Source organism: Salvelinus alpinus, chromosome 6 (genome assembly GCF_045679555.1).
Source record: "Salvelinus alpinus chromosome 6, SLU_Salpinus.1, whole genome shotgun sequence".
Taxonomy (NCBI): Eukaryota; Metazoa; Chordata; class Actinopteri; order Salmoniformes; family Salmonidae; genus Salvelinus; species Salvelinus alpinus.
This window is the reverse complement of record NC_092091.1, coordinates 53,491,813-53,563,901: the sequence shown is the minus strand read 5'-3', so window position 1 is coordinate 53,563,901 and position 72,089 is coordinate 53,491,813. Positions and strand designations below refer to the sequence as shown.

General features: G+C 44.1%; 1 protein-coding gene across 1 annotated transcript; it reads left to right on the top strand.

Annotated features, from left to right (window-relative positions):
- The first annotated feature begins 16,746 nt into the window (after positions 1 to 16,746).
- dchs2 (dachsous cadherin-related 2) lies at positions 16,747 to 70,273 on the top strand. Its single transcript, XM_071407018.1, has 20 exons — positions 16,747 to 18,825; positions 30,555 to 30,746; positions 37,244 to 37,475; positions 39,701 to 39,937; positions 41,602 to 42,669; positions 43,883 to 44,073; positions 44,481 to 44,580; positions 46,325 to 46,482; positions 46,791 to 47,667; positions 48,429 to 48,668; positions 54,397 to 54,531; positions 57,337 to 57,546; positions 57,636 to 58,496; positions 58,844 to 58,957; positions 60,827 to 61,041; positions 61,440 to 61,591; positions 62,970 to 63,100; positions 63,787 to 64,073; positions 64,446 to 64,587; positions 66,731 to 70,273. Exons 1-20 carry the CDS (start codon positions 17,077 to 17,079, stop codon positions 69,316 to 69,318), a joined length of 9,879 nt encoding a protein of 3,292 aa, XP_071263119.1. The 5' UTR covers positions 16,747 to 17,076; the 3' UTR covers positions 69,319 to 70,273.
- The last annotated feature ends 1,816 nt before the right edge of the window (positions 70,274 to 72,089 follow it).

Below are 72,089 nucleotides of genomic sequence, written 5' to 3'. Positions count from 1 at the left end.
TTTAGATGGCTATCTAGACTAATTTACCAATCTAAAAAAAATTGGGGTGACATTGGCAGATTGAGGAACTGTCCGTTTTTTTCCTTCCCATACCACCGGGCCTGGATGAACTAAACAACCAGTAACCATCACATAATGTGACACACCTTTACAGTTGAGAACTGCTTTCTGTTTCAGCTATTCTAATAAAATGTTTGCGCAAACTCTAAAGTGCCTCACGTCAAAAACTATTATGAATGTGACTGACTATTTTCTGCACTGAAACATCCACGTTGTAAACTGGAGACAATGAGGTCAGTACTTTTGAACAGGCCTCAATGGGATAAGAACCCAAATATAGTTTGACAATCAAAGTTAATTGTTCTTACATGCCTACAAATGCCTGAATACTATGTACATGTTTTATTGTAACATAAACCAGATAGGTGCAGTGAAATGTGTTGTTTTACAGGGTTAGACATAGTAGTACAGCACCCCTGGAGCAAATGAGGGTTAAGTACCTTGTTCAAGGGCACACCAACATATTCTTTACCTTGTCGGCTCAAGTATTCGAACCAGCAACCTTCAGTTACCGGCCCAATGCTCAAACCACTAGGCTACCTGCCACCTGCTGTTATGAAAATGTTGACGTGCTGAATTACATTTTTCTGAGCCCGCGTAGAAACTCAAGTTAATGTACAACGCATTTGGCACAGACACAACGGTTGTGAAAATAATATCATGCCCCCCCCACATTCTGACATTTTATTTTGGATGTTTTATCATTGGAAAGTGATATACAACGAAGCACCGGTGTGCTTTAGGACCACGCGGACACCTCCAAGCGGTTGGGTAGGTTGTTTGGAGTGTTTACCCGACTGGATAAAAACAATAATAATTATGCCCCCCCCACTTCTAAAACCAAAGTTGCTCCACTGACTAAAACTGTATCACATACATTGTGTCGAATGTGTTTTACAATAGTGTGTACAGGGCCTCAGATATACAGTATCTTATTCAGCAGATTCTGAATACAGCAGGTGTCCCAGACCTGCACTGTATCACATTCTGTCTGAATAAATGATATGTTCTCTGTTTCAGACTCTTTACCCACTAGTCAGAGATGGTTTGGACAGCTGACCTCCTCTCCAATCAGCAGACTCAACTCTGAGAAAGCGGGACCTCAGCAATATGAAGCTGTTTACCGATAATCCTCATTGTGATTGTTATCATCATAATGATGATGAGGAGGAGGATGAGGAAGAGGAAAATTATAATGCGGACTGTGATGAAGATAGTGGTGATGGTGATGACTGAGGGTTCTCTTAACGGCATTGAAAGGTCCACTCTGTAAACTACAGACACTGAGGTCAGAATTAGTTTTCCAATAAAAAAAACATGTTCTGACACATTGGGTGTTTCTCAATATGCATACTACCGTGCTCCACACTCTCATACTCCGAGTGCATTCTCCGACCACGTTCTCTTGAGTACGTTCTTGTGACAACGAGTGTGGAGAATGGCTAAAACAAAATATTTGAGAAGCACTCGCACTCCCCCTGCTGTATTACCTCACGCCCATTCACTGGACCTTCTTCCAGCCAGGTCAATGGCAACAACAGACAAAACAAGATATACACCAAGCAAATGTTTTACTTCATAATTATCAGCTAGAGATCCTAATAATGTAGCTAACCAGAGTTTAACAGGCAGAAATGACCTAAAACTAATATTAAGCAAGATAGATGTCAATAATTTGTGGGTCGCTAACTAACAATTATTCGTGGCTATATAGCTAGCTAACAGTACTACTAGCTAGCCAGATAGCCCTGTTGACGTATTATGGGCTTGCTATCTATGGTACATAGGCAGGTAAACATGCCAAAATTAACACAGAATGTATTTATTAACATATCAAGATAAAATATTGTTTTCGGGCAAAATATGAGATGTGAATAGGAAACATTTAATATCGAGGTCGGAGTGTATTTTCTCTCGCTTCAACTCAAATAATGGCCGCCAAAGATTTCATTATATTTTTCATAATTTCTTACATGGTTGCTTCATATTTCTTTGCATACTTTCTGTTGAAGCTTGCATTGATGCATGCCTCAAAATACAGTGCCTTCGGAAAGTATTCAGACCCCTTGACTTTTTTAATGTTACAGCCTTATTCTAAAATGGATTAAACAAAAACGTCCTCATTAATCTACACACAATATCCCATAATAACAAAGCGAAAACAGGTTTTTAGAATTTTTTGCAAATGTATTAAAAGTAAAAAACAGAAATAGCTAATTTATATAAGTATTCAGACCCGTTGCTATGAGACTCAAAATTGAGCTCAGGAGCATCCTGTTTCCATTAATCATCCTTGAGATGTTGCTACAAATTGATTGCAGTCCACCTGTAATACATTTAATTGATTGGACATGATTTGGAAAGGCACACACCTGTCTATATAAGGTCCCACAGTTGAAAGTGCATGTCAGAGCATAAACCAAGCCTGAGGTTGAAGGAATTGTCTGTAAAGGCCTGAGACAGGACTGTGTCGAAGGCACAGATCTGGGGAAGGGTACCAAAAAATGTCTGCAGCATTGAAGGTCCCCAAGAACACAGTAGCCTGCATCACTTGGAACCACCAAGACTCTTCCTAGAGCTGGCCGCTCCGCCAAACTGAGCAATCACGGGACAAGGGCCTTGGTCAGGGAGGTGACCAAGAACCCGATGTTCACCCTGACAGAGCTCTAGAGTTCCCCTGTGGAGATAGGAGAACCTTCCAGAAGGACAACCATCTCTGCAGCACTCCACCAATCAGGCCTTTATGGTAGAGTGGGCAGACGGAAGTAAAAGGCACATGACAGCCCGCTTGGATTTTGCCAAAAGGAACATAAAAACTCTCAGAACATGAGAAACAAGATTTTCTCGTGTGATGAAACCAAGATTGAACTCTTTGGTCTGAATGCCAGAAGTCACGCCTGGAGGAAACCTTGCAGCATCCCTACAGTGAAGCATGGTGGTGGAAGCATCATGCTGTGAGTATGTTTTCAGTGGCAGGGACTGGGAGACTAGTCAGGATTGAAGTAAAGATGAACAGAGCAAAGTACAGAGAGATCCTTGAGGAAAACCTGCTCCAGAGCGCTCAGGACCTCAGACTGGGGCGAAGGTTCACCTTCCAACAGTGCAACGACCCTAAGCACACAGCGAAGACAACGCACGAGCCCGGACTTGAATCCGATGGAACATCTTGGGAGAGACCTGAAAATAGCTGTGCAGCAACGATCCCCATCCAACCTGACAGAGCTTGAGAGGATCTGCAAAGAAGAATGGGAGAAACTCCCCAAATACGGGTGTGCCAAGCTTGTAGTGTCATACCCAAGAAGAATCGAGGCTGTAATAGCTGCCAAAGGTGATTCAACAAAGTACTGAGTGAAGGGTCTGAATACTTATGTAAATTCGTTTTTTTTAATAAAATAGTGAACATTTCGAAAAACCTGTTTTTGCTTTGTCATTATGGGGTATAGTGTGTAGGTTGATGAGGGGAAAAACGATGTAATACATTTTAGAATAAGGCTGTAATGCATCAAAATGTGGAAAAAGTCAAGAGGTCTGAATACTTTCCGAAGGCAATGTACTGTACGTGACCTTTGGTTTCCATGGTCTTGTCGATTATTGTTACTATGTCCATTGGTGCGTGTGAGTACCTGCGCTGTGTGTTTTGGGCTTTCGTACTCTTGTGGATTGCGCAGATGATTACGGGTCTCGTCCCGTGTGATAATCATTGTGCGCTTGTGTTATTTATTCGAGGTACTCCTCGCTCTTTTGTTTGGCTTTCAACCCTGTGTTTTTGTTATGTGTTTGTTTGGTCTTCGTCCCGGTGCCTTTACACAGCACGCCGTAAATTGGGGCATAATTTAAAAACCTATTACGCATTCCTGAGCCTGTCTCCCAAATCTCTTCATACCAATGGGACAAAGAAGGTGTTTCAGCCTCCGAGCAGAAGCTAACGACTCTTCTCCTACAGCTTTTTGTCTTGTTACTTGTGATCAATTGTCATTCTGTGTTCATCTGTTTGTCTGCCTGCGCAAACAGCAGAGATCAGAACGTTGGCGTTGAAACAGTCAACCATCACCCACAGAAATAGCTCATAGGATTCTAAAAAGATCTAGGAGCTGCATATGCAATTGTGTTTGTTGAAGTCAATTTGTACAGCTTGTAACAAACAACGATCACTATTAGACAAGAACATTGAAATGTCTGGGATGAAAATGAATGATTTGAACCTGTTCTGTTCTTCTCAGATGACATTCGTCAGAACACTGGATGCATTCAGAGGGACAATTCAATTTCAAAAGGGTACAATCTGTGACAATGAAATACTTCTTCAAATGTAATATGACAACCAAGTGTGCTATTAGTTTCTAAAGATTCGTTTCTGAAGAAAGAAAGCTATTTAATTGATGTAATTGTTTTAACAAAGGCTTCAATAAAAAATCATATTATTGAAAATTGTCTCAATGTTGGTTGGCGGATGCCATTTTTATTTCCATGGGTGTTTGGACTGTACTATCCACTTGTTTGTTTACCAATAGACCAAAAGGAATTAACAAGAAATCACATTCACACAATGTGGTCAGAATGTGGTATTTCTTGAACAAAGTCTGCACAGGTATTGTAGGATCACTCTGTCTCAAAAATCCTGTGTCGGAACACTTAGCCCCAAATATGGTTCCATTTGTGTGGTACGCCACTGAGTTTTCTTAAAAGAGTGTGTACATGCACTGAATTAATTGGTTTATTCAGGGTCATGTGATAAAATAACTTTTGCAGCTGCACCATCGAGAGCATTCTGACCGGTTGTATCACTGTCTGTTGGCAACTGCCCCACTTTCGACTGGAAGACCCTACAGAGGGGGGTGCAGACGGCACAGCACATCATTGGGTGTGAGCTCCCAGCCATCCAGGACGTACATGCCAGGCGGTGTCTGAGAAAAGCACCAAAAATTGCCAAAGACTCCAGCCACCGAGACATGGACTGTTCTCCATGCCGGCAGGTGGTACCGGTGCATCAAGGCTCAGATCAACAGATTCCTAAACAGCTTCTAACCCTTCTATCTATAAGACTGTTGAATGGCGAACAACTACTGCTCCCCTCACACCGATGCTGCTGCTAAAATTATTATTGATTAGAATCTATCCTATTCTACTGTATCTTAGTCCATGCCGCTCCGACATTGCTCGTCCAAATATTTATACATTCTTATACATTTCATTCCTTTACTTTAGATTTCTGTGTATTGTGTGTACTGTTGTGTAATTTTCGATTTTACTTGTTAGATATTACTGCACTGTTGGAGCTAGAAACACAAGCATTTCACTACACCTGCAATAACATCTGCTAAACAAGTGTATGTGGTAAATAACATTTGATTTGATTTAACACACACACACCCACTCACCACCATGCACACACCCACCCACCACTTATGCCGCTGCCATACTATTTATTATTATTATTATTATTATTGTTATTGTTATTATTATTATTTATCCTGCAACCATTCACTTTCTCCTAATCTATGCCTACATTTCTACCTCAATACTCCAGTATCCCTGCACATTGTACATTTGGTGCTGGTACTGACCCTGTATATACTGTAGCTTCCTATCTTATTTATTATTACTCGTGTTTTCTTATTTATTTTTTCTTATTAGTTACACATTTTGGATATTGAATACTGCATTGTTGGGTAGGACTTGCAAGTTAAACATTTCACTGTACTTGTGCAGTGACAAATAAAACTTGAACTATAGACTCTATATAAATAGGTAGCCACTGGTTTGGTGCTGGAGGTAATGAGGTTAAAAAGTGATGAAGTGTCCCTTTAAACAGACCATGGAAAAATGTAGATATGACAATGTGCTCTCCTGCTGATGTGGCGTGATGAAATAGCAACGTTTTCCTTCGCTTCACTATTTGAAAGCAGGAACATGATGTCCTGGTTACTCACATGCCGCTATCCTCATATCTTCCTATTCTGCCATAATCTACAAGAACTGTATCTACAAGAGATAAGCAACAGCTCCATATGTTTTTTTCCTAGACTTGGAACTCCAGTTCCAAATGTGAACCAGAGTCACATTAGAGTCAAAAGACTATCTGGCGTTTCACTTAACCTGTCTAGCCCCCACATTCCACTGAAAAGGCAGTGCGCGGAATTCAAAAGATATTTTTTAGAAATATTTAACTTTCACACATTAACAAGTCCAATACAGCAAATGAAAGATAAACATCTTGTGAATCCAGCCAACATGTCCGATTTTTTAAATGTTTTACAGCGAAAACACCACGTATATTTATGTTAGCTCACCACCAAATACAAAAAAGCACAGACACATTTCTTTCACAGCACAGGTAGCTTGCACAAAACCCCCAAATAGAGATAGAATTAGTCACTAACCAAGAAACAACTTCATCAGATGACAGTCTTATAACATGTTATACAATAAATCTATGTTTTGTCCGAAAAATTTGCATATTTCAGGTATAAATCATAGTTTTACATTGCAGCTACAATCACAAATATCACCAAAGCAGCTAGAACAATTACAGAGACCAACGTGAAATACCTAAATACTCATCATAAAACATTTATGAAAAATACATGGTGTACAGCAAATGAAAGATAAACATCTTGTGAATCCAGCCAATATTTCCGATTTTTTAAGTGTTTTACAGCGAAAACACAATATAGCATTATATTAGCTTACCACAATAGCCAAAAACACAACCTATTTATCAGCAGCAAAAGTTAGCGATCGCAAAAAAACAGCAAAAGATATATAATTTTTCACTAACCTTGACAAACTTGATCAGATGACAGTCCTATAACATCAGGTTATACAAAACACTTATGTTTTGTTCGAAAATGTGCATATTTAGAGCATATTTAGAGCTGAAATCCGTGGTTATACATTGTGAAAACGTAGCAACTTTTTCCCAGAATCTCCGGATATATTTCTGACACTCACCTAATCTGACCAAATAACTAATCATAAACGTTACTAAAAAATACATGTTGTACAGCAAATGAAAGATACACTAGTTCTTAATGCAATCGCCGTGTTAGGGCGGAAAATAGTACTAAACATTTTCCACAGAAAGACGAAATAACATCATAAATGGTTCCTACTTTTGCTGAGCTTCCATCAGAATCTTGTACAAGGGGTCCTTTGTCCAGAACAATCGTTGTTTGGTTTTAGAATGTCCTTTTCTCCTGTCGAATAAGCAACCAAAGCTAGCCAAGTGGCGCGAAGCTGTCCATCTTCACCAAACGCAGAGAACGGAAAACGCCAAAACTCCCAATAAACTTTCAATAATCTGATAAAACTATATTGAAAAAACATACTTTACGATGATATTATCACATGTATCAAATAAAATCAAAGCCGGAGATATTAGCCGTCTATACCGAAAGCTTTTCAGAAGGCAATCCAGGGTTCCTTCCCGCGCCTTGCTGAACAAAGGAAATTTGGGGTCACGTCATTCCAAGAGCTCTTATTCGACCCCAGATCTAGCTAGACACCCCATTTCACCTCTCACTGCCTGTTGACATCTAGTGGAAGGCGTATGAAGTGCATGTATATCCATAGATTTTAAGCAAATGAATAGGAAGGCCCTGGAACAGAGCCTCGATTTCAGATTTTTCACTTCCTGACAGGAAATTTGCTGCAAAATGAGTTCTGTTTTACTCACAGATATAATTCAAACAGTTTTAGAAACTTGAGAGTGTTTTCTATCCAATAGTAATAATAATATGCATATTGTACGATCTAGAATAGAGTACGAGGCCGTTTAAATTGGGCACGATTTTATCCCAAAGTGAAAATAGCGCCCCCCTATCCCAAATTAAAGTGGCCTTCTGTAGTTCAAACAATAACAAAGCGGCCACCCCACCACTGATTTGGTGAACATATGAGTGGAAATGTAACCTCTCTCAAATTCATGGAGCTATGGATGCAAGGACTGACCATCCATGAGATGAAATGTATAGTTTTAACCATGTTTTGAGGCTATACAGTGTTTGTTTACAATTGCTTATAAACATTGGAGTAAAAAAGCTTATATTTTAGGTTCTGATGGGGTATGACAGTTGGACTAAGTTCATGAAGCATTCGTAAGTTATATTCTTCAAGAGTCCCTGGTTATATACTGTAATATTAATATTTTTTTTAAATGGACTTGCAATCGAAGTTTTACCACAGAAAAGGGAAGCGTTTCAATGGTTCTTTGTAGCTCAGTTGGTAGAGCATGGTGCTTGTAACACCAGGGTAGTATGTTCGACCCACCCATACGTAAAATGTATGGTTGCTTTTGGATAAAAGCGTCTGCTAAGTGGCATATATAATATTTTTACTTAGATGCTGTGAGGATTTCAATCATTTCAGTGGAATGGGGGAAACACTTATTTCAGGATATCTTTGGCTCCTAAAATGGCATTTAAGTCAATTATACTGGTTAAAGGAATGGCAACTTAAGTGTGATTAAGTATTAATTTTAGCAACATTATAGCACAAATATGGGTAATAAGGAAATCGGTCTAGTTTTGGTGATGTGAAACAAGGGTATTTTAAAACTGGCATGGTTTATGGCTATAAATATGACACTATGTTTGGGGCATAAGTACAGGCATGAAAATGAAAGCTGTGTGAATGTCCTGGATGTCTGGAATATACAAACAAATCCTCTTGTGTTTCCTTCTAAAGCCTGACCAGAGAGTCTGCTTTTAATCACATGACTCTGAATAAACCAATTCATTTAGATTTCCCCTTTATCTTTGTGTGTGTGTGTGTGTGTGTGTGTGTGTGTGTGTGTGTGTGTGTGTGTGTGTGTGTGTGTGTGTGTGTGTGTGTGTGTGTGTGTGTGTGTGTGTGTGTGTGTGTGTGTGTGTGTGTGTTAAAAACCGCAGCTTTTGCACTCTCCTCTGTCAGCCTTGTTTGACAATCTGGGCCCCCTGTTACCACTGCCCACTTCCTCTTTCTTCCTCCAGATCTACAGGAGACTTGTCATGTGGTCGTCATGTTGTTCCCTTTCCTCCTATACTACCCCATGAAACACACTGACCTTTACAAAACCCAGTGCATGTACACACTCTTTTAAGGAAACTCAGTGGTGGACCACTCAAGTGGAGCCATATATGGGGCTAAGTGTTCCGACACAGGGCTTGAGACAGAGTGAACCTACAATACCTGTGCAGACTTTGTTCAAGAAACAGCATCTGTCATTTCTGACCACATTGTGTGAATGTGATTTCTCGTTAATTTATTTTGGTTTATTGGTAAACAAACAAGGGGATAGTACAGTAAAAATGGCATCCGCCAACCAACATTGAGACAATTTTCGATAACATGATTTTTTATTGAAGCCTTTGTTTAAAAAATTGCATACATTTAATTGCTTTCTTTCTTCAGAAACTAATCGGCTCGTTTGATAATAGCACACTTGGCTGTCACATTACATTTGAAGAAGTATTAAATTATCACAGATTGTACCCTTTTGAAATGAAATTGTCCCTCTGAATGCATCCAGCGTTCTGACGAATGTCATCTGAGGAGAACAGAACAGGTTCAAATCATTCATTTTCATCCCAGACATTTCAATGTTCTTGTCTAATAGTGATCGTTGTTTGTTACAAGCTGTACAAATTGACTTCAACAAACACAATTGCATATGCAGCTTCTAGATCTGCTTATTTGGCTCATACGAGCTATTTCTGTGGGTGATGGTTGATTGTTTCAACGCCAACGTTCTGATCTCTGCGGTTTGCGCAGGCAGACAAACAGATGAACACAGAATGACAATTGACCACAAGTAACAAGACAAAAAGCTGTAGGAGGAGAGTCGTTAGCTTCTGCTCGGAGGCTGAAACACCTTCATTGTCCCATTGGTATGAAGAGATTTGGGAGACAGGCTCAGGAGTGCGTAATAGGTTTTTTAATTAAGCCCCAATTTACGACGTGCTGTGTAAAGGCACGGGGACGAAGAACAAACGAACACAGAACAAAAACACAGGGTTGAAAGCCAAACAAAAGAGCGAGGAGTACCTCGAATAAATAACACAAGCGCACAATGATTATCACACGGGACGAGACCATCATCTGCGCAATCCACAAGGGCACGAAAGCCCAAAACATGCAGCACAGGTACTCACACGCACCAACGGACATAGTAACAATAATCGACAAGACCATGGAAACCAAAGAACACATTGCCTTCGGAAAGTATTCAGACCCCTTGACTTTTTCCACATTTGGATACGTTACAGCCTTATTCTAAAATGTATTAAATAGTTTTTTCCCTCATCAATCTACACAATATACTCCATAATGGCAAAGCAAAAACAGTTGTAAATGTGTAAAAAACACATTTACATAAGTATTCAGACACTTCACTCAGTACTCTGCTGAAGCACCTTTGGCAGCTATTACAGCCTCGAGTCTTCTTGGCTATGACGCTACAAGCTTGGCACACCTGGATTTGCGGAGTTTCTCACATTATTCTCTGCAGATCCTCTCAAGCTCTGTCAGGTTGGATGGGGAGCGTTGTTGCACAGCTATTTTCAGGTCTCTCCCAAGATGTTAGATCGGGTTCAAGTCCGGACTCGTGCGTTGTCTTGGCTGTGTGCCTAGGGTCGTTGCCCTGTTGGAAGGCGAACCTTCGCCCCCAGTCTGAGGTCCTGAGCGCTCTGGAGCAGGTTTTCCTCAAGGATCTCTCTGTACTTTGTTCCATTCATCTTTGCCTAATTTCTGACTAGTCTCCCAGTCCCTGCCTCTGAAAAACATCCCCACAGCATGATGCTGCCACCACCATGCTTCACTGTAGGGACGGTGCAAGGTTTCCTCCAGGCATGACATTTGGCATTCAGGCCAAAGAGTTCAATCTTGATTTCATCACACCAGAGAATCTTGTTTCTCATGGTCTGAGAGTTTTTATGTACCTTTTGGTAAAATCCAAGCGGGCTGTCATGTGCCTTTTACTTCCGTCTGCCCACTCTACCATAAAGGCCTGATTGATGGAGTGCTGCAGAGATGGTTGTCCTTCTGGAAGGTTCTCCCATTTCCACAGAGGAACTCTACAGCTCTGTCAGGGTGAACATCGGGTTCTTGGTCACCTCCCTGACCAAGGCCATTCTCCCGTGATTGCTCAGTTTGGCGGAGCGGCCAGCTCTAGGAAGAGTCTTGGTGGTTCCAAGTGATGGAGGCTACTGTGTTCTTGGGGACCTTCTATGCTGCAGACATTTTTTGGTACCCTTCCCCAGATCTGTGCCTTCGACACAGTCCTGTCTCAGAGCTTTACAGACAATTCCTTCAACCTCAGGCTTGGTTTTTGCTCTGACATGCACTTTCAACTGTGGGACCTTATATAGACAGGTGTGTACAAACGGAGTACGCATTCGAGAAGTGCCCTCTATGCTCCGTTTTGCATACTTCGATTTGGACTCATACTCCGATCCCTCCCGTGCTCCAATTTGCATGCTCAGAGCACGGTAGTATGCATTTTGAGAAACATCCATTGTTATTATTTTCTGTTACAATTATTTTACTGGGCAGTGGGCACTCATAAGCTTACAGATACATATGAAGCCCTATGAATGCATACATCACATTAAAATGTTAATTGTCTAAAAGGAAAGAACATATAAGACTCTGTGTACAACAGGTACAGTATGCATAATATCAAAACCACAACTATTGTATTCACTGGGCATTTACAGCCATGTAGATACAGACATACAAGATTAAAAACTACCCAACTTGTTGACACTTTGTGTTGCCTCGTGTTCACCAATCATTTGTTCTCATATTGACACATGCACTGCTGGGAGCAAACTTACCATAACATTTCAGATAGACAGGAGCTCCTAATTTCATTGAATTTACCACGTGTATTGCGCTGTGTAATAATTAAACTCCTTATTGAATACAGAATAAATTAGGCCGCAGATATGCCCTATGTGAGATTTTATGATTATTATATAACATATATATATATTAAACCGGTGAAGTAAAACAACACATTTCAATTAAATGGTGCTTTCTCTGTTTTTGTAGGCTTGCCGGCTATACACTTACAGAGGAGTCTTGTGAGGATTTGGTCTTAGATCTCACTTCAGAACTGGATCTGAGTAACATTGACCTGCAAGATTCAGGAGTGGTGCTGCTCTCTGCTGGACTGGGGAACCTGGAAATACTGAGGTCAGGGCTCGTCTTAAAAAAACATGTAGCTTTAAGCCTAGTCCTGGACTAAGAAGCACTTAGAGTGGTACTTTTCTAGGCAAAACTAGACGGTAACATGAAGCTTATTAGGCCATAAGGATCAATATTTAGGAAAAATCGTGTGCTCATTCACTTGACACTGCTAATGTTTCCTCAGCATGCTATTGGCTGTTCCTCAGCATTCCGGACACATTCAATCGTCATCATTGCGTTTCCTTTACTTTAGTAGAAATTGTCATAATCATTAGCTGGAATGTATTGCTTTACCTCTGCCTGAACAGCTTCATAATATGGTCCTGGTATTTTAGTCCAAACGTTGTTTTTACCCTAACTCTGAGACGTTTGATGATTAGTGACCCAGTTTTCATCACCAGAAGGAAGTTGTTGTAAAATCATGATGATCTCTCTCTATAGGCTGGCATTCTGTAGAGTCACAGAGGAAGGTTGCGCTTTCCTGGCCTCTGATCTGATCTGATGTCTTCTCCCACCTGAAATAGCTGACACTGAGCTTCAATCACCCAATCACCCTGCGTCTGCAGGAGTGAAGCTGCCCTCTGCTCGACTGGAAGATCTACACTGTAGAAACTCAAGTTAGTAAAGTGACTTCTCAAAATGTTTTGTTTGTGTGTACCTTACTTTCCAGCTTGTTTCACAGTTATAAGAATTCTGATTCAATTCTTGTTGTGGCAATCATGAATTGTGACAGAAATAATGTCATCTTTCTAATAGAAATAGTGTAACTGATGCTGTAGCCTAACTTATTGAACTGATATTGTGTCTAGAACTCTTACTTCCCACTGGGCACACACTGGTTAAATTAACGTTGTTTCCACGTCATTTCAATTAAATGACTTTGAACCAACATGGAATAGAAGTTGAATTGATGTCTGTGCCCAGTGGGTTTGTCATTCTACTAAACTGCAGTTTATACACTGGCTGTGTCTGTCACTCACTGTCTGTTCTACTGCCTCTCCCACAGTATGGATAATAATGAAGAGTTCTGGGTGAAATCCCAGCTGCTTAGGACGTGTGTTTGATATAAGAATTTCAAGGCAATAAAAGCCTTTCCTTAGTTTCATACACACACACAGGTTCTGATCCAGACAATTCTCTCTTCTCTAACTTATTTTCTCATCAATAGAGGCTTGTGATCTCACACTGGACTCAAACACAGCCTTTCATGGCATCTTTCTGTCTGAGGAGAACAGAATGATGGAGATGTTGTTTACACAGAGTCGGTGATATCCTGATACTGTAATCCAGAGATATTTGACTTCTGGGAACAGGTGCTGTGTAGACAGGGTCTGACTGGACGCTGCTACTGGTAAGTCGACTGTGAAGTGCCAGGGGTTTGAAATGTCCTTTTTTTGAAAGAAAAGCCAACAAATTGTCCATTAAAATAACATCAAATTGATTAGAAATACAGTGTAGAGATTGTTAATGTTGTAAATGACTATTGTAGCTGGAAACGGCAGATTTTTTATGGAATATCTACATATGCGTACAGAGGCCCATTATCAGCAACCATCACTCCTGTGTTTCAATGGCATGCTAATCCAAATGTATAATTTTAAAAGGCTAATTGATCATTAGAAAATCCTTTTGCAATTATGTTAGCACAGCTGAAAACTGTCGTCCTGATTAAAGAAGCAATAAAACTGTCCTTCTTTAGACTAGTTGAGTATCTGGAGCATCAGCATTTGTGGGTTCGATTACAGGCTCAAAATGTCCAGAAACAAATAACTTTCTTCTGAAACTCGTCAGTCTATTCTTGTTCTGAGAAATGAAGGCAATTCCATGTGAGAAATCTCCAAGAAACTGAAGATCTCGTACAACGCAGTGTACTACTCCCTTCACAGAACAGCGCAAATTGGCTCTAACCAGAATAGAAAGAGGAGTGGGAGGACCCGGTGCACAACTGAGCAAGAGGACAAGTACATTAGAGTGTCTAGTTTCCACATGACTGCGCAATCCACTGTCTCATCAGCTCAGCCAAGCAATTTATAAACTCTAGACATTATCTCACATTACTTTTAGACTAACATTTATTTTTCAACAGCAGAGATTTGTATAAACCTTGCTGTCTGTCTCTGACATTTGCAACATTGTTTCAATATTCAAATTCGATCTTCAGCTGTGCCATAGCAATGCATGTGTCGGGAGTTGGGATGAGACAGACAAGCAGGCAGGGTTTCTTAGCCAGTCGAAATAGCTAGCTCCTCTGAACAACAGTGTCCTGACTGAGTGAGCATAGTTTCTATGCCAGTAGAAATCGCGCCTCATTTTCTCATTGTTATGGATGTAATGAAATAAATGTCAGTAGAACACAGCTTAAACAAATGCAAATGTAGCTACTTTGTTGTTATTTTGGCTGCACCTTTGACGTGACTGTAAGTTTGCCGTTGGCTAGCTAGCCAGCAAGGGATAAGAACGTTGCCAGCCAGTATGACAATGTAAAATGTAAAACGAACTACTGGGTCACGTCCATTGATACAGAACAAAAAGACTGAATGACTAGCAACCGAACCGATAGAACGAACTACCAGCTGGCTTGGGTTGCAACTCTAGATTTGTGTTGGGACTATATCTTGTGGAAGGATGAAATAGTATGAATAGATTCATCAAAATATATTTTTTTAATGAAAATATGTTAATCATTATTTGAATATGTTGGTAACCTGTTATATAAAAGTGATAATGCCTCGACTTCGTCTCGGGCCTAACAACGCCCGTGCCAATATATCCTCCAACACCGGTTTCGAGGGCATTATCACTTAAATGACATCTCCACTGATACAATGACCCAACTGTACACATTCCAGACCACAATCACTGAGCCCCTCTACCCAGCATTTGGGGGCAGACATGATGCGTCCACTGTAGAGCTAATGTTCATACTCCCTCCCTGCTTCTCAGTGTCCCTGTGTCAGGTAGAGTAGCCTCCTGTGTCCTGTAGAAAACAGTCTCCATGGAAACACACTCTTGTTGTTATCCAACCGTGTGACATGATAGGGTGTTGTTGACAGTGTTGATTTCAGTTATGGACGTTGTTCCAGATAAAGTTGTTGAGAGTGATCATGACACCGGATATGGACATAAATAATCACAATGAGGTTGTAATGACATAAATGATTGTTATATTCCTGTGACTGTGCATCCCTTTTCTGAGGTGAAAGGCCTTTATATCTAAGTAGGAGACATTTAATAATTGTGTTGTTGTTAAATCAGTGACATTGATCAAATCTATAGTTTGCAAATATTACTGTTTGGCAAATGACTATGTTGAATAATACAGACAACATACATCATACACTTCTCTGTCTTATTACCGCAAGAGAAAAAAAGCTTTTATGAAAGAAACTGTGTGTGTGTGTGTGTGTGTGCGTCCGTGTGTGTGTGAAATCTTCTGCCCTCTTCACCTCTTCTTAATGTACAACATTTTTCACTTGTCCAACTCTTTCAGATCTTTGTAGATCACAGGTGTCAAACTATTTCCATAGAGGGCCGAGTGTCTACCGGTTTTTGCTCATCCCTTGTACTTAATTGATCAATTATGGTAACTGAGCCCCTAGTTGTCAAGGTCTTAATTGGAAATAACAAAAAACAGCAGACACTGCCCTCCATGGAGTTTTTACACCCCTGGTGTAGATGAAGGTAAGGAGACAAGGTGAGGAAGCCACTTTTGACGTGGTGGAAGATGGGTTGGGCAGGACGCCTTTTGATTGACACCCAAAGTGGCAAATAGCCGGTGTGGTGATACTGATGTTTTGTCGGGACTGATGATTTGTTGACAACTGCAGAATTTTAGCTAATCCTAACCCAGGTATGGACAGACGTGAGTTTACGTAACATGTTAGGAGAACTAACGCAGCAGGTTAGGAGAATGAGGTTAAGGTTAAGAAAAGGGGTAGGGTTAGGCTTGACTAAAACGCTACAGTTGTCAACAACTGTTATCCCTGACATGACATCTAGATGGAGCTATACTCCTTCTAGACACAACCAGACAAAAGCATTTGAACCCAAGTGCCATGACAGAACATATCAGTAGATATGTTCTCTACAGAAAATATATTAAGCACAAGAATATTGCTAGGTTAAGAATATTGAATCTATAACAGTAGATGACAGGTTATCTTAATAATTATGATTAGACAATTATGAACAGCAGAAATAATACGTTTAGGCCTACATTTAAGATAATACACTTCAAATGATGTGACTAATTACAGTACCATTTTTTATGCATTAATATTACTTGTTTCAAGTAATTTTAGCATTAGATTTTCTGGGGACTTTGACATTTTCTTTAACTTTATTTAAACACAATTTATTCAACATATTTTAATCTGATTAAATAATAGCAACAACTAACATATGTGCTGATGAATTTAACGTTATTTCATTCCATCTGGATGTTTAAAGGTTAAATACTGTACCTCACGTGACCTAATTAGAGCTGACAGGCAGTCAAGGCCACCGACACTCGGGTCATTGAAGGTGCGTGGTGCGCGCTCTAGTTGGGTTGCCGCTAGTACCAGCGCGGTTTCAGTGTGTATTCTTGCTCGACGGATTTCGGCGCATTACTATTTTTCCAATATTATAAACATTTCGAGGGACCTAATCATATTACGTTAAATAAGCTGTGTAACCATGTTTTACATGTTGAAGAGTGAACTTTCCTCTAACCGAGCGCAAGAATGTGTTGTTACCTGTCCTCATTTTGAGTATCTGTCTGAAACGTGAGTAACGTTATCTTCAAGACTCGCCGTGTTTGAGATTCATTTTACACGGAAATATGTAAATTAAACTTCGGAATATAAAATGTCGAGGGCAAGAATTAGCCGTCGAAATGCGGCGACTTTATTTAAACTATTTGCTGTGTGTCTTTTGTGGGAGCGCTCATTTGCTCAACAGGTGTACAACCTCAGTCTCTCAATTGAAGAGGGACTACCTGCAAGGACTATTGTTGGGGATATAAGAGCGGGGTTACAGACTCCAAGCAGTGGATTTTTTATATCTGAAAGTAGAGATTCTTATGTTTTTAAAGACTTGGAAATAGATGCAGACACTGGAATAATTTCAACAGCTGTGGTGCTGGACAGGGAGAGCAGAGACCAGTATGAATTTGTGGCAGCCACTCTCACAGGTGATGTGATTAAGGTAAAAATAGTGGTTAAAGATGTGAATGACCATTCTCCTGTATTCTCCACTGAAAAGGTGGAGTTGAATGTGTCAGAATTAAGTCCTCCAGGAACTCGCTTTGAATTTGAAGGGGCAAAAGACCAGGATGATGGTGAGTTTGGAACTCGGGGTTACCGCATCACTGAAAGTGAGATGGGAAATATTTTTATGGTGAAATATCGTGAGGGGGTTGGAAATCTATTCAACCTGGACCTCATCCTCACTGACAAATTGGATAGAGAAACAAGAGATCTTTATTCCCTGACCATTGAGGCATTTGATGGGGGTATCCCGCCTAAAACGGGGCTGCTTAAGGTTTATATCCACGTCTCGGATGAAAATGACAACCCACCTGTGTTCAATCAGACTGAATACCAAGCTTCAGTGTGGGAGGATGCTCTGGTAATGTCACCTGTGTGTCAGGTCTACGCCACAGATCTGGACCTCGGAGACAATGGGCTCGTAACCTACGAGATCAACCGACGCCAGAGTGACCCGAATGAATTCTTTGTCATCAACGGAACTTCTGGTGTCATCCATGTTAACAAACCCTTAGACTTTGAGACACAGCCATTTCATGAGTTGATTGTCAGGGCGAGGGATAATGGTGCCCAGCCGGAGTATAGCAGCACCTTTGTAGCCTTTAGGGTACTAGACATCAATGACAACAGCCCCATTATCAACGTATTGTTTCTGAGTGAGACTGGGGAAGCCGAGGTGTCGGAAGGGGCAGGTATGGGGGAATACGTTGCGAGGATATCAGTCTCTGACCCCGACCTGGGAGAGGTCGGGAGGCTCAGGGTCACCCTCGAAGGTGGCGATGGGAAGTTCACACTGAAACAGACTGATGACTTCCTGTACGCCTTGTGCGTGGATGGTGAGCTGGACAGGGAGAAAGAGGGGCTGTACGAGTTAAAAGTGGTTGCCTCGGACTTCGGTAGCCCACCATTGAAGAGTGAAAGCACATTGTTGGTGAGGGTCACCGACACCAACGATTGGCGGCCGGTTTTTGACCAGGACGTCTACACTGTGTCTGTTTCTGAGGATGTACCCCAGGGTAGTTCCCTACTGAGTGTGCAGGCCAGAGACTCAGACGACGGGGTCAACGCAGCCATCCTCTACTCCATCCTACAGTCAGACCAAGACCACCTGGTCAACGTCGACCCAGAATCAGGCCTCATTACCACGGCAGCCAGGTTGGACCGCGAGAGGGAGACAGAAGTGCGGTTCCTGATGGTTGCGGTCGACGGGGGGTCACCAGCCCTGTCCTCCACAGCCACCATCACCGTTATGGTTGAGGACGTCAATGACAACGAGCCTGTGTTCCAGCAGCAGCTGTATAATGTGTCCATCCCGGAACACACCCAGATTGGGAACTGCTTTTTACAGGTATGTTGGCAAGTTTAGTTTAGTTTGTGTGTGTGTGTTGCATAAATGAATATGTGAAAAAAATATTCTGGGCAATTTCCATGTAAAAGGACCCATGAGCATCAACGTGAAGTTCATAGGAGCACACAGAATTTGTCAAATTAAAGCAAAAAGCTTTAAGGTATTTGAAATGATTCAAAACACAATGTTAAGGCCCTTGCCAACCAATATCAACATTTTATATCTAATTTTGCAGAAATAATTTGCCTTCTGTAAGTTAAGAAATTTTGCCTAGTGTCTTGTCATTCTGTTACAAAACCCCACATACAGTTGAAGTCAGAAGTTTACATACATTTAAACTCAGTTTTTCATAATTCCTGACATTTTAATCCTAGTAAAAATTCCCTGTCTTAGGTCAGTTAGGAACACCACTTTATTTTAAGAATGTGAAATGTCAGAATAAGAGTAGAGTGATTTATTTCAGCTTTTATTTATTTCATCACATTCCCAGTGGGTCAGAAGTTTACATAGACTCAATTAGTATTTGGTAGCATTGCCTTTAAATTGTTTAACTTGGGTCAAATGTTTCGGGTAGTCTTCCACAAGCTTCCCACAATAATTTGGGGGAATTTTGGCCCATTCCTCCTAACAGAGCTGGTGTAATTGAGTCAGGTTTGTAGGCCTGCATGCTCACACACACTTTTTCAGTTCTGCCCACAACTTTTCTATAGGATTGAGGTCAGGGCTTTGTGATGGCCACTCCAATACCTTAACTTTATTGTCTTTAAGCCATTTTGCCACAACTTTGGAAGTTGGGGTCATATGCTTGGGGTCATTGTTCATTTGGAAGACCCATTTGCAACCAAGCTTTAACTTCCTGACTGATGTCTTGAGATGTTGCTTCAATATATCCACATAATTTTCCTGCTTCATGATGCCATCTATTTTGTGAAGTGCACCAGTCCCTCCTGCAGCAAAGCACCCCCACAACATGATGCTGCCACCCCCGTGCTTCACGGTTGGGATGGTGTTTTTCGACTTGCAATCCTACCCCTTTTTCCTCCAAACATAACGTTGGTCATTATGGCCAAACAGTTCTATTTTTGTTTAATCAGACCAGAGCACATTTCTCCAAAAAGTAAGATCTTTGTCCCCATGTGCAGTTGCAAACTGTTTTGGAGCAGTGGCTTCTTCCTTGCTGAGCGGCCTTTCAGGTTATGTCGATTATAGGACTCGTTTTATTGTGGATATATATATACTTTTGTGTATATATATATATATATCTCATTCCTGAGCGGTATGAAGGCTGCGTGGTCCCATGGTGTTTATACTTGCATACTATTGTTTGTACAGATGAATGTGGTACCTTCAGGCGTTTGGAAATTACTCCCAAAGATGAACCAGACTTTTGGAGGTCTACAATTTTTTTCTGAGGTCTTTACTGATTCCTTTAGATTTTCCCATGATGTCAAGCAAAGAGGCACTGAGTTTGAAGGTAGTCCTTGAAATACATCCACATGTACACCTCCAAATTGACTCAAATGATGCCAATTAGCCTATCAGAAGCTTCTAAAGCCATGACATCATTTTCTGGAATTTTCCAAGCTGTTTAAAGGCACACTCAACTTTGTGTATGTACATTTCTGACCCACTGGAATTGTGATACAGTGAAATAATCTGTCTGTAAACAATTGTTGGAAAAATCACTTGTGTCATGCACAAAGTAGATGTCCTAACCGACTTGCCAAAACTATAGTTTGTTAACAAGAAATGTGTGGAGTGGCTGAAAAACAAGTTTTAATGACTCCAACCTAAGTGTATGTGAACTTCTGACTTCAACTGTATATGCATTCTCTCAAGGACTTGTCCCGAAGCCACTCCAGCATTGTTTTGGCTGTGTGCTTAGGGTCGTATTGAAAGGTGAACCTTTGCCTCTCTAGAGCAGGTTTTCATCAAGGGTCTCTCTGTACTTTGCTCCATCTTTCACTCAATCCTGAATAGTCTCCCAGTCCCTGCCCCTGAAAAACATCCCCACAGCATGATGCTGCCACCACTATGCTTCACCGTAGGGATGGTGCCAGGTTTCCTCCAGATGTGACGCTTGGCATTCAGGCCAGATTTCAATCTTGGTTTCATCAGACCAGAGAATCTTGTTTCTCATTGTCAGAGTCCTTTAGGTGCTTTTTGACAAACTCCAAGCGGGCTGTCGTGACTTTTACTGAGGTGTGGCTTCCGTCTGGCCACTCTACCATAAAAGCCTGATTGGTGGAGTGCTGCAGAGATGGTTGTCCTTCTGGAAGGTTCTCCCATCTCCACAGAGGAACTCTGGAGCTATGTCAGAATGGCCATTGGGTTCTTGGTCACCTCCCTGAGCAAGGCCCTTCTCCCCGATTGCTCAGTTTGGCCAGGAGGCCAGCTCTAGGTTGTCTTGGTGGTTCCAAACTTATTCCATTGAAGAATGATGGAGACCATTGTTTTGGTACCCTTCCTCAGATCTGTGCCTCGACACAATCCTGTCTCGTCGCTCTACGGACAATTCCTTTGACCTCATGGCTTGGTTTTTGCTCTGACATGCACTGTCAACTGTGGGACCTTTTATATAGACAGATGTGTGCCTTTTCCAAATCATGTCCAATCAATTTAATTTATCACAGGTGGACTCTAATCAAGTTGTAGAAACATCTCAAGAATGATCATTTGAAGCAGGATGCACCTGAGCTCAATTTAAATGGATTAAATTATTCTCCATTTGACTGATTCTGTTGTACAAACCTCAAATGCAAATAGCGAGTTGAAACTGCTTCTTGTCAGAGAGGATGTAGTGATGGAACATCACGCAAAACATACATTCTAATTCATTAATTTGATATAATCACCCAGTCCTAACTGTACTGTGCTGTCAATCTTGTGAAAAGACACCATGATTGGTTCAGATTTGGATTGACCAAATTTCAACAATTTTTCAACGTCCATGGACGTCCGGTGTCGGTCGGCAGCTCAGTGGGTACAGTAAATGGAAATAGTGGGATCATGGGTAGTTGTCCTTAAGAGCTTATCCTCTCCTCCTCAAGACCCAATGGAGAAGGTCCAAGGGGAGGAACCTCTGGCTTTCTCATCGAATGGGTTTTGAGAAGGAGAGGAGGAGAGAGGACACTTGGAGTATGCGATTGAGAAAAGGCCATAGGTTCTGTTTGCTCCTAGCAGAACTAGGCAAAGTGAACGTCTGTGCTCGCAGACTCCCTAAAGACCTTGGCTTGAAAAACGGTGCAATATTAGTTTTCTCCCTCTAGAGCACAGGTGTCAAACTCATTCCACGGAGGGCCGAGTGTCTGCGGGTTTTCGCTCCTCCCTTGTACTTGATTGATGAATTAACATCACTAATTAGTTAGGAACTCCCCACACCTGGTTGTCTAGGGCTTTATTGAAAGGAAAAACCAAAAACCTGCAGACACTAGGCCCTCCGTGGAATGAGTTTGACACCCCTGCTCTAGAGCCACTGTAGCAACAACAGCTAGTCATAATACACTACATGGCCAGAGGTATGGGGACTCCTGCTCGTTGAACATCCCATTCCAAAATCATGGATGTTAATATGGAGTTGCCCCCCCTTTACTGCTATTACAGCCTCCATTCTTCTGGGAAGACTTTCCACTAGATGTTGGAACATTGCTGCAGGGACTTGGTTCCATTCAACCACAAGAATTAGTGAGGTCGGGCACTGATTTTGGGCGATTAGGCCTGGCTCGCAGTCGGCATTCCAATTCATCCCAAAGGAAATTTGACAAACTGACTTGTAGGAAAGGTGGCATCCTATGACGGTGCCACGTTGCAAGTCACTGAGCTCTTCAGTAAGGCCATTATACTGCCAATGTTTGTCCATGGAGATTGCATGGCTGTGTGCTCGATTTTATGCACCTTTTAAAAATTATATTCTATTTTATTCAAGTTCAATTATAGTCTTCTTACTGTAAAATCATAGCCCTAATATAATTAATGGCACATCACTTTTAAGCTTATCTTGTCAGCTAAATGAACAAGCCTTAGGCATGGAACATAGCCAAATAACATACAGTAGGCAAACCCATTCTATTCTTCTGACATACATCTTCTTCATATCATGTTTCTTTAGACCTGACTAAAATAAATAATGGATTTATTGTGATTTGGTATATTAAATTGATTTAGACTTTTTAAATGTAGAAGTGCCAAAGGCACACATCAGCCGCTTGTATGCGTGGAGGCCTGTAGTTCCGAAGTGTTTATGTTAATTAATGGTCAATTACCATGAGACCCGAACCGACTTTTGCATGACAATAACCGGCTGAGAAAATGTCATGACCGCCGCCACAGCCCTGTAAATAGATCAGATATCCTTATTTATGCATTTCTATATAGTACAGATCAGGCACCCATGATCAAATCAAACTTAATTTGTCACATGCGCCGAATACAAGTGTAGACCTTACTGTGAAATGCTTACGTACAAGCCCTTAACCAACAGTGCAGTTAAAGAAGAGTTACGAAAATATTTACCAAATTAACTAAAGTAAAAAATAATAAAATATAGTTCTGACTTCCTCCCTATAGGCTGTCTCATCGTTGTCGGTGATCAGACCTACCGCTGTTGCGTCGTCAGCAAACTTAATGATGGTGTTGGAGTCGTGTTTGGCCACGCAGTCGTGGGTGAACAGGGAGTACAGGAGGGGACTAAGTACACACCCCTGAGGGGCCTCAGTGTTGAGGATCAGCGTGGCATATGTGTTGTTGTCGACCCTTACCACCTGGGGGCGGCCCATCAGGAAGTCTAGGATCCAGTTGCAGAGGGAAGTGTTTAGTTCCATGGTTCTTAGCTTAGTGGTGAGCTTCGTGGGCACTGATGTAGAGCTGAGCTGTAGTCAATGATCATTCTCTCACAGGTGTTCCTTTTGTCCAGGTGGGAAAGGGCAGTGTGGAATGCGATTGAGTTTGCGTCATCTATGGATCTGTTGGGGCGGTATGCGAATTGGAGTGGGTCTAGGGTATCCGGGAGGATGCTGCTGTGAGGAATGATCAGCCTTTCAAAGCTCTTCATGGCTACCGACGTGTGTGCTATGGTGGGGTAATCATTTAGGCAGGTTACCTTTGCTTCCTTGGACACAGAGACTACTATGGTGGTCTGCTTGAAACATGTTGGTATTACAGACTCAGTCAGGGACAGGTTGAAAATGTCAGTGAAGACACTTGACAGTTTGTCCGCACATGCTTTGAGTACACGTCCTGGTAATCCATCTGGCCCCACGGCTTTGCGAATGTTGACCTGTTTAAAGGTCTTGCTAACATTGGCTACCGAGAGCGTTATCACAGTCATCCAGAACAGCTGGTGCTCTCGTCCATGCTTCAGTGTTGCTTGCCTCGAAGTGAGCATTAAAGGCATTTAGCTTGTCTGGTAAGCTCGCGTCACTGGGCAGCTCGCGTCTGGGTTTCCCTTTGTACTCCGTAATAGTTTTCAAGCCCCTCCACATCCGACGAGCAGCAGAGCGGGGGAATAGGATTCAATCTTAATCCTGTATTGATGCTTTGCTTGTTTGATGTTTTGCCTGAAGGCATAGCGGGGTTTCTCATAGGCGTCCGGATTAGTGTCCCGCTCCTTGAAAGCGGCAGCTCTAGCCTTTAGCTCAGCGCGGCTGTTGCCTGTAATCCATGGCATCTAGTTGTGTTATGTAGGTATGGTCACTGTGGGGATGACGTTGTCGATGCACTTATTGATGAAGCCAATGACTGAGGTGGTATACTCCTCAATGCCATTGGATGAATCCCGGACCATATTCCAGTCTGTGCTAGCAAAACAGTCCTGTAGCATCTGCGCCATTTGACCACTTCCGTATTGAGCTAGTTACTGGTACTTCCTGTTTTTGTTTGGAATCAGGAGGATATAATTATGGTCGGATTTGCCAAATGGAGGGCGGAGGAGAGCTTTGTATGCGTCTCTGTGTGTGGAGTAAAGGTGGTCTAGTTTTTTTATTTTTTATTATTATTATTATTTTTCCTCTGGTTGCACGTGACATGCTGGTAAAAATTTGGTAAAACTGATTTGTTTGCCTGCATTAAAGTCCCCGGCCACTAGGAGCGCCGCTTCTGGGTGAGCATATTCTTGTTTGCTTATGGCCTTATAGAGTTGGTTGAGTGCGCTCTTAGTGCCAGCATCGGTCTGTGGTGGTAAATAGACGGCTTTGAATAATATAGTGTGGTCTACAGCTTATCCTAAGGTACTCTACCCATGGCGAGCAATACCTCAAGACTTCTTTAATACTAGACTTCGTGCACCAGCTGTTATTGACAGACACACACTCCCACCCCTCGTCGTACCTGTTCTGCCGTTGCGTTGAAATTACCTCCAGCTCTATATTGTCCATGTCGTCGTTCAGCCTCGACTCGGTGAAACACAGGATATTACAGTTCTTAATGTCCCGTTGATAGGATAATCGTAGGTCATCCATTTTATTTTCCAATGATTGCATGTTAGCAAGTAGAATTGATGGCAATGGAAGTTTACTTGCTCGCATACGGATTCTCAAAAGGCAGCCTGATCTGCGTCCTCTTTTCCTCCGTCTTTTCTTCACACAAATGACGTGGATCTGGGCCTTTTCCCGGTAGAGCAGTATATCTTTCTCGTCAGACTCGTTAAAGGAAAAAGCTTCTTCCAGTCCGTGGTGAGTAATCCCAGTTCTGATGTCTAGTAGTTATTTTCGGTGATAAGAGACGGTAGCAGCAACATTATGTACAATATAAGTTACAAACAGTGCAAGAAAATGAACAAAATAGCACATTTGATTACGGTTATGTAACACGCCATCCTCTTGGGCACCATTTTAAATAACTGATGTCAGTTACCATCATTCTGTTATCAGATGTTTAATGCACTCGACTTACTGTTGTTCAGTAACAAAATCAAGTTGTCAAATCACAACGGGGACACAATTCTTTCTGCAGACATTTTGTCATCTTAATTCAGAGTAGACATTTAAGAGTTTTTGGAAAACTTTGTCACAAACTGAGGGAGAATTTTATTTAATTCTGTTACGAAGCTTTACATCTGCGCTGTTCAAGTATGTTTTTTGTAAAATTCAGTGAATTTTTGTAAAAAAATGTGTCCTTGTGCATAGTTGGTTGATTTAACTTTGCAACCAATGGCTTTAGTTTAGCATGCATTTTAAAGTGAAAAATGTGAGTCTCGGTGTCACTGTTACCATGGGATTACCCTATGCACAGCAGTATAACATTAGTTTTTTCAAATTCCCACAAGTATGTTTCTATGAAATTAAGTTATTGTTTAAATAATATGGCCCTTTATTTTAAAAGGTGAGGACTATCAGCCCAAATAACATGACAAGATTGTGGACAAATGAATCATCAGCTCTTGCGGGTGCGCGCACGCACTTTCTCTCTGAGGGGACAGTGGCATGCTTTCTCTGTGTTCACAAAGCCACCAGTGTTGCCCTGAGGGGCCCAGTGCTGTCCAGGCTGGATCCAACACACTGACCCAGTCCAGCCCAGTGTTTATGTGATATGACAGATCTGATGCTTGGTACCACCTCCCTAGCTTGGCACAAGTCAAGGGCCATGACAATGAACCATTAATCACAAAGTCTGTCTGTGTAGTTGCCAATGGGCAGGTTTGAATGGTGGAAGAAACAAGGACAACAAAATTCAGTTTCAGCAATATTGGGATGCTATTAAAAGCACCGTCCTTAATTTGTTTTCAGCCAAACAGCACTTGCTTTGCAGAGGAATGGGGTTGAAGAAATAGACATTAACACTCAAATTGTGTTCATAGGTTGAGCAGTAAGACAGCTGTTATAACGTGCCACTACTGGGCATGCTGATCCTGAGCCCATACTTATTTTTTGAATAGAGCTGTCCCTCATTAGAATTCTTCTGAGTAGGACAATCTGTTGACGAATTAACTTCCGAAACGTAATTGCGGAAGACTAATTGCTATCAGAGGGGAAGACCGTGCACAATAAGTAGAAAAACACAAATTGGAAAAGAAATGGCAGTGAACAGGGGTATTATGAAAACGAGTAAGGAGTCTGTTTTGCCTGATTCAAGGTGCACTATGCTCATATACATACATACATACATACATACATACATACATACATACATAGTGCCTTCGGAAAGTATTCAGACCCCTTATTCTAAAATGTATAAAATAAAATCCTCTAATCTACACACAAATACCCCATAATAACATATCGAAGAAAGGTTTTTAGACATTTTAGCAAATGTATTTAAGATTAACACAAATACCTTTATTTACATAAGTGTTCAGACCCTTTGCTATATGAGTCGATGTAATTGTCCATAGAGCTCCGAGACAGGATTGTGTCAAGGCACAGATCTGTGGAAGGGTACCAAAAAATGTCTGCCACATTGAAGGTCCCAAGAACACAGTGGCCTCCATCATTCTTAAATGGAAGACGTTTGGAACCACCAAGACTTCCAAGATCTAGCTGCCCGGCCAAACTGAGCAATCGGGGGAGAAGGGCCTTGGTCAGGGAGGTGACCAAGAACCCGATGGTCACTCTGACAGAGCTCCAGAGTTCCTCTGTGAAGATGGGAGAACCTTCCAGTAGGACAACCATCTCTGCAGTACTCTACCAATCAGGCCTGTATGGTAGAGTGACCAGATGGAAGTAAAAGGCACATGACAGACCGCTTGGATTTTGCCAAAACTCACCTAAAGACTCTCAGACCATGAGAAACCAAGATTGAACTTGTTGGCCTGAATGCCAAGCACCACGTCTGTAGAAAACCTGGCACCATCCCTACGGTGAAGCATGGTGGTAGCAGAATTATGCTGTTGGGATCTTTTTCAGTGGCAGGGACTGGGAGACTAGTCAGGATCGAGGCAAAGATGAACGGAGCAAAGTACAGAGAGATCCTTGATGAAGGACCTCAGACTGGGGCGACGGTTCACCTTCCAACAGGACAACAACCCTAAGCACCCAGCCAAGACAACACCCAGCCAAGAAAACATGAGTGGCTTCGGGATTGGTCTCTGAATGTCCTTGAGTGGCCCAGCCAGAGCACGGAATTTAACCCGATCTAACGTCTCTGGAGATACCTGAAAATAGCTGTGCAACAACGCTCCCCATCCAACCTGACAGAGCTTGAGAGGATCTGCAGAGAAGAATGGGAGAAACTCCCCAAATACAGGTTTGCTAAGCTTGTAGTGTCATACCCAACAACACTCGAATCATCGTTGCCAAAGGTGCTTCAACAAAGTACTGAGTAAAGAGTCTGAATACTTATGTAAATGTAATTTTTTTAAATAAATTAGCAAACCTTTCTAAACCTGTTTTTGCTTTGTGATTATGGGGTTGTGTGTGTGTGTGTGTGTGTGTGTGTGTGTGTGAATTAAGGAGGAAAAAAACAATTGAATACATCTTAGGTTACAGGCTTATTCTAACAAAATGTGGAAAAAGTCAAGGGGTCTGAATATTTTCAGAAAGCACTGTATATTTCTACTTCCACATTGTTTTTTATTTATCATAGCCCTGTCTGACATACTCACCAGTAAATGAACAACTTTGTAGCTTATATACATTGCAACAACAAAAAAGTCCCTAGAACCAGTATTGGGGAAATGCTTGTAGTATTTCCCCCTCATTTCCCTCAATTCTATGTATACAGTGTCCCAGCTGTCAATTGGACACGGTCAAAGAAAAGAGCCATGCAATGTCACACGACATGAGGCAGAACCTCTGCTTGGACTTTTCAATGTGATTGCATTGTTGTGCGTATAGTGTTTGCTGGCATGTCAAACAATGGGGTAGTTCTCGTGCCAGTGTGCCCTCTGTGTACACACACACAGCAAGGGGTCATTACATTTGCATGCATATGAGTAAGCAACAACTATAAACTGTTGCAGACCTTGACCTGTGTCTCTAACACCTCATCTCACAGTCAATAAAGCCCGGCATGATATCATTTTTATGGTGGGAAGGGAAGGGCATCATCAAATGGGGACGGTGAGATGAATCTGTCATATACGTTTCGAAACGTACCTGCAATCTCACATGTTTTGCGTTGGGTGTATGTGTAAGACAAACGGTCATAAACTTCCATCAAAGAATCCCCAGGTTCAAAGGCGGTCTTTATCTAGCTTCTTGGCTCCACTTGTTATTTTACGGCCTGTATGTGGAATCACACTCGATCTTTGCTGGTAGATATTTGCTGCAGACATTGTGCAAGTCCTTTACAAGTGAGTAATGTCTCACATGGTCTTTGCTTTGATCCAGGTCTTCTGCTCATACTCTTTGCCCCTGGGATAAGGATGGCTATTTATAGTCTTGTCTCACTGTCTCCCACCAGCTCACTGTACCTAGTACCACCACTAGTTATGGGAGAAGAAACTTACGTACCGACACTATTTTTTAAATGCTTCATTCAGAAATATGACATTTGTCAACCCATTGTGTGTGTGTTGGTTATAATAGATGGCGCAACATCCACAGAGATGATACAATAACATCTAAGATGAATCGGTCAAGGTGCACCAAACACCCCTGCCTTACGCCTGGGTTATATCATTAACTAACTAATGTCCAGCTAATGAGATGTGCATACTTGTAAAGGAAAGGGTATCTGTAAAGTGGAGATTAATACGACAAGGTATATGGGGAAAGAACATCAGATTTAGGCAGACCTGCCAAGTAGACACGTCATTGTCTGACTTTGTCCGAGGTTGTAACACTGTCATCATTAAAAATGTAATGTATAACATAAGTTGCTAAAACTCTTTTGTACTATTCCTGAATTATGCTTTTCCCCCCACATAAAGGACAGTAGAAAGTGTTGCGGTGTCTTCCCCATTCAGGTAGATGTTAGTTTATGGGATGCTAACTTGATGTGATGCCATCCTCTGACCTCCATAATGTGACCTTCCAAACATGTTGTGATTAGGGTCTTGGCACCATTCCACCCAACTCCCTGGCTTTAGCGCTAAACCCAAATTCTAAAGCGATTTGCAGGTAGAGCTCCTGGAAAAGGTGCCCTCATCCTCTACCTAAGCAACTTACTACATTTGCCAAAACCATAGAAAGCGTATTACGCACACCTTTTGTATAGCCACAGATTACTGTAATTCCTCCGTCAGCCAAGTCGAGGTTTTCCTGAAGAGCTATACCGGCGTAAACACGATTTCGGTTACAACCACATGTTCAATCCCTTCACGTTTCCGCTAACGTACAGGCAGACTCTGCTGAGGTAATCCTTGGTGGTCATGATCCTTAGGGTCATTATCCAATTGTTTTGTCATGTGTTTCCTGTGCCCCTTGCCCCGAACCCTCCCCCATAGCTAATGTCTTAACGAGATAAAGGAAGCAGCCCAGATGGGCAACCTGGTATCTCTCGTCAACCAACACACGGCGTCGAGATTGAGCCCCATCATAAAGGTCATAGGCCACATAGGAGCTTATGGGTCAGCAGCTAAAATACTGGGCCCTGAATTCTTCCCTGGTGGTCCTGTATGGGGAAAAATAAATTTGAGGGCCTTACCTGGCCAACAAACACATGTGAAGTTTTTTTTTTGTGGTGTGAGTAACGCCCCACTCCCTTTAGTTTGCGACGACAAGCTGAATTGCTAGAATTGGTTACATTCCTATGGATATTTTAAAATATTCAAACTACACAGACCTATATCAACCTGTGTTTAGAACTTTGTCTTCCAACCCATGTGATGGAGGATGTTTCCTTACCCTCTGCAGGTTGTGGCCACTGATGTGGATGGCAGGGATTTCGGTACGGTGCGCTACTCCATCTCTGACGGCTTTGATAAACAGGACACGCACCCTCTCTTCCGAATCAACCCAGACTCTGGAGAGCTTTGCATCTCACAGGATATCGACAGGGATTCAGGCCTGGCGACCTATGATTTATTAGTGAAAGCTGAGGATCAGGTGAGTTGAGAATGATCAAGTAGTTATATTAGTAGTTATACACTGTGTACAAAACATTAAGAACACCTTCCCAATAGTATGTTGCACCTCCCCAACAGCCTCAATTGTGGACTCTAAGCATGGACTCTAAAAGGTGTCGAAAGTGTTCCACAGGGATGCTGACCCATGCTTCCCACTGTTGTCATGTTGGCTGGATGTCCTTTGGGTGGTGGACCATTCTAATATATACAGTAACAGTCAAAAGTTTGGACACCTACTCGGTCAAGGATTTTACATTTACTATTTTACATTTGTCTTCACTGTTATTCTACAAAACTATGTGAGAATGCTATTCATTGACTACAGCTCAGCGTTCCACACCATAGTTCCCTCAAAACTCATCAATAAGCTAAGGACCCTGGGACTAACCACCTCCCTCTGCAACTGGATCCTGGACTTCCTGACGGGCTGCCCCCAGGTGGTAAGGGTAGGTAACAACACATCCGCCACGCTGATCCTCAACACAGGGGCCCTGAGCGGTGTGTGCTCAGCCGCCTCCTGTACTCACTGTTCACTCATGACTGCACGGCCAGGCACGACTCCAACACCATTAAATTTGCCGATGACACAACAGTGGTTGGCCTGATCACCGACAACAATGAGACAGCCTATAGGGAGGAGGTCAGAGACCTGGCCGTGTGGTGCCAGGACAACAACCTCTCCCTCAACGTGATCAAGACAAAGGAGATGATTGTGGACTACAGGAAAAAGAGGACTGAGCATGCCCCCATTCTCATCGACGGGGCTGCAGTAGAGCAGGTTGAGCGCTTTAATTTCCTTGGTGTCTACATCACCAACAAACTAACATGGTCCAAACACACCAAGACAGTCATGAAGCGGGCACAACAAAACCTATTCCCCCTCAGGAGACTGAAAAGATTTGGCATGGGTCCTCAGATCCTCAACGTTCTACAGCTGAACCATCGAGAGCATCCTGACGGGTTGCATCACTGCCTGGTATGGCAACTGCTCGGCCTGCGTCCGCAAGGCACTACAGAGGGTAGTGCGAATGGCCCAGTACATCACTGGGGCCAAGCTTCCTGCCATCCAGGACCTCTATACCAGGTGGTGTCAGGAAGGCCCTAATAATTGTCAGACTCCAGCTGTTCTCTCTGCTACCGCACGGCAAGCGGTACCAGAGCGCCAAGTCTAGGTCCAAGAGCCTTCTAAACAGCTTCTACTCCCAAGCCATAAGATTCCTGAACAACTAGTCAAATGGCTAACCAGACTATTTGCATTGACCCCCCTCTTTCCACACCACTGCCACTCTCTGTTGTCATCTATGCATAGTCACTTTAATAACTCTACCTACATGTACATACTACCTCAACTAACCGGTGCCCATGCACATTGACTCTGTAGCGGCACCCCCCTGTGTATATTATTTTTTACTGCTGCTCTTTAATTACTTGTTTTCTCTTATCTGTATTTTTTTGCAACTGCACTGTTGGTTAGGGGCTCGTAAGTAAGCATTTCACTGTAAGGTCTACTACACCTGTTGTATTCAGCGCCTGTGACTAATAATTTTTTTATTAGAATTGCGCAAAGAAACCGCTACTGAAGGACACCAATAAGAAGAAGAGACTTGCTTGCGCCAAGAAACACGAGCAATGGACATTAGACTGGTGGAAATCTGTCCTTTGGTCTGATGAGTCCAAATTTGTGATTTTTTTATTTTGGTTCCAACCGCCATGTCTGAGACGCCATGTAGGTGAACGGATGATCTCTGCATGTGTGGTTCCCACCGTGAAGCATGGAGGATGTGGTGTGGGGGTGCTTTGCTGGTGGCACTGTCAGTGATTTATTTAGAATTCAAGTCCCACTTAACCAGCATGGCTACCATAGCATTCTGCAGCGATACGCCATCCCATCTGGTTTGTGCTGTTTTTCAACAGGACAATGACCCAACACACCTCTAGACCAAGAAGGAGAGTGATGGAGTGCTGCATCAGATGACCTGGGGTCTCATTTATAAACGTTGTGTAGACACAAATGAAGGCGTACACCACTTTCTAAGCAAACTTTGAGATTTATAAAAAACAAACTTGACAGGAGAATGTGCGGTCCTCCAAGGACACTTTGACCCATACGTACGCACATAAACTGGAGAAACTGCAACTCCGATGGCAGAAGGATGAAACTTGAGAAACGCTTTGAAATGAATACCATTGTGTAAAATAGATCAAAATATTACCTCTCACAAACTCAGCAAAAAAAGAAACGTCCTCTCACTGTCAACTGCGTTTAATTTCAGCAAACTTAACATGTGTAAATATTTGTATGAACATAAGATTCAACAACTGAGCCATCAACTGAAAAAGTTCCACAGACATGTGAGTAACATAAATGTAATGTGTCCCTGAACAAAGGCAGGGTCAAAAGTAACAGTCAGGTGTGGCCACCAGCAGCATTAAGTACGGCAGTGCATGTCCTCATGGACTGCACCAGATTTGCCAATTCTTGCTGTGAGATGTTACCCCACTCTTCCACCAAGGCACCTGCAAGTTCCCGGACATTGCTGGGGGGAATGGCCCTAGCCCTCACCCTCCGATCCAACAGGTCCCAGACATGGTCAATGGTATTTAGATCCGGGCCCTTCACTGGCCATGGCAGAACACTGACAGTCCTTTCTTGCAGGAAATCATGCACAGAACGAGCAGTATGGCTAATGGCATTGTCATGCTGGAGGGTCATGTCAAGATGAGCCTGCAGGAAGGGTACCACATGAGGGAGGAGGATGTCTTCCCTGTAACGCAAAGCGTTGAGATTGCCTGCAATAACAAGCTGTCCGATGATGCTGTGACACCATGACGGACCCTCCACTTCCAAATTGATCCCGCTCCAGAGTACAGGCCTCGGTGTAACTCATTTACTTCAACGATAAACGAGAATCCGACCATCACCCCTGGTGAGACAAAACCGTAACTCGTCAGTGAAGAGCACTTTTTGCCAGTCCTGTCTGGTCCAGCAACGGTGGGTTTGTGCCCATGGGCAACGTTGTTGTCGGTGATGTCTGGTGAGGGCCTGCCTTACAACAGGCCTACAAGCCCTCAGTCCAGCCTCTCTCAGCCTATTGCGGACAGTCTGAGCACTGATGGAGGGATTGTGCGTTTCTGGTGTAACTCGGGCAGTTGTTGTTGCTATCCTGTACCTATCTCGCAGGTGTGACGTTCGGATGTACCGATCCTGTGCAGTTGTTACACATGGTCTGCCACTGCGAGGATGATCAGCTGTCCGTCCTGTCTCCCTGTAGTGCCGTCTTGCAATAAATTGCAATTTATTGTTCTAGCCACATCTGCAGTCCTCATGCCTCCTTGCAGCATGCTAAGGCACGTTCGTGCTGATGAGCAGGGACCCTGGGCATCTTTCTTTTGGTGTTTTTCAGAGTCAGTAGAAAGGCCTCTAGTATCCTAAGTTTCCATAACTGTCAGTAAGCTGTTAGTGTCTTAACGACCGTTCCACAGGTGCATATTCATTAATTGGTTCATTGAAAAAGCATGGGAAACAGTGTTTAAACCCTTTACAATGAAGATCTGTGAAGTTATTTGGATTTTTACGAATTATCTTTGAAAGACAGGGTCCTGAAAAAGGGACGTTTCTTTTTTTGCTGAGTTTATTATATATGAAGAGTTCCCTGGAGTGCATACACAAAAAACACACAAAAAATATGATTTAGGACAATAAATCTAATCTGTTTTTGCAAAAGAACCCCTCATATGTTGTACAGTTTAATCGGGATTCATATTTAATTGGATCTGTAATTAAACAATACTTGCATGTTATGAAATGTATTCTAATAAATAATAAGGTGAACAGTAGGACATGCGGTTTTCGATGCCTCAGGCGGGCAGATACGAGTGCACAGTTTCATATTCATAGTTTTCACATGTTTGTTGCGCAGAACTGTCAATGTGATAATGGTCCTGTCATTGTCGGTTACAATCAGGGTAATTACCACACCTGAAGTTGTTACGCAATTGGGTAGCTTTGACAATCAAATGAGTGGGTATTTAAAAGGCATGCAATTGCAATGTGTAATGACGCACAATGGCACTGTTGGAAGATTTGGTGAATGGAAGAATTCTGAGAGAGCGAATTTCCAGAGACCAAGATTTACTGGCCAATGATGATGAGTGGCTTATGAGCCATTTCCGATTACCAAGCGCTGTTCTCTTGGATCTCTGTGCTGTAGTGGGCACAGCTTTACTGAGAAGCACCAGCAGAAACCAAGCCGTGCCTGTCCCACTTCAACTCCTTGGCAACCTCGTTAATAGCGTCGATGGTGTCTCTTTGCGTTTGCAGGACTGCATCTGTGAGGACATGGTCGCTGGAAGGTTGTGACACACAAGGTGCAGTGGAGACACCTAGGCTGGGCGCACTCAGCTCCTGCTCAGCTGCAGCACCACTGGCCCCGCTGGAACACGCAGCGACTAAATACAATAGAAAATGTCACAATTGTGTAAATAAATGTTTAAACACAAATTGAATTCATTTGGTTTACTCGTTTTCAAATGAGGGAATACTAATTACATACCTGGATCATCCGGTGCATCTTGCATGTCCGTGTCCCCCTCCACCTCCTTCACTACTCCACTCAGGAGGGATTCCCCTATAATACTGGCAAGTCGCTCAAAAAGGGGGTTGAGCTCTGATGTCCTGTGGCACAAACACTTTGTCTGTGTAAGGCCTTTTGGCATCCACTTTTATGTCGGAACACTTCTTATTTCTGAGAGGATCCGACCTTCTGAGCCAGCAGCATTCACAGCATCGACCACATGCTACCACTTAACGCCTTTTTGGCATTTGTAATGCCCACACCAAACAATATATTTTTTCTTGGTTCAACTTCCCCTACAAGAACTTCCATTTCACACTGGGTGAAATGTCTTTTTTTAGCCTTTCTGTCGGGATTTGCCGTCATTGTCGTCATGCAGTCAGTATGGATGAATATTAATTAGGGGGATTTCACTGACTATTTATAGGCAACTATGGGAGTTAAAAGGTGGGACAAGACGCTCGCTCGCGCCAAATTTCGAGTTATGAGATTATGATTTATAAAGGGAAACCGGCGTGGGACGTGTGTGTGTGCTGTTATCAATCAGAGTATTTTTGTGAGTAAGCAATTTGTGTTTTGTCCGTACGCCACCTTTTGACGTGAATCCTCCGCACAGTTTTATAAATTATGCCCCTGGCCTCCACAATCACCCGACCTCAACCCAATTTACATTTTACATTTACATTTTAAGTCATTTAGCAGACGCTCTTATCCAGAGCGACTTACAAATTGGAAAGTTCATACATATTCATCCTGGTCCCCCCGTGGGGAATGAACCCACAACCCTGGCGTTGCAAGCGCCATGCTCTACCAACTGAGCCACACGGGACCACAGAGTGAAGGAAAAGCAGCCAGGAAGTGCTCAGCATATGTGGGAACTCATTCAAGACTGTTGGAAAAGCATTCCAGGAGAAGCTGGTTGAGAGAATGCCAAGCGTGTGCAAAGGGTGGCTATACTTTGAAGAATCTCAAATATAAAATATATTTCCATTTTTTTAACATGATTCCATATGTTGTTTCTTAGTTTTGATATCTTTACTATTATTCTACAATGTAGAAAATAGTAAACATAAAGAAACCCCTTTTTGACGTGTGTGTGTGATATATAAAATGGTGTACATTTTACCCGTTTCCCCCCCCCCCCCCCCCAATTTCATGATATCCAATTGGTAGTTAGTCTTGTCTCATCGTTGCAACTCCCGTATGGCCTCGGGAGAAGAAAGTTGAGAGCCATGCGTCCTCTGAAACCCGACCCTGCCAAGCCACACTGCTTCTTGACACACTTCTCGCTTAACCAGGAAGCCAGCAGCACCAATGTGTCGGAGGAAACACCATACAACTGGCCACCGAAGTCAGCGAGCATGCGCCCGGGCCACCGCAAGGAGTCGCTAGAGCGTGATTGGACAAGGACATCCCGGCCAGCCAAACCCTCCCCTTATCCGGACGACGCTGGGCTAATTGTAAGCAGCCTCATGGGTCTCCTGGTTGTGGCCGGCTGCAACACAACCTGGGATTGGACCTGGGTCTGTAGTGATGCCTCAAGCACTACGAAGCAGTGGCTTAGACCACTGCGCCACTTGGGAGGCGGTGGAGCATTCTTGATACACAAAGGAAACTGTTAAGCGTGGAGAAACCCAGCAGCGTTGCAGTTCTTGACATAAACCAGTGCAATAACTGTGGAATCTGGTAGTTTTTTTCCTTAACTAAGTTGAATGTGTTCACTGTAAGTCACTCTGGATAAGCGGTTATGCTAAATGACAGTACATGTAAATATCTTTGAATATTGTTTGTCTGATATTGAAACATGGTACAAGATTGCTGGTGTTTGTCACTGTCCTGAACGGTCTACTGTTTGTTAATATTCTATCCCTATAATATTCTTCTCTCCCTCTTTGCCCAACAGGGAGGTTTGAGTGCCCAGACGTATGTCCACATCGAGGTGGATGACTTGAACGACAACCCGCCGGTGTTCAACCCGGAGAAGTACGTGACCAGCGTCAGCAGCCACGCACAGCCCGGCACAGAGGTCCTCAGCGTCATCGCCACCGACAGGGACTCTGGGGACTACGGTCACGTTACCTACCAGATCCTGGCCAGGGACCTGTCCTCCCTTTTCTCAGTGGATAAAACTACAGGTAGGATGACAGCAGAGATCTCTGGGGTAAGAATGAAGCGGGGTTGGGGTAAAAAAAATATTCAGTGAATTAAGTCCTCGTAGAAAACCATGGGCAATTTTCAATACAGGAAGTGAATTGAAATTCACTTCTTGAATTGATCACAACTCTAGGTCTTAGGTTGTTGTGGTCGTGGAGGAACACAGTGTTAAGGGGCTGCTTATTGTAGTACTATGTTGTCAACTGGTGTTTACGAAGTCCCCTCCCGCCCTCTACTGTATACCCAAACCACTTAGTGTTCTTACTGGACTAATTGTGCCACAGCCCAACCCCACATCACAAGCACAGCACAGGTAGTTGATGTAGTTTTACCAAGTTCTAATCAGGTTTTGCACTGAACTGTGTCTACTACATCTATGTCTACTACACCATTTTGACCAGGGGACACATTTGGTCTTCACCATGATCTGGAGGTGAATATTATTGCCTTGCTGTCAAAATCCACCAAATACCATACTCTGTACATTATCTTTAAAAAATATATTTATGCTCCCTGATTGTTTAGCTTGTGGTGATTAGCTTTCTGGACACAATGTTAACTACGATTACTGAAATATTAAATTATTACATGTTCCAATATCATTTCGATCTCGTTTGTCGTTCAAGTTTGGACTGTAGTAGGTTTTTTACTAAGACAACCACTCGCCACATTAAATTGGCTTGCGGGCTGCATCTTGCTCATGGGCTGCCATTTTGAGATTCCTGTACTATACCTGTAATGTCATTCTTATGTCAATGAATTCAAATTATTCATTTGTACACTACTTGTAGGTATGACTTGTGTCAACCTTCGAGCTTTCTAAACGCCACACAATTTTTTTCTGATACAAAATTAACAAATACATTTGTGGATGACTTTGACAATGGAGTATTTTTCTTGCTTCATTGACTGTATTCACCTGAATTCCTTCACGCAGCTGGTAGTCACATTGACGATGCACGTATAACATATAACCTGCAGCTAGAAGTCTCACTTGCACCCTGGCATCATTTGATGCCAGCAGCCACATTGCGATTAACAAGTGCTTACTCGGCATAAGCCCCCAGTAGTGGACATGATTGCTATAGTCACCTCACAGCAGGGATGCTGCAGATTTAGGAAGGCATGCCCTTGAAGTCTGCAGTAGATACCATTGTCCTAAATGATGGCACACTACCATGATTAAGACAATTGAATGCATTCATAATGGTACAAGCCGGTAACCATTTGAAAGTCACCATACAGCCGTGGTATTGTAGGGGGAGTTATTGCAGTTTGACATGTTTGTGTCATGGTGTCAGAAAGCACATGATTTTTACAGAGCCGAGTGAACTCATACACATGACGTCGTTTTAATAAAAGCATTATAATAATTCTAACCAATAGTTTCCAGAACAATGTCTATTTGCATTTTACTATGACACAGGCTCATAAAAATAGTTTGAGGGTAAATTTATTAATAAACTACTGCTAGGCTAATTGTTACCATTGTTATTGCTCCAGCCATCTGTGCAGGCCCTGTGGGAGCCCTTTTATTAACTGAGGATTTCCAGTACAATACTTCCTGAAATCGGTGAGATTTGAGGGTGAATTCGGGTGACAAAATTAGCTGACCCCTGGGCCATATGTCCTGTGTCTGTTGTGCTCCACACATAGTCTACCATTCAAGAGAAGCCCAATTTTGAAGGTGCAATATGCAGAAATCATTCCGCCATTTCCTGATTGTTAAAATTCTAATAGTTTTCCTAATTTCAGTTTGTGTGACAAAGCAAGCACTCGGTGTAAATAATCATTGTACAATCCAGACTGCTGTGAAATACCTTTTCAATAACCAAAAATATTGTATGTTCAGCTGTTTGAAGCTGGTGTACAAAACCGAAAGTAAAAGACGCAAAAACAAAATTTAAGACCAGGACGCATAGAAATAGGACACATAGAACAAATCTACCGCTTCATAGACTTGCTTTTAATGAGAATGCCAGATCTATAACTCACATTTCCATGTGAATTACATATTGCAGTTTTAAGAGGCCCAATCATGATGTGAATAATCATAGTCTACCATGGCAACAAAATGTTGATTTGAATTATATATATTTTTCTCAATCTACAAAATGACAAATGTAACTCTAGCAATTGATTTTCCCCTATTACTTTGAACAAAAAATCCAAAATGTTGACCGTCCTCATCCTTTTGCCTCTACAGGTGTGGTCTACCTGACCTCCACCCTGACCCACCTTGGCACTGCGAGCATCAAGCTGGCTATTACCGCCCAGGACAGTGAGGGTGTGACGTCGGCCCGACCCGCAGAGGTCACGGTGAACGTCCTGCGCAGTGCCCAGGCACCAGCAGTTTTTCAGAGGTCACGCTATGCCTTCACCGTGCCTGAGAACGCCCTGCCTGGCACCCCGGTGGGCATCGTGGAGGCCCTCAACCCTGCCAGTGAGTATTGGATGGACGGGTGTGAGAGATGTTGATTGGGCTCTTATTGTGTGGGTTGGATCAGTGTAAACCAGATGGTAATGGCTCTTTCTTGTCCACTGGAAGACTAGGTGCAGTTCAACCATGTTGCTTACAACAATCTAATAATATTCAGATGCGAAATGAGTCTAGTGGCCCAGTCACTAGTAAGTGGAAGTAATCCATGACTTGTTTTTTTTGTCCATTAAAGTGAGACTTCTGTCACTCCCCTTTTTTTAACTGTCCATCTTATTCCTGACCAGGTTTAGTGCAGTTGTCAGCTGAGGTGGATGTAGGGTGAAGTTGCTCTTAGACCCTAATCTCGGTCAGTTTAGCATTTTCCCCACTAATGGTTAAGGTTAGGATTGGGGGAGGGGAAGCTGATCATAGATCTTTACCTAGGGGGAAACTTCACCCCGGAGCACTTGGGTGAGTGCTGAGCAAAAGGCTGTGGACCAGGCCGCCTGCCAGGGCTGGTGGGAGGCAGGGGAGTCGGGGTGGTAAGTCTCTCCCTCCTGGATGATCACACAAAGGGGATTTGGTAGGCTTTGGTGCTCTTCAGCACCTTGTTTTGACTTGGTTGATAAGCAGGTGTGTTAGTCTGTTAGTGGATTGACTATATAAAGACTACAATATACAACTGGCAATGAGGTATTTGCCAACAAAGGCAATGAGTATTAGAATGATATGAAAACCTGGCGTTTTGTCCTGTTAATGCTGCATGACCAAACTGAAATGGACAGAATGGCACATTATCCAAAGTGAATTCCAATATACTGTAGGCTACTGCAACTTGCAACTTCTTCCCATGGACATTGTAGTGTTTAAGAAAAGTTGTAAGATGCAATGTTTAGAATCGCCTCCCGTAATGTCTCCACATTTTTTTAAATATGTTTTTCTCACGTTACGTGATTTTCACCTCATATCATTTAGCTGTACATGGGTAGCTGACAAGGGCCCGTATTCAAGCGTCTCAGAGTAGGAGTTAAGATAAAACTGATCCTACTCTGAGATTATTTATGAATACGAGCCTGATCTTCAATAATCCAAGTGAACTAGCTTTTTAGTAAGACCTGTACTTTTTCCAGGAGGAATTCCTTGGGGATTCCCTTACTGTGGAGAGTTTCCCACTTTTCGATTTCCCTGGTTTATCACGTCACTGGCCACTCAGAGCAGTGTCCCTCCTAGCTCTGGTCCAAGGCGTTAGGGTGGCTTGCTAACACCTGAAGGCTCAGCGTTAGCATGCACTGCACTAACGCCCTGGACCAGAGCTATGTCACTTCTTTCAGTGTTTCTAAACGACTAAGCCTTTCTTCAGTAGTAGACAGTCATTTAAGGTTGTCTCGTTGGTTAACAGATTAACCCCTTGGAGATAAAACTGTGAAACATCAAGAATGTCTGCTTTGAGGGAGGGGAGGGAAAGCCCCCTATTAAGTCCTCCTCAAAGCTTTACTGTTCCCCTTGGCTGTTAGGGTATAGTTACTGTTAAAACACGAGTTGAATTGGTTGCTCGATGAGTTATCGATTTATGTTCATTGATTGACTAAATAGGAATAATTATACAGGTCAGCCAAAAATACCTGATATTGTAGGGCCTAGTTTAATTTCAATATTTATATCCATCCATGTTTTTCTTGTCATCCCAGACTCAGTGGACTCGTTGTCGTACCGCATCTCGTCGGGCGACCCCCACGGTCTGTTCTCTGTCCACTCCAGTTCGGGCCTGATCAGTACCAGCCACCCACTGGACCACGAGTCCCAGCCCTATGCCCTCCTGGTTCTCCAGTGCCATGCGGGCACCGCCTCGCCCGTCTACAGCAGCACCCAGGTCAACGTCACCATCGCTGACATCAACGACAACGCGCCTGTCTTCCCCAAAATGGCAGACACCGTTGCCGTGTCCCAAAACACGCCTCCCGGAACGGTTCTGTTCATAGCCCATGCCCACGACGCAGACAGCGGCGTAAATGGGAGGGTGCGGTATTTCCTGTCACGTGGTAGTGCTAGGGGGAGTGTGCCATTTTATGTGGATGCCGATCAGGGTACAGTGTACTTAAACCAAAGCTTCTCTCGGGACCCTCGACCAAAGTACACCTTCGAAATACTGGCGAAGGACATGGGCGAACCTTCGCTCACCGCCTCGCTGATGCTCACGGTCAACGTGGCGCGCAGTGCCACTGAAGACACCCTGGCATTCGAGACACTAGTCTACCAGGTGGAAATGGGCGAGGGCACCCAGATAGACACCCGGGTCATCCAGGTGAGGGCGCATCGAAGCCGAGGAAGCAGCAGCCACCAACAGGGGTCCAACCCCAATCCAGTTCTCTCCTACTCCCTGGAGCCTGACCCAGACTTTCCCCCTCCGCCTCTCCGAGTCCACCCCGCGAGTGGGTGGCTCTTTCTCTCCCAAAACCTTGACTACGAAACAGAGCCCATGTTTCGCTTCAAAGTCCTCGCCACTGTTCAAGACGAAACAACACTAGCTATGGCTAACACCACCGCTACAACCAATGTTATCGTGCTTGTCCTAGATGAGAATGACAATGCACCAGTGTTCACCAGCCTGGCCTACTTCTTCACGGTCCAAGAGGGGCCTTTGCCCCAGGGCCTGGTGGGGACGGTGCAGGCGGTGGACCGAGACTCCAGGAAGAACGCGCAGCTGTCCTACATCCTGCTGTCGGACGGGAAACACTTCCGCATCAACACCAAAACAGGTAAGAGGCCCTTTCCAAAGACTTGTGCATACTTACTTTCATCCCTTCATTGAAGTAATCCCTGATCTGACATGACTGGATGTGTAAAAGCTAAAAAGTGGGACCTTTGCTTTCACCAATCCATTTGTGATTTATTTCTCTTAGGAATGGAGCAGGTAAGGATTAATTTTAACAGCATTTCAAACTGGGCAGAGTGATCATAGATCATGTTTAAGCCTATGATAGAAGAGGCATTAAATGGTAGTTTCCCTAGAATATGGATTAGCCAGTCAAATTGAAAGAGTAGCCTGCCATGGGGGTCCGGGCTGTCTAGTATGAAATCAAATGTGGTGCCCTCTGGACCATTGATTCCACCCCAAATACACAGCTAAATTCTCAGGTCTATGATTATTATTTTATTTTTTTATTCAACTAGGCAAGTCAGTTTAGAACATTCTTATTTACAATGACTGCTTACCCCCCCCCCTCCCCACTAAATGGCATATATTATAAGATTATTTTCCTACAAAAACTGTTTGGGCTAGCTAGAGGCACATCGTTTTCAGTAAAGTAAAATTGGAACCATGGCAGTGGAAAAGCTGTGCTATGTTTTTTTTTTTTATGGCACTCGGGCTGCGCAAGAAAGGCAAATCATTATTGTAATAGATAGTTTATGACTTTGGGAAAAGTAGCTGGTTCAAAATGAGTCTTTTACCGGCTATTTGGCCAATGACCAGTGCTTACGGAAAACACTGATTTTAAAGCTGAGATCAGTAATGGTTAAATTGCCACATCTGTTTGCAATATTACAACAGAAATGACTACAGTCAACTATTGCGGATTCCAGCTTTAAGAATCTCATACAAGATTGTGCCTACCCTCCCAATGCCTACCCTATCTATGGTAATGGGGTTGCAGGTAGCCTAGCGGTTAGAGCATTGGGCTAGTAACTGAAAGGTCGCTAGTTCAAATTCCAAGACAACCAGGTGAATAATCTGCCAATGTGCCTTTGAGCAAGGGACTTAACCCTAATTGCTCTAGGATCGCCGTTGATAAATTCAGACCCTAGCTGTGACCGGGGGTAGTTAGTATATGCAAAAAGACAAATTTCCAATTCACACATTCATATTAATACTCACTTGTACATGTAAAATAGGAAAAATTTAAGCACCCACCAAATGATTATTTATAACACTAATGCTTTCTCACTCTCTTGCCCATCCTGCTCTCCCAGGGGAGATAATCAACTGGGTGTCTCTGGACCGGGAGCAGCACGCTGGGCACACCCTGAAGGTGATGGTGACGGACCAGGGCCAGCCCCGCCTCAATGCCACTGCCACCATTCACATCCTGGTCACCGACATCAATGACAACCCACCCCAGTTCACCCACCTGCCCGCCTCCGGCAAGGAGCTCAACGTCCAGGTAGAGAGACACACACACATTTTCACCAGGCAGCACGTCACATGAGCTGAAACAAGTAACACTTAAAATCGTACTTTCTAACTAATATTATTAGATTATAAATGGCTGTGATAACCTGATGATGATGATGATGATTATTATTATTATTATTCATTTGTACAAGTTAACTGCAGATTAACAACTGACGGAAATCATAATTTTGAAATGTGATAAAGAGAAGTTACTATATAGTTTCTGTGAAGTCACGTGTACTAACTCAAAATATTCAATTTGACTGCATGTCCATCGGTATAGTATTTTAGAATGACCCACTATTATGAATGTTATTAATTATGCATGCAGTAGCATGTACACGTTTTTAGTAACACTTGTTTTGTTCATTCATTCTCTTGTTGGTGTTCTTTTAGGTTTGGGCAGGCCTCCCCACAGGCTCATTGGTGACCACCATGTTTGCCAAAGACCTCGATGCAGGAGAAAATGCAACAGTCAGGTTTTCTCTCACCATAGGTAATGTTTTCAAATCTTAACACAGAATTGTTTTACATAAACTCAGCAAAAAAAGAAACGTCCTCTCACTGTCAACTGCGTTTATTTTCAGCAAACTTAACGTGTAAATACTTGTATGTACATAACAAGATTCAACAACTGAGACATCAACTGAATAAGTTCCACAGACATGTGACTAACAGAAATGGAATAATGTGTCCCTGAACAAAGGGGGGGGTCAAAATCAAAAGTAAGTGTGGCCACCAGCTGCATTAAGTACCGCAGTGCATCTCCTCCTCATGGACTGCACCAGATTTGCCAGTTCTTGCTGTGAGATGTTACCACCAAGGCACCTGCAAGTTTCCGGATATTTCTGGGGGGAATGGCCCTAGCCCTCACCCTCTGATCCAACAGGTCCCAGACGTGCTTGATGGGATTGAGTTCCGGGCTCTTCGCTGGCCATGGCAGAACACTGACATTCCATACTGCACAGAACGAGCAGTATGGCTGGTGGCATTGTCATGCTGGAGGGTCATGTCAAGATGAGCCTGCAGGAAGGGTACCACATGAGGGAGGAGGATGTCTTTCCTGCAACGCACAGCATTGAGATTGCCTGCAATGACAACAAGCTCAGTCCGATGATGCTGTGACACACCGCCCCAGACCATGACGGACCCTCCACCTCCAAATTGATCCCGCTCCAGAGTACAGGCCTCGTTGTAATGCTCAATCCTACGACGATAAACGCGAATCCGACCATCACCCCTGGTGAGACAAAACCGCGACTCGTCAGTGAAGAGCACTTTTTGCCAGTCCTGTCTGGTCCAGCGATGGTGGGTTTGTGCCCGTAGGCGACGTTGTTGCCGGTGGTGTCTGGTGAGGACCTGCCTTACAACAGGCCTACAAGCCCTCAGTACAGCCTCGCTCAGCCTATTGCGGACAGTCTGAGCACTGATGGAGGGATTGTGCGTTCCTGGTGTAACTCGGGCAGTTGTTGCCATCCTGTACCTGTCCTGCAGGTGTGATGTTCGGATGTACCGTTCCTGTGCAGTTGTTGTTGCACATGGTCTGCCACTGCGAGGATGATCAGCTGTCTGTCCTGTCTCCCTGTAGTGCTGTCTTAGGCGTCTCACAGTACGGACGTTGCAATTTATTGCTCTGGACTCATCTGCAGTCCTCATGCATCCTTGCAGCATGCCTAAGGCACGTTTACGCAGATGAGCAGGGACCCTGGGCATCTTTCTTTTGGTGTTTTTCAGAATCAATAGTAAGGGCTCTTTAGTGTCCTAAGTGACCTTAGTTGCCTACCGTCTGTAAACTGTTAGTGTCTTAACAACTGTTCCACAGGTGCATGTTCATTAATTGTTTATGGTTCATTGAACAAGCATGGGAAACGGTGTTTAAACCCTTTACAATGAAGATCTGTGATATTTGGATTTTTACAAATTATCTTTGAAAGACAGGGTCCTGAAAAAGGGACGTTTCTTTTTTTGCAGAGTTTATTTTAATTGGTCTTACTCGGATACCATTTGACTTAAAGGGACAGTTCATCACAAAGTTAAGATTTAGGTTAGTTCAGGCCCTTTAGGGTTAATGTTTTTGGAGCTCAAAGTTGGTCTTATGTTGCCCTCATTCCAGGCCATTGTGTAGATCCAGATATACCCATCAATCAAAAATAAGGAAGATGTGCACCATATAATTTTTTATCTATGTCTGTATGACGTGTAGTTTCTCTCCTCTTTCTTTCTTTCGGTCTCTTTCTCAGATGAGGAACAGGGCCACTTTGAGATAGACAGTCAGAGCGGAGAAATACTGAGCACGGAGCTATTCACCCAGAACGCCAAGACCCAATACACTCTGACAGTGGTTGCCACAGACAATGGAGCTATCCCCCTAGAGGAGACAGCAGTCATTCACCTCCAGGTGCCCTGACCTTCCTTTTGCCTAATGGGATTGATATTGGCCCAGTTCTCACGGAGTAGTACTATGACATGCCTCTACATGTTTGTAATTTACCTTTACCAGTTGCTCTTGTCCAGGGTATCATGCAATTAAGATACATTATCTTATAATATGTAATAGACAACTGATGATTACTGTGGATGGTTTGGAATCCTAGTGTAATTACTATAATTTAGTAGCATTTGTGACATGATTTGCACTACTTGAGTCTGCATTGGCAATTAGACATTTAATGGTTTGAATTGAAGTTGAATTCAACCCATTTCCAGGTTCAAGCTGCAGAGAAACAACACGGCGGCACCCACCCCCAAAGTGTGCGACTCTTCTCCGTGAGGGAGGACACCAAACCCGGCACTGTGATCGGCTCCGTCCACCTCTCCCCATCCCCAACAACCAATGGCAGGCTACGTTACTCCATCACCGAGGGCGACGGAGTCCTTCACTTCGGCCTGGACAGCTCGTCCGGCGACCTGTACCTCAACCAGCCGCTGGACTATGAGTCTACAGCACGCTACTTTCTGGTTGTACATGGCGAGGACGCCACCAGACCAGGGATGAACGTAACTGCATTTGTGAGCGTAGCGGTGGAGGACGTGAACGACCACGTGCCCTGGTTCCCCTGCGAGGTGATCACGTTGGGGTTGCTGGAGGACGTAGAAGTCGGAACGCGTGTGATCGCCTTCAATGCCAAAGATGGCGACGGGAGCCTGGCCAACAGCGCCCTGCGTTACTCATTGACCTTTGATCCTGAACTGGGCAGGTCAGGAGGGTCATCGTTGTCCTCCACAACATCATCATTTCCTTTCCGCATCCACCCACTCACCGGCACTCTCACCACGACCACTCCCCTGGACCGCGAGAGGACCGTGAGCTTCACGTTCATGGTCACCGCCACCGACCAGGCAGCAAGGGCGGTCGACCGCAAGTTCGCGACTGTGACCGCTCAGGTGTTCTTGCTGGACGTGAATGACAACCGTCCGGCGTTTATCTCCCACGACACGGTCCTCGTGATGGAGGATGCAGAGGTGGGGAGCCTGGTGCATCGTGTGGTGGGCGTGGATGATGACGTGGGTGAAAGCGGCCAGGTCACCTATTGTCTTGTCTCTGGGAACAAGGAAGGGTTCTTTACTTTGGAGGAGAAAACAGGTATGCTCTTGGTAGTATTTCGATGAATGACGAAAGTATGATTCTGGAAAATGTATGACGAATCATTTACCTCACTACAGTCTTTCCGTAGTTTAATTTCCAGGCGAAGCACAAAGGCCCCCAAAGCAAAGCATCCAGGTAGTCTAATGAATCACACTAAATTCTTCCGCTGCTCTGATGTTCGCTCCATACTTTAGTCTGAGACTGCCATCAATGAATTTGTTTGTGGTGACAAGGGGCGTTGTACAAAAAGTCCTCAGAGATTGGATTGTCTCTAACCAATCAGAGTATCAAAGCCAATGATGAATTTTCAAATCGCCGCTTTACCCCTGTGTGTTCTGGCTCTGGTCTGACCAACCTAATTGGTGATTGGACCAATCATACAGCGCTGAATGTGTTTGCATTCGGTGAAGCGGTACTCAGATCCAAACTCATTGCGAAGAATAAAACCAATGTCCTTGGGCGTAGCGTTTGGCCAGAGCAAGGAGTCTGGGTAGCCAGGCAAACATCCAGATCCTCTGACATCAATATTGTCAAATGAATCCCTGATCTATGAATCACTTTGCATCCTAAACAACTGCTCATTATGTGATCATGGCTCGATTCTGCGCCTTGCCTTGTTCTAACTGATCCCTTCAGACACACTGAATCTCTTTAGGTGGGGGGTAGCAGCGCTAGATAGTTGCCCGCCCTATCAATACAATGGCAGGGGAACACTGCCACAGTACATCAGTCTCAACTTGCCTCTTCTCCCCCCGTAGGTCTGCTGTACCTAGCATCCCCTCTGGACTACGAGCTCCAGACCTCCCACTCCCTGACCATCCAGGCCTCGGACCAGGGGCTCCCCTCCCTCTCCTCTATCCAGACCCTGATGCTGGAGGTAGGGGATGTCAACGACCAGCCTCCTCTGTTCCAGCAGGATGTCTACATAGCCAGCGTTGCTGAGAACAGAGAGCCTGGGGAGAGCGTGGTCACTGTGTCCGCCACAGACAAGGACTCCGGTACGTACCACTCTGGATACTGTTATTTTTTTCAAATTGTGTTTCATTGTTCAGTTCAGATGGAGAGTACAGAGCAGAAAAACAAGTCACAGTTTTCTCTCCATTTGCAGTGCTTCAATTATTTATAGGAGATATTGTTCTGCGCTAGCTAGCGCCTCATCTGAAAGGAAGAAGTAAGCTTTGTCAGAGCCACAATGGTTCATAGGGAAGGAGCCTCATGTTTCTGTAGCATAAGGCAGTTTGGTGTAGAAGTACACCCCCTGGAGATCACAAGGCCTTACCTACCCCCTTACCCCCAATCCATCTCCTTAATGCGGCGTGCCAAGCAGAGGCATCAGGTCCCATTTTTAGAGTTTTTATGAATCGACCCAGGATCAAACCCCCAACCTCAGGGTGGTCAGGACAAAGAACAATAGGCAGAATAATTCTCTAGATAACCTAGAGCCCACATCACTCACTGTAGACAAACCCATCCACAGTTTAGATGTACACAGTGGTCACATTACAGTATATCAGTTTAGCCTCTAGGTGGCAGCATCAGCATATGAATTCTGCTTTGAGAGACCTTATCTTACTGTTGTTGTGCTGAGTCTGATCTGTCCTGCGATTTAGTGGTCAACAAACACTGCTGATTATCCTTTCTAACCCAAAATCCTTACCATAAAATTGCATTTGATAAAATAACCAAGTTGGTTATGGTTTGGATTGCGGTTTGGGACCTTTTTTTTTATACTCAAATTTGATTCTTATGTTGCTCTCTAACTGTACACTGTCCAATGGCAGTTTAAATTATTTTTGATATTACATACTGTATCTACAGCAGAAAAGACACAGTAATCTCAAATGTTTCCATAAGCTATCTCAAATAACTATTAAGTAGGTGCAACTATGTGGTAACCTTGTTTGCCGAAAAGCGACACAAGTCTACCATAACCCCTCCATTTTCCCTTTCGCCCACCTGTCCATACAAGGTTCATGTCAATCACCAGTATATCACACTGACAGGGGCACCATTAACCGACAATCCTCCTCAATCTGTGAGTTTTCAGTAGAACCCTAGAGGCCTGACAGGTCAAGAATTTCTACTTCTCTGTTGGTCCCATTCCATTAGGGCTGCGTCCCAAATGGCACTCTGTCCTCTACATACTGCCCTATGGGCCCATGGCACCATATTTCCTATGGTCCCTGGTCAAAAGTTGTGCACTACATAGGGAACATGGTGCTATTTGGGATGCATCCTTTGGGTTTGATTGAAATTGAGGGAGAGCCGCATTGCGCTCCCCTGATCTTGTCTTCTACTATTTGGTTTCTCTCTGCACAGGCTAGTTCAAGCATACATCCCACTGAATTACTCACGACATAACTTAATCACGTTCGCACATCCACACGTTGGCCCTTGTTTATTGTAACACTTTTCCCCGCAGTAGCTCGCCGTCCCCCAAATCACGTTTCTTAATTGCTCTCCCAAATATTGAAAGTTGAGGAAGAAGGTGAAGCGAGGGAGGGTGTGTGCTCTTTTTAAACACCAAGGTGGTGTGTGTCTGTGTCTCAGCGTGCGTCCATGTGTGTGTATGTGAGACATTCTTGGGGGTGAGAACAGTGTCTAAGAAAAGCAAGCAGACAGAAAGCCCCCGCTCCTCCAGGAGATGTGAAATGTCCCACCGACGATGAGTCCATAATCCCAACCATCTGTGCTAATAGGCCTTGAGTGTTCATCTGTCTCCTCCAATCACCTCTCTCCGGAGTGGCCTGAATCTGTGGTGTACCTCAATGGCCGCTCTCTCTCTCCATCTCTCCCACAATTAAGTTGAGGAAATGTGTATTATTTGTTATATATATATATTTTTTTGGGGGGGGTGTTGATCTTTGTCTTTTGCTTCAGTGTTGGAGAAATTGTGAGGAGAGAGAGCGACTGGTTCAGTACTTCACTCCAAACTTTGGAAAAAAATTGAATGGCCAGTGGCCTTCTCTTACTTATCTCTCCTTACAGTTGAAATCGGAAAATTTACATACACTTAGGTTGGAGTCATTAAAACTCGTTTTTCAACAACTTTCAATAACTTTCTTGTTAACAAACTATAGTTTTGGCAAGTCGGTTAGGACATCTACTTTGTGCATGACACAAGTGATTTTTCCAACAATTGTTTACAGACAGATTATTTCACTTATAATTCACTGTATCACAATTCCAGTGGGTCAAAGTTTACATACACTAAGTTGACTGCCTTTAAACGGCTTGGAAAATATCATGGCTTTAGAAGCTTCTGATAGGCTAATTGACGTCAATTGGAGGTGTACCTGTGGATGTATTTCAAGGCCTACCTTCAAACTCAGTGCCTCTTTGCTTGACATCATGGGAAAATCAAAAGATATCAGCCAAGACCTCAAAAAAAATTGTAGACCTCCACAAGTGTGGTTCATCCTTGGGAGCAATTTCCAAACGCCTGAAGGTACCACGTTCATCTGTACCAATAATAGTACGCAAGTATAAACACCATGGGACCACGCAGCCATCATACCGCTCAGGAAGGAGACGCGTTCTGTCTCCTAGAGATGAACATACTTTGGTGCGAAAAGTGCAAATCAATCCCAGAACAACAGCAAAGGACCTTGTGAAGATGCTGGAGGAAACAGGTACAAAAGTATTTATATCCACAGTAAAACGAGTCCTATAATCGACATAACCTGAGAGGCCGCTCAGCAAGGAAGAAGCCACTGCTCCACAACCGCCATAAAAAAGCCAGACTACGGTTTGCAACTGCACATGGGGACAAAGATCGTACTTTTTGGAGAATTGTCCTCTGGTCTGATGAAACAAAAAGAGAACTGTTTGGCCATAATGACCATCGTTATGTTTGGAGGAAAAAGGGGGAAGCTTGCAAGCCAAAGAACACCATCCCAACCGTGAAGCACGGGGGTGGCAGCATCATGTTGTGCGGGTGCTTTGCTGCAGGAGGAACTGGTGCACTTCACAAAATAGATGGCATCATGAAGCAGGAAAATGATGTGGATATATTGAAGCAACATCTCAAGACATTAGTCAGGAAGTTAATGCTTGGTCGCAATGGGTCTTCCAAATGTTCAATGACCCCAAGCATACTTCCAAAGTTGTGGCAAAATGACTTAATGCCAAAAAACTCAAGGTATTGGAGTGGCCATCTCAAAGCCCTGACCTCAATCCCATAGAACATTTTTGGGGAGAACTGAAAAAGCATGTGCGAGCAAGGAGGCCTACAAACCTGACTCCATTACATCAGCTCTGTCAAGAGTTTTTGCCTGTGTCTCTTCACTTTATTGTACAATTTATAGTTTGTCAGAAATATGTGATGTTTTTCAATGTGTTCCCACAAGTATTTTTTTTATATATCTCAACGTCAACAGTGAAGAGGCAACTCCGGGATGCTGGCCTTCTATGCAGAGTTCCTTTGTCCAGTGTCTTTTGCCCATCTTAATCTTTTCTTTTTATTGGCCAGTCTGAGATATGGCTTTTTCTTTGCAACTCTGCCTAGAAGTCCAGAATCTCGCAGTCGCCTCTTCACTGTTGAGACTGGTGTTTTGCGGGTACTATTTAATGTAGCTGCCAGTTGAGGACTTGTGAGGAGTCTGTTTCTCAAACTAGACACTCTAATGTACTTGTCCTCAGTTGTGCACCGGGGCCTCCCACTCCTCTTTCTATTCTGGTTAGAGACAGTTTGTGCTGTTCTGTGAAGGGAGTAGTACACAGCATTGTACCATATCTTCAGTTTCTTGGCAATTTCTCACATGGAATAGCCTTCATTTCTCAGAACAAGAATCGACTGACGAGTTTCAGAAGAAAGTTCTTTGTTTCTAGCCATTTTGAGCCTGTAATCGAACCCACAAATGCTGATGTTCCAGATACTCAACTAGTCTAAAGGCCAGTTTTATTGTTTGTTTAATCAGGACAACAGCTTTCAGCTGTGCTAACATAATTGCAAAAGGGTTTTCTAATGATCAATTAGTCTTCTAAAATGATTAACTTGAATGAGCTAATACAAAGTGACATTGGAACACAGGAGTGATGGTTGCTGATAATGGGCTTCTGTACGCCTATGTAGATATTCGGTTTTAAAATCTGCTGTTTCCAGCTACAGTAGTTTTTTACAACATGAACAATGTCTACACTGTATTTCTGATCAATTTTATGTTTTAATGGGCAAAAAAATAGATTCTTTCAAAAACAAGGAAATTTAAGTGACCCCGAACTTTTGTGTGTGTGATAACTGTACAAAACCGTCCACTGTAATCACTGGGGCCGCTAGACAGGGAAGAGAATATATCCCACAGTCACCCCTGACAATTAGTGTTTGAGTTATATTTGTCCCGTGAAAGTGTGTGGTGATGTGAACCACATGCGAAGCCCTACGCTGGCTGGTGCCTGATGGGGCTGCTCTACCACCTGACCTCTATGTCGGGAGGGCTGGAGGGGCTATAACTAGGTCAGGGACATCAGTCTGTATCTGTTTGGTACTCTACTAGCAGCACTTTCCCTACTGCCACCTCTCCCTGTTCTTCCTCGAAACCACCAATCTGGGTTGTGTTCATTAGGGCATGCCGTAGCAAAACGTTTTGCAATGGATAACAAGTGTTTCCTATTGGACATGTACCTACCTGTTTTCATCCGTTTTGTGCCTGGGACTAGGGGGAGGCGAGTGAGATGTTGGGGGGGGGGGGGGGGGTTCAAGGTTGTGTGCATGGGTGATCCACTAGCATTGAATCATACCGCAGCACTTGGTGGGGCTCATGTGAAGGTTAGCTAAATATTTTCATTTGTTTTTTTCCTTTATTTAAGTGACAGATCATATCTCGAGGTGATTTACCCCTGTTAGCACTGGTTTCAATCTGGGAATCAGATAAGGCCCCTTGTCCCAAACGCCTCTTTTTCTCCAGACGGGCCCCTAAACATGGCACCGTATTCCCTGCCATTTGGGACACGTAAATGGGCTGACCTAACGAGATGCTAAACGGCGACGTCAGAGCGGAATGTTTATTAATGCGCACCTAAACTTCAAGTGTGTGTATGTCCCAAATGGCACTCTATTCCCTATGGTGTAGTGCACTTCATTTGACCTATTCTGTATATGGTGCACTACTTTTGGTCTGGTCAAAAGTAGTGTGCTATAAAGGGAATAGGATGCCGTTTAGGACACAACCCAAGATGTCTAAAAGGAGCCAAGTGGAATTTGCTGGGTTATCATCCATCATATTGCCAGAAGAAAAAAGTAGTTCATTGGTTTTGATGGAAAGCATGAGTGAACTTTGGTGGAAATGTTGGAGGCTGGAGCGCTAGACTAGCCGTAGCAAGGGTTGTTAATATTGAAATGGATGGTTTTTATGTGCATACCTGCCATTTATTGAACAATGTCCTATTTATTACATGTTCCTTGTTTTGAATGCCTTTGATTCAAACCATGAGCTGGATGGATGGTGCCATGGCTACGTGCCCTCAGTCTTGATACTGTTTTCGTGTGTGTGCCAGACCAGAGTTAAAATAATGTTTTCTTTCAAATACTTCATTTTTGCTTGATTGAGCTTATGTGGCACAATGGAACCAAAGGTCCAAACCCTGCCTATCTGGCACTCAAGGCAGGCTCAAGCAAACGCTGAAAGTATTTGTAATATTTTATTATTTTGTGTACCATGCATCTGATATTGATGTGAACAGTACTCCACCTGTAACCAACATTGTCCATCCATCTCTCAACCACAGAAGAGAATGCTGCGGTGTGGTACAGCCTGTTGCCCGGGCCGGGCTACGACTTCTTCTCCATCGACCCCCATTCTGGAGAGATGAGTACCACCTCCCAACTGGACAGGGAGCTGCACCAGCACTTCACCCTCAGAGGTTATACACATTACACACAGCAACTCATTACTGTTAAATGTGCAGTTTGTCACTTTCATTTCAGGTAGCAGTGACATCCTCTGTACTTTTTTGTAAATGGAGGCGGTGAGTCAATCTTGAATGATTATTTTTGTGTGTGTGCGGACTGGCTTGTGGTTGGTTCATTGAGTCTCTGGAAAAGGTGAAGTTGCATTGCACATTTCAACAACCGTTGAATTACCATGAAAGAACTACAGAACTATACTGTAACTAACAGTCATAGTGCATTTTGAAAGTCAACCGATGCTCATCTCAATTACACGCACTTGCGCGCGCGCGCACACAGAGTATGTCAGTAACATAAATAATTAGCCACATTCACTTTAGTTGGTTGATATTTAACAAATTGTTTCTCTGCAGTGAGAAAGTTCCACCCAAAGACTGTATAAGGGTGATTTGCAGTTCAGCGACGTCTAGCGTGCGGGGGGGGGGGCATATCTGGGGATATCAGCCAGAGAGTGTAGCACCATTTTCAAATCAAATTGTATTTGTCACATGCGCCGAATACAACAGGTGTATTCACCGTACAGTGAAATGCTTACTTTACAATAACTGTAGTTAAATAAAAAATTATTAAAGAGCCACAATAAAATAACAGTAATGAGGCTATATACAGGGGGAACTGGTACAGAGTCAATGTGCGGGTTAGTCAAGGTAGTTGAGGTAACGTGTACAGTACCAGTCAAAAGTTTGCACACCTACTCATTCCAGGGTTTTTCTTTATTTTTTACTCTTTTCTACATTGTAGAATAATAGTGAAGACATCAACACTATATGAAATAACACATGTGGAATCATGTAATAACCAAAAAAGTGTCAAACAAATCAAAATCTATTTGATATTCTTCAAAGTTGCCACCCTTTGTCTTGATGACAGCTTTGTACTCTTGGCATATATTTTGATTCGTTAAAAATAAATTGGTTTACTACATGATTCCATATGTGTTATTTCAAAGCTTTGATGTCTGCACTATTATTCTATAATGTAGAAAATAGTAAAAATTATGAAAAACCCTTGATTGAGTAGGTGTATCCAAACTTTTGACTGGTACTGTACGTCCCCGATATCTGTCTCTTCATGCAAATGACGAGGATTTTTGGGCCTTGTCTGGTGCCTGAAGTAAATCCTTTGCATCCAACTCACTAATATTTAAAAGCCCCACCATGCGATATGTGGAGACAGTTATCCCATACGGCAGTCCTCTCGTTTAGGGCACCTCTCAGCTTGTCACATCTGTTTCCACCATAGGGCTTAATAAAATATCTAGAATTTTTTTCCCCTCTTGCTCCTTCTCTCTCCCCCTCTTGTTGCTTTCTCTTTTGCCTCCTCTCTTTCTCGGCTTCTCTCGCTCCCTCTCATTCTCTCTTTCCCGTGCTCACGCCTTCCTCGCTCTCTTGCGCTGTCCCTCTCTCGCGATTTGCTCCTCTGCTCTCTCGCCACTACACTCTCTCGCCCTCTTTCAATCTCTCTTTTTGTTGTATGGTTCACAGCCAGAGTCATAAAGAACTCGGTCTACCCACTTTTTGAAAGCAACATTATTCACCAGATTTGATTTATGTTGAGGCTAGACGTTACAAGGGTACGTCCAAAATGGTACCTGATTCCCTACATAGTCCACTGCTTATAGGGAGTAGGGTGCTATTTAAGACTCTCAGCTTTGTGGGTAGACTCATGTTCCACGGACTGTTTTATGCCTTGGACTAGGGTATTTTTCGTGTGCTTCCCCCAGCCCCCCCCCCCTTTACAAGAATACAATTACATCCAAAATATGCAATAATATTTTGTGATAAACTGCTTTCAGATGTGCACATGACGATATTTGTACAGTCTGGAGGGAGTTTGAACAATTAAAATCGAAGGAAATATAATCACAGGAAAGCCGTGATGATTTGAAGTCGTGCCAGAACCGACCCGGTGATGATTGTGAAATACCAAGAGACGTCGGGCCAATTTTCCACTGGTACGGTCAGATTAAAACAAGGGGGAAAATGAACCCTGAAAAAAAATCTGTTTCATATCAGCATTTTGGGGGGGAGGGGTGGGTGGGCGGGCGGGCAGTATAAGATGTTGGTACAATGTAGAGAGAAGCTGTGAAAGAAGTGCGTCTTCAGTTATGACTTTCAAAGTACAGTCTATTTTTCTAAGTTATTGGTCTGTTAAATCTGTGAAGGATACAAAACGTAGAACTCATGAAATAAAGAAAATCTGTGAAGGAGCCGCTGTTTGTTCATGCCGATGTTTGTGGGGTAAAAAAAAAGAGCATTCGAATGACTGAAGTGGTGAAAACCACAAAGTTGATCCCTTGCTCCCACCTTTCCAACTGTTAGTTCAGCTATCACATCAAGGAGGGGTGGCACACTGTTGCATTTTTATTATATTCTCAGTAGTACTAACAGAACTGTCTATTCATCAAACCGCAGCTTTTCTCGAGTAGTGCTTTACTTGCAATGATCGTGATATATGGCCGTCTTACCTACTGGATAGGATAGGTCTCCAAAATGACACAAATTTAATGAAGAATTAAATTAATTAGTATTTCAAAAATTCCTTTAAAAAAAATGTAATCCTGGTTGGGGGATTCTGGATTTCCTTCTCGTTCCCGTATGATTCTGGGAATCTTCCAACTGGGATTTCTGTAAAACCTAGGAATTTTGCAACCCTATTCAAACAGGACCTAAACCATCACCATCACCCTCCTCTCCCTAAACCCTCACCTTCCTCTCCCTGTTGTCCCTCTGCATCATCTCCCTTGTCCCCCTCACCAGTCCAGGCTCGGGACAGCGGCGTCCAGCCCCTCTCCAGCACGTCCACGGTGCTATGCTCGGTGCTGGATGACAACGACAACGTCCCCGAGTTCATGCAGGCCTCCTTTCAGCTTAGCCTGCCAGAGAACCTGCCCCCCGGGGTCATCCACACATCCCAGGCCTCGGACCCAGACCACGGAGCCAACGGCACCATCACCTACGCCATACAGGGTGAGATTCCTAAATGGAGCACCTGTGTTTCAGTGGAAAATTACTTTAATTATTTAATCTAACCGAAGTGTATTGACTTATCCCTCCAGGCGAGGACTACGGCGGGCGTTTCACCATCCATGCCACCACGGGCGCCGTCAGCACCACGCGGGCCCTCGACCGGGAGGAGCGGCCCAGCTACACCCTCTGCATCCAGGCCAGCGACGGCGGCCAACCCTCCCCCCTCAGCTCCTCCACCCAGCTCCTGGTGCTCCTGCTGGACCAGAACGACAACAGTCCCTCGTTTCACCGCAAGAGTTACCGCGCTTCCTTGGCTGAGGGGCTCCCCGCAGGGGCAGAAGTGCTGCGTCTGGAGGCCCGAGACCCGGACCAGGGCCCCAACGGCGAGGTGACATTCTCTCTGGCCGAGGACACCCTGGGGGCCTTCTCAGTAGAGCCCGCCACGGGCGTGATTCGGACCACCCGGCCCTTGGACAGGGAGAGCCGTGCTCAGTACACCTTCAGGGCCGTGGCCACCGACGGCTGCGCCAGAGGTCCACGGAGCTCCGCCACCGCGGTTACCGTGCAGGTGGAGGACGCCAACGACAACGCGCCCGTCTGCACGGAGAACCCCATTGTCGGCTGGGTCACCGTGGAGACGATCCCAAACAAGATTGTCGCCACGGTGACTGCAGTGGATGGTGACCGTGGTGAGAACGGGACTGTGTGGTTTAGCTTGGTGGAAAACAACCCTTTTTTCACCATCAACGGTAAATCGGGAGACATACGATTGAATGGTTCCATTAGTCAGAGTTTCTTGGGTGCTAACCTGCAGGTGTTGGCTGCAGACCAGGGGAGGCCAGCTCTCACCTCTACCTGCCTGGTCCTTATTCACTTGAAGGGAGAGGACGAGCCACTGCACTTCACTGAGACGCTCTACGAAGCAGTTGTGGTGGAAAACAGCAAAACTGGTATGGAAGAACTGCTCTAATATCAGTATATGAAGAACTATTCAAGACAAGTGCATTGATATGTACCAGATCTGGTTTCAACTAGTATTTGTTTTCTATCATATATGTGCTTGATTGAACTTGGCTGCTGCAATGGAGGCAATTGAATAGTCCTAAAAGTTGGGACCCAGCCCGTCTGGCTTTCCAGTCAGGCTCAATCAAACACTTAAGTCTGCTGTGTATGTTCAGTACTTTATCCAAACTCTTTACTGACGTCACGCTATCTATCAAACCCTTTGAGTTCAGGTTAGGGCTAAAAGCCATTGAGAGATATCTTTTTTTTCCATCTCTTCTCCTTTCACCTCCAGGCACGTGGGTGGGAAACGTGGTGGCTCACGACCGGACCGACGACAGACGGCGAATCGAGTACAGCATTTTCAACGGCAACGAGAACGGCGCCTTCGCCATCAACCGACACACGGGTATGAACCTTTCCAATACTAAAAAACTATATTTCTTGTGTGGTCCAGTCATTAGTGCCACCATCCCCGGCACACATATACCAGAGTCAGAATGTGTTTAAATCCACCTTTTTGATTCACAATCTCTCCCACCTTTTTTGTCTCCTCTTCACTGTCCTAATCTTCAATAAGTACATTTAAAACCCTAAAATAACTTGTTCTCCTCTCCAAAACACTTCTCTGAGGCTGGAATCATAGACATAGCTTAGGCTCCAGTGTGCTTGTTGGCATAAGCCAGCTAGGACTCTTTCATTAGTTGCCTGCAGCAGGAACTTAAAACCATGCTTGTCTTTTCTTCCTTGTTCATTTTTCAGGTAATTTTTTGACTCCAGGGACACACCAAAGCCAGAACCTCCGCCTATCCCTGCATCCATCTGTCTAGTTTTCCGTATCTCCATCCAGGCTAATAACGCTGTATCTCCATCCAGGCTAATAACCCCGGCATTCCAGACTCCTCACATCCATTTCCCAAACAAGACTACTCCTTTTTCTTCAATCCCTTTGGACCATCGCTCGCTCTCTCTCGCTCGTTCATTTCCACGTAACACATTGGGGGCGATGAACAAAGGAAGGAACGGAAGAGGGCGGTGGTACCGTTGGGCAATGCGAGCATGGGTGAGGGAGTGTGAATGGGGTGTAAAAACACCAGTAAATCAGCTCAAAGTGACTTATTTAAGTAATCTATTCCCATGCACAAAAAGACATGATCATATGCAAAGTTTGAAATAAAAATAATAGTTTTAGACAAACATATCTGTTTGCAGTCTACAATTTTTTTTTTTTATTATCTTCTGGCCCCCCGACCATCTGCTCAAGAAACAAATCGGCCCACGGCTGAATCTAGTTGATGATTCCTGCACAATAGTTTCCAGCCCCTACTGGATTTTCTGTAGATACCTAGCCTGCTTACTTGTGTAAACAACATCACGCTGCTTAGCGAGTACCACTTCCTCCTGATTCGGACCATACCTGGCACAAACTCGGGACCTCTGCCTCACAAACACACATGACCGTCCTCCCTCAAGCATCTTAGCTGGTGGCGCCACCTCAAAAGCTAGCTAATGAGGCTACACAAGCGGGACACTCAAGGCTGAGGAGTATGTGTCTAACATCCCCATGTGCTACACTAGCACGCACATGAGGGCGACGCTATAGTGGCTATCCAAATTATCGTGTGGAAATCCCCTTTTAGGATTATTGAAGGCATTGTCTACTACAGCAGTCAAGAGGTTGTTTTCCCATATCCCCCTGTTCAGAGAACTGGAGTTGTATCCCAAATGGAACCCTATTCCCTATGTAGTGCACTACTTTTGACTAGGGCACATAGGGCTCTGTTCAAACACAGTGCACTATATAGGGAATAGTGTGTCTCATGGGACGCATACAGTCTTTGCTGTGGATTATGGACTGCTTGCCTTAGCCAGCATGGATTCATTATGGCCCAAACTCTCCCTGAGCCACTATATAAGCAGTGTGGCTGAAGTGGAACGGGTGGGGGGGAACATCAAAGTCCAGATTACATTCTTGTTTGGAGACTGAGAGGAATCAAGTTGTTAATGGAATGTGTACATATGTTTTGAATGCACAACTGCAAAACATGGATACAACGTGGTGATAGAATACACGCAGGCGCAACGTAACTCCCTGTGAATTCTATGAACTTTTTATCGTACATCCATCAAACAATCTTTCTCATTTGCGCTCGCCCTCCATCTCTTCTCCTACTTTCCTGTCTCTCTTTCTGTTCGTTCGCTCGCTCGCTAAATCCCTATCTTTCTGTTCCCTCTATTTCTCACTTTCTTTGTCTTTCCACCCCTCTCCCTCTCCCAGGTGACATCACAGTGTGGGACCAGGCCAGTCTAGACTACGAGGCCAACCGGAGGTTCCACCTGGTGGTGCTGGCTGACGGCGGCCCCCTGCACACAGCCCACTGCCGGGTCACCGTCACGCTGCAGGACGTCAATGACAATGCGCCGGCCTTCGAGCAGGGCCACTACCGCACGGCCGTGTGGGAAGGCCAGGTACACAACACCTACGTCATGCAGGTATGGATTGGAGGCCAGCCAATCGAGTTGTTACTTTGTCATTTTGAGCTAAGGCAGAAACATAATTTGTCGTTACCAATCAGTTTCTTTTGAGCTATGTTCCTCTCTAGGTTTCTTCCATCTCTGGAGTTTTTCCTGGGCACTGGGCTCTTGCTTTTGCTTTAATTGAGTGATTGATTGAAACATGGCTGTAAAAAAAAGCATTACAATCCATTTCAAATAACAAATGCATAGCATTATTGCGTAGTTTTTCCATTAAGTGTTGTGCGGCCTGTAACAGTCTGAACTGACTCTTGCAAATGTTATTTTTACATTTGCTAATGTGCCATGCTTACGCTGGGTATTGGCTATGTAGAAATAGGCTTCCCTACTCTATAATGCTTTTCTTCCTGTTGTAGGTGTTTGCCTCTGACGCGGACAGGGGTGTGAATGGTCAGATTGAGTACTCCATCTTGTCTGGTAACCAAAACGAGGCGTTCATCATCGACTCTGTGCGCGGGATCCTTGTCACCAACACTGTTCTAGACCGGGAAATCACTTCCTCTTACAAGTACGCTAGCTTACATTACACTTTACGCTACTATTAGAGTTGTCACTTGCTATGGCAATGTATTGTGAGTTGTGTGTATCTAATCCTACATGCTAGACACAAGATTTCAGTGCCCTTGAACGGGGTATGGTAGTATGTGTCAGGCACACCGGTCTGTGTCAAGAACTGCAACGCTGCTGGTTTTTCATGCTCAACAGTTTCCTGTGTGTATCAAGAATGTTCCACCACCCAAAGGACATCCAGCCAACTTCACATAACTGTGGGAAGCATTGGCGTCAACATGGGCCAGCCTCCCTGTGGATCGCTTTCAACACCTTGTAGAGTCCATGGCCTGATGAATTGAGGTTGTTCTGAGGTCAAAAGGGGGTGCAACTCAATATTAGGAAGGTGTTTATAATGTTTGGTATACTCAGTGTTTTTCTATACTGAACAAAAATATATATGCAACATGCAACAATTTCAACAATTTTACTGAGTTACAGTTCATAGAAGGAAATCAGTCAATTTAAATAAATAAATTAGCCCTAATCTATGGGTTCCACATGACAGGACAGGGGCGCAGCCATTTGTGGGACTGGGAGGCCATAGGCCACGTTTGGGAGGCCACGTTTCTTTGTGAACGTTTCATAATGTTGCACCCCCGTAAACAAGGCCCAGCACTCATCAGGCCCCGTCAATAATAATTCATTTTTCACCACAAAAGGGCTTTATTACAGACAGAAATACTCCTCAGTTTCATCAGCTGTCCGGGTGGCTGGTCTTAGACGATCCCGCGGTTGAAGAAGCTAGATGTGGAGGTCCTGGGCTGGCTTGGTAACACATGGTCTGCGGTTGTGAGGCCGGTTGGATGTACTGCCATAGTCTCTAAAACAACGTTGGAGGTGGCTTATGGTAGAGAAATTAGCATTAAATTATCTGGCAACAGCTCTGGTGGACATTCCTGCAGTCACCATGCCAATTGCACACTCCCTCAAAACATTAGACATCTGTGGCATTGTGTTGTGTGACCAAACTGCATATTTTAGTGGCTTTTTGTCCCCAGCACAATATGGACATGTTTAATCAGCTTCTTGATATGCCACACCTGTCAGGTGGATGGATTATCTTGGCAAAGGAGAAATGCTCATTAGCAGAGAAGTAAACACATTTGTGCACAAAATTGGAGAGAAATAAGCTTTTTGTGCATATGGAACATTTCTGCGGTCTTTTATTTCAGCCCTTGAAACATGGGGCGAACACTTTGCATGTTGCGTTTTCTATATTTTTGTTCAGTATATACAATATATGTCTATCGATCTCTACGTCTTCTACCTACACTGGCTAGTTGGAGTACTAGTAATGTAATGGTGTGCGTTTCCTTGTGGTGTTGTGTTCCCAGGTTGGTACTGCAGGCGTCAGACAGGGGTAGCCCTCCCCTTAGCAGCACCGCCACCGTCCGGGTCCAGGTGGTGGACATCAACGACAACAGCCCGGCCATTCCCCCCATGGAGCCTGTGGTCATAGCAGAGAGTAAGACACCTCTCTCAAATGGCACCCTTTTCCTGTTACAGTACACTACTTTTGATCAGGGCCAATGGGGTAACCATTTTCAGTCTACATTTTCTAATCACATTAATAAATAAAAAAAGTTTATTTATTTAAAGCATCTTCACAGCAGGCCAAGATTTGGTAGCTGGCGCTGAAAGGAAGTACCTCTTTGTAACAGTCCCACGGGCTGTTGTGCCTGAGGCAAAGCTCTATCCTTATGCCACTGTCCTGAAGGAGTGAAGATCACTTCCTGAAACAAATTGCTTGGGAGACAAGCCCACCCAATGAGCAAAATTAGTTGAAATCGGTATTTCCAACCAAAAGATGTGTTTTCAATGTCTTTCCAATGTATTTTGCTCATAAGGCAGTTCCCAGCCCCTCACTGACACACTGATTCAGCTAACCAAAGTTTTTATGATTAGTTGAATCAGGTGTTATAGCAGAAGATTTTATTGATTGACAGAGATTTACAAGAGAATTGTCAACTTGAGATAATGTTTCAGTTTAATTTGTAATTCTAAAAACCTGTAGAGATGAAGTAGGAACCGTACACACAATTGCTCTTCGGCTCAGGCCAGGCCAGTACCCCCTAACAAGTTGTGTGCGTTTGACTATATAGACTATTTGGTACTAAATACTTCTTACACTGTTATCTTGTCGGTCACCAGACCTCCCAGTGGGCTACATGGTGACCCAGGTAAGCGCCAACGATGTGGACCTCAGCTCCACCGTGACCTACAGTTTTTTGGACAATGCCAGCGCTGCCGGGAGCTTTGCCATTGACCGCTACACGGGCGTGGTGACCCTGACGCAGAAGCTTGACCATGAGGAACAGACGACGCACAGGCTGGTGGTGTGGGCCTCGGACTCCCTCCACCAGACCACGGCCGAGGTCCTGGTTCAAGTGCTGGATGTAAACGACAACGTGCCCGTCTTCTCCCAGGACTTCTACCAGGTAGCTAGAACTGCAATCGGTTTGGTATTTCACTAATGATGCATTACAAGACAGTTATAGTTATGGAACACAAATCCCTCACCACACACACATCTACTTTGTGGTGAGCCTTTACACATTAGCAAAAAATAATTATATAGGAGGCAGAAATGAAGTCGTTTAAAATGTAAACATGACTGACTCACTGAGAGGATGAGGGGATTTGAATGTCAAGTTGGACAATGTCTGATCTATCCATTTGACACCATTGTACTCCCTCAGTGATGTCTTGTGACTCCAAGTTCTCCTTGAGTCCTCAATGAGATGTTTATAAATGTATTTATTTTCTCCTGGAAATTGACATGAGATGTGTTTGTTTGTTTGCACCATCAGGTGAAGTTGCCAGAACTGTCTCCTGCCAACATGTTGATCCTGACTGTGGCTGCCACGGACCGAGACTCTGGGCTTAACGGCAAACTCGGCTACAGACTCCTCTCGTCAACTCTACACGGCTTCTACATACACCCAGACAACGGTAAGCACTATTAGATTTACCAATTAGATTAAAGTTAAATAATGTAAAACAGTACATGAATAGCTTTCATCATAATTAGCCAGATATAGTCAACTCGCCTGTTCTAATTACAAAATATATATACTTTAGTGTTTTTATTTAAGAGAAAAATGTATGACCGAGATTGGAGGGAGAATGTGTCATTGAAGAATGTGTAGGCCGGATATAACCCAATGCCGACGTGTACATACAGTATGCGTACCAGAGACTACGGCCCTAACTACTGTACCATCCAGTCCATTCTAAATCAATTTTTATCAAATTGAAGGGTAACAATGGAAGTACTTATTTAGGCACGAAGTCTCTAAAGTGCGAACTCTTGGCAGAGGCCTTGTGAAAATGTTTTTAATGGACCCGGGACCATTCTCCCAATCATACCCAGAGTCCAAGGACGAGTCAGTCAGAAATTCCAAGGCTGAATCTATATAGCTGCTGCTAGGTCTTGAAGAAATAGGCCTAATCCTCCCGCGATGCTACAAAATGTGCTTCTCTTAATTCCTACGATTCAGACTGTCAAAATGTAGTAGGAGAAGAAAAGTTACTGCCACATGCTTCCCAAGGTTCACGTCTTAAGACTGTCTGGTAGCCCGGTTTTCATATTCATCTTTTATATTCCCTTGTTGAAAATAAAAAAAAATCTGGCGCGACGCGCTTATTTTACGCATGTTGGCCAAGAAATGGGGGTTTGCGCCAACAGTAAGTATATGCCCAGTTCTGAATGGTTCTACACATCAAGGGTTATTCAGAGTATTCACACTGCCAGTAGCCTCAGTTTCTCCATCCATCCTTTCTCTTTTTACGGGCTTGGATATGTGAAGGAGTGGAGGGGGGGAGAGAGAAAAAAGAAGGGGGGAGTGGGAGAGATTGCTGATGAGAGGTCACTAATATAAAGGTCTGCTTCAGAGCCGGATCTGTCCTGTTATATCCAGTCTCGGGAAGCAAAGTCTTCGCCCTCCCCAACCCAACAAGTGAAGAAGACTAATTGAACCCGACGAGGCTAAAAGAGACCATTACATTCTCAAAGCTCTTTTTTTCTTTTCTTTATTGAAACATATTTTTTTGGGGCCACCTTGTTACTTTCGAGGGCCAGCGACTTTAATATCTGAGAAATGTGTTCTCCATGTTTTGTGGTGCGAGTAACTAATGGGAAGTGAAATTTGGATTGGCGTCAATATTAGAATTGAGCCTCTCAGAATCGTGTCTTAATCCTAACTCGAACCAGAAACTAGATACTGGCTCGTTCTTTTGTGTTTCCTCATGTTTCCAGCACTCATATGTTTTAACTTATGTGAATTATGTGTTTCAAGATAAGTTTCAATATTACAGGAGGCCGGGCGATATCCCAAACTGATTGACTATACAGTAGTGTTCGATTCTATGTAATGAAAAATACCAATCTTGCTCGTTTTCAGTCTAAATTTACTGTGCTCACATCAGTAAACTCATTTGATAGTTCAACGTTCTCAAAAGGAACTTCAGCAAAAAGCCTACAGAACGCACTTCTATAGAGAGCATTAAAGACACAATCCTGAATTTGGGTTTCAGTCAAAAGGCGGCCCCGCCACTCGGTTTGCTATAAAGCTGAGGAATCGGGCGGGAGAAATGTAATTACGCTCAGATTTCTAGACTAAGCTATGGCTGCAACTCATGAGGTAGTGAGTGATCTTATTCTACTGTACAGGTTTTGCGGTTGCCAGGTCTCCCTTGTATAAAAAAAAAAAGTTTTAATCACCAGGGACTTTCCTGATTAAAGGGAAATTCCACCAACGTTGCTCTATTTGATAGGTTGTTCTTTACCATAATAACAGCTAGAGAGCTGTGCGTTATTGACAGTCAGCATGGTAAAGCCTCCCTGATAGTAGCTGTAGACTGAGTGGACAGCTGAAACCCTACATTAGACAATGTTAAAATAGATCAGTTTGAGTGTTTGTCTAATAATTATGATAACATTTTTATTTTGATAGCGCTTTTAAATTCTGCATAGGAATAAAGCAATATCTAAAGGATCTGCAGCCCTTTCAGTTGACTAAAAACACTAGTAAGATGTTTTTCACTGTTTTCAAATTGGAGACGATGGCTAACTCCAAACCCATTTGTCTTGTAGGGTCAGTGTTCACCAACAAGCCCTTGAAGTATGTCAGCAACGGTAACGTGATCCAGCTCCTGGTGGAGGCCAGAGACTGGGGCGACCCAGTCCGCTCTACAGTCACCTCCGTGGACATTGTGGTCCTGGACGCCAACGACCACACCCCGCTCTTCCAGCATGACGCTTACACGGTCAGCCCCCCTGAGGATACCCCCGTCGGCACCACCTTGCTGACCCTCTGGGCAGAGGACCTGGACTGGGAGTACGAAAACACAAACCTGGACTTTGTCATTGCCAGTGGCAACGAGGACAGGAAGTTCTGTATAGAGGTAGGTGCGGTCCAAACGGAGAGCCAGCAGAGGACCGCTGGGAGTCTGGTTCTGTGCCAACTCCTGGACCGCGAAACCACTGAGGGCTACATCTTGACAGTGATAGTTTCTGACCGTGGCTCGCCTCCGCTCAACAGCTCGGCGGTTGTGGCGGTGACCGTAGCGGATGTCAACGACAACGTGCCGGCTTTTGTCAGCGCAGAGTACCACGCTCAGGCCAGCGAGAGCAGCCCAGCAGGCACCAGGTTGGTTCAGGTGACCGCCCAGGACCCTGACCGCGGAACTAACGGTCTGGTCCGGTACGACATCATCTCAGGCAACAGCAAGGGTCACCTCAGGTTAGACCCCCACACCGGCACCCTGGAGGTCAACCACAGTCTCGACTACGAGGAAGACTCCAAGTACGCACTGACCGTCCAGGCTTCCGACGGGGGAGAACCTGGAAACCGTAAAGTAGCTTTCACCGTGGTCTTTGTCATGGTGTTGGACGAGAATGACAACTCACCCTACTTCATCTTCCCCGTAGTCAACTGCTCGGTGCCGGAGAACCTTCCAGCCTTCACCCCCACCTGTTCAGTCCATGCCATCGACCAAGACGCCGGGCCCTATGGCCAGCTCACCTACTCCATCATGTCCTCCTGCTTCATGGACTACGGCAGTGGCAGCCCTGACAGGAAGGAGGCCTTTGCCATTGACAACCTCACTGGGGACATCCACACCCGGCAGACCTTTGACTTCGAGCGGGAGAGCGACTACTGCTTCATAGTGGAGGCCAGGGACAAAGGCGAACAGGCGGCCACCGTGCGGGTCCAGGTGGCCATCGAAGGGGCGGACGAATTCAGTCCCGTCTTCACCCAGAGGCAGTACCGTTTCATCCTCCCAGAGAACGCCAAGGCGGGGCAGACGGTCGGCCACGTTATGGCCATGGACCATGACGGAGGCCTGGATGGCATGGTCGAGTACTCCCTTGTCAACCCCTCACAGTTGTTCTCCATCAACAAAACAACAGGCGCAGTGTTCGTCTCGGGCCCAGTGTACCGCAAGAGAGGAAGTTTTTCCAACGAGGACGTGGTGGAGCTCTTGGTGACAGCCGGCAGTCCCAGAATGGACTCCAGGTCCACCACCAGCCTGGTAACAGTCAATATCTCCAATTCGGCTGAAGCTCTCGTCGGGGTGGCCCTCGGTGTCCAGACAGTCACTCTGGGCGTGTCGCTGGCCATCTTCCTTCTCCTACTCGTCAGTTTCGTGGCCCTTGTTCTGAGGTACAAGACCAAAGAGGCCGCCATCAAGAAGGCCGCTGCCCTTGCAGCCAACCTAAACACCGGCACGTTCGGCAGGACCGGCGGTGCCCAACAGCGCATCGGCTTGCGGGAGCTGAGGGCGCCCATCACCATCCGAGTGAAGAGGGAGATATCCTTCCCTATCCGGAACTCTGACTCAAGCGGCCGCGGCTCGGCAGAAGGTGAGACGGCCGAGGACCATGAGATCAAGATGATCAATGAGTACCCGTGCCGCAAGAGGGCCGACTCGGCTCAGAGCAGAAGGGTCCCTGACTCTGGCGTGCCCAAGGACTCGGACCAGCTTTCCTGCCATTCAGAGGATGAAAACCCAGGGACGGTCGTAACCACGGTCTCCAGCACATGTCTGGCCACAGGGATGCAGAGCTCCGAGAGCCTCCACACCTTCAAAGAGGAGGGAGGGGGGGAGGGGATGCTGCCGCGGGTCAGGATGAGAGACATGGAGGAAAGCATGAGGGGCTACGTCCCTCTCTCGGATAGCCAGGCCTCGGTGGACGGCTCCTTCAGCTCGCTGTTGTGTCCGGAGGAGCAGCTCCGGGGCAGCTATGGCTGGGACTACCTGCTGGACTGGGAGCCGCGCTACCACACGCTGGCCTCAGTCTTCACCGACATCAGCCTGCTGCCCGACGAGGACCTCCAGGGGGGCAACGAGGGCCTGGCGTCCGAAGCCTGCTGCCTCATGCATCCACCACCCCTCATCACGGGTGTGGCGCAGCCAGGCCTCAGGGCCGTGCCCCCCCGGATGCCCCTGCGCAGCATGCACACCCTGACCCGGAGGCCCTCCTACCCCAAATACGCCTATGCGCCCCTGGCCAGGAACACAGGGCTCACCCCGTCTGCCATGACGCCCAGTTTCTCTCCCTCGCTGTCGGTGCTCACACTGCGGACCCCCAACGCCTCCCCGGTGGTCTCAGAGACTGGGCTGGGGGTCTTCAGGCTAGACGCCGGCAGCCTCCTGGAGGGAGAAATACAGGTGTAGACTTGCGGACCTTTTGATATTGACTTTGAAAAATATTGTATGATAGATGCCAAATACTGGCATTTAAATAATTTGGTTCTCAAGCTTATTTTAAATCTGATTTTAACATCACATCACTATTCAATTAGTTTCTCAACATAAAGGATCTACAAATCAATATTGGCTCATGTTGAACATTTGGACAATATTCTGTCATCTGGCACATCTATTAGTATGAACATTATACAATGCAGATGCATGGGTGAAATCAGACATTTATTAAATGTCTTTGTACAATTAATGATTTGCATTGTGGTGCATTTAATATTTTCATAACTTGCTTTTGTAATAAGTTATATATGCAAAAGCCTGAACTCTGGTTTGCATTGCAATAGCACAATGCAGCACTCTGCACACGAGTGGATGTTTGAATCCACAATTAATGAACAAATTTATGGTCGTAAACATGTTTGCATGCTAAAGACAATGAAATGCATTGTTATAGCTTTTTGACTTGGCACGTATTCTTGTTGTTCTGTAATTGTATTATGTCAGAGTACCACGAGCCCATATTCTGTGAACTACTACATTTCAAATACCTACAGTGACATTTGAAATGTCATTAACAGCTGTACAAAGAGCCAGGGCAGTTGGTGTGGGACCAGTCTTTTGATATTGATGTGCCCTGATTGTGTACTATAGATACTAACGGTGCTTTTATGTGTAACATTTCAAAATGAAAAAATTTGTTTTCTCTCAATTGTAAAATGTATATAAGCAAAGGTCAAATTTAAGTAGGTTAAACAATGTCCTGCTATCTTTTAGTTCTGATATGGGGCAGTTCTAACTAACTTGAACAACAATTAGTGTACGATTAAATTCCACAATGGTTTGTGACTTTCTCTTCATTCCTTTTCATTGTTGAACTGATTTGTTAATGTGGTTCATAAATTAAACAATTCCAATGGAAAATGTGTGTTGCTTATGGAGCAATCATTTTTCCAGACTCCCTCTGCAATTAGGACATTCTAAATAAGACTAAACTATCACATTTCAGAAACCTATTGATACCACATGGAGAACAAATCCCCATAAGCCTTTATTGTTGTTCTTCACATGGTGGATCATGCTTGTTAAGAAACTGGAAGTCCCACTCTTTAGAAATGTCTTGGAATCACGATCGAATAGCATTTTGGTTCCTTCCAACATTCTTCCACAAACCCATTTTCCACATGGCCACCCTGAGTGTTTCCTTTAACCCAGTGTTGGAGAAGGAGGTCTGATGCAAAACAATTGTTTGAATCAGTTTCAAATGGAATCCAGACCCCCCCCCCCCCCCCCCAAAAAAAAACTGCAACCATTCCCTGGCTAATAGAATAGTTGCATTTTTAAAGGGTGGAATAAAAACAAGGTTTGCTTGTGGCTCTCTGAAAAGGTCCAACTTGAGAATCCCAAGCTTCAGAGGCTGGTATCGTTGCTCAGAGGTTATACAGTAGAGTGTGTTTTCCATGACACTAGATCTCGTTCCTCGCACTGTTTTTGAGGTCTTTGTAAATGTTCCTCACAGCTATGAGGAAAGTGCCAGATGATGATACAGTATGCTTCTCTCTTTCCAAGGGTTTAGTCCGTGGCAGCGTAAACGGTGTCTGAGCTCGGGGGACCTAACACTCCTCTGCTTGGCTTGGCTTGAGAGCATCCTTAATGTTGATCAGCTGTTTCCTCACATTCTGGTCACAGTGACAGAGATGATGCATCGATTGTTTTTGGTTGGAGAGCAAGAATATATTGAAAGACCTTTGGTCTGGTGTGAAAGCTAGTGTGGTAATGAGGGGTCTCTTAGTACCCCAGAGGTCCTTGAGGAGCCCAAACACTTCTTCAGAGCCTCTGTCTCAAGATTAACATATGGATTTACCATCCATACATTTGGCCACTGTGATGTGAAAATATGGAATTGCTTTTTGCCTTGAAACCCATTTTGGAAAAAAGTGTAAGGAATTTGAATTAGCCTTTTTCAATGTGTCTTTTTACTCATTTTCAACTCAAATGAGACTGCACACGATTTTACGTCAAGAGGCTATAAAATGGCACTGCTGGTGAAAGACTCATGGAGAAGTAATAGGCCCTGACATCCAAGTCTAATAAGGTCTGATGACTTTCAGCCATTTTTTCCTTTGCGCCCACCCAAGCGTCCCGTACTGTCCATAACGGCCATCTGAACACCCATTCATTCCTTTGCTCCAAAAGCATTTTTTTTTTAAAGCAGGGCGATTTGACACGGCTTCACTTGGGCTGGTACTAATCCCCCAAAAAGTGTCGGCAGAGGTCTGAGCCCTTATCAGGTAGCTTAATTAAGGATAATAAACATTTGCGTGACTAGTCAGCTAGCTGTGCAGGCTTCATGCGTTCTGAGTATAGGCCATGATAGGCATCTTATTTATTGACTCAGTTCTGGGTCACTCCTTCCTGCCAGGTTGGTTTGGACTACAGCTCTGCTCGCTGATATTTGTGATTTCGGTGGGTATTTGGCTTTGGGAAGCACAGACGATGCAGAGATCTCTCCTGTGTCATGTGATCTGGTAAAACAAGCATCTGCATGTCTCGGCACATACTGTAGCTGGGCGAGTCAGGGGACCCGGACAGGAATATAGAGCTCCTCTGAGATGTTCCATCACCACTCCTTCAACGTCTGTCAGTCAGCTGACAATGTTTTGGACAGAGACCGGAGAGGAAGCCCGTTTTGGTAAACTTTCACCTTGTGGTATTTCTTCTGGAAATTGACTGTTAATGGATTT

What these genes read in the sequence shown, in the direction of transcription:
- dchs2 (XM_071407018.1), top strand. Translation starts at nt 17,077, where the DNA reads ATGTCGAGGGCAAGAATTAGCCGTCGAAATGCGGCGACTTTATTTAAA. An exon ending in TAGTGAAAGCTGAGGATCAG is followed by an intron (nt 30,747 to 37,243) that starts GTGAGTTGAGAA and finishes TTTGCCCAACAG; the next exon opens with GGAGGTTTGAGTGCCCAGAC. An exon ending in CCGCATCAACACCAAAACAG is followed by an intron (nt 42,670 to 43,882) that starts GTAAGAGGCCCT and finishes CTGCTCTCCCAG; the next exon opens with GGGAGATAATCAACTGGGTG.